Source organism: Salmo salar, chromosome ssa28 (assembly GCF_905237065.1).
Source record: "Salmo salar chromosome ssa28, Ssal_v3.1, whole genome shotgun sequence".
Classification (NCBI taxonomy): domain Eukaryota; kingdom Metazoa; phylum Chordata; class Actinopteri; order Salmoniformes; family Salmonidae; genus Salmo; species Salmo salar.
In genome coordinates, this window is record NC_059469.1 from 36,029,147 (window position 1) to 36,097,415 (window position 68,269).

Below are 68,269 nucleotides of genomic sequence, written 5' to 3' on the forward strand. Positions count from 1 at the left end.
ACTGGCCAATAAAAATAGAAGATTAAGATGGGCAAAAGAACACAGACATTGGACAGAGGAACTCTGCCTAGAGGGCCAGCATCCCGGAGTCGCCTCTTCACTGTTGACATTGAGACTGGTGTTTTGCTGGTACTATTTAATGAAGCTGCCAGTTGAGGACTTGTGAGGCGTCTGTTTCTCAAACTAGACACTCTAATGTACTTGTCCTCTTGCTCAGTTGTGCACCGGGGCCTCCCAGTCATCTTTCTATTCTGGTTAGAGCCAGTTTGCGCTATTCTGTGAAGGGAGTAGGACACAGCATTGTACGAGATCTTCACTTTCTTGGCAATTTCTCGTATGGAATAGCCTTCATTTCTCAGAACAAGAATAGACTGACGAGTTTCAGAAGAAAGTTCTTTGTTTCTGGCCTTTATGAGCCTGTAATTGAACCCACAAATGCTGATGCTCCAGATACTCAACTAGTCTAAAGAAGGCCAGTTTTATTGTTTCTTTAATCAGAACAACACTTTTCAGCTGTGCTAACATAGTTGCAAAAGGGTTTTCTAATGATCAATTAGCCTTTTAAAATTATAAACTTGGATTAGCTAACACAACGTGCCATTGGAACACAGGAGTGATGGTTGCTGATAATGGGCCTCTGTGCGCCTATGTAGATATTCCATAAAAAATCTGACGTTTCCAGCTACAATAGTTTTTACAATATTAACAATGTCTACACTGTATTTCTGATCAGTTTGATGTTAATTTCATGGACAAAAAAATTTGCTTTTCTTTAAAAAACAAGGACATTTCTAGGTGACCCCAAACGTTTGAACGGTAGTGTGTGTTTTATATGTTGCTGGCTCTTGTTTGTGTGCTAATGTCAGCCAAGTGAAACACAGGGGAATGTTAACACAGGATTAGAGTCAACAGTAACGGGAATATCAACACAGGATTACAGTCAACAGTAACAGGGAATATAAACACAGGACTAGAGTCAACAGTAACAGGGGAATATCAACACAGGACTAGAGTCAACAGTAACAGGGAATATCAACACAGGACTGGAGTCAAAAGTAACAGGGGAATATCAACACAGGACTAGTCAACAGTAACAGGGAATATCAACACAGGACTAGAGTCAACAGTAACAGGAATATCAACACAGGACTTGTCAACAGTAACAGGGAATATCAACACAGGACTAGAGTCAACAGTAACAGGGAATATCAACACAGGACTAGAGTCAACAGTAACAGGGGAAAATCAACACAGGATTAGAGTCAACAGTAACAGGGAATATCAACACAGGACTAGAGTCAACAGTAACAGGGGAAAATCAACACAGGATTAGAGTCAACAGTAACAGGGAATATCAACACAGGACTAGAGTCAACAGTAACAGGAATATCAACACAGGATTAGAGTCAACAGTAACGGGAATATCAACACAGGACTAGAGTCAACAGTAACAGGAATATCAACACAGGATTAGAGTCAACAGTAACAGGGGATTATCAACACAGGATTAGAGTCAACAGTAATAGGGGAATATCAACACAGGACTAGAGTCAACAGTAACAGGAATATCAACACAGGACTAGTCAACAGTAACAGGAATATCAACACAGGATTAGAGTCAATAGTAACAGGGGAATATCAACACAGGACTAGAGTCAACAGTAACAGGAATATCAACACAGGATTAGAGTCAATAGTAACAGAGAATATCAACACAGGATTAGAGTCAACAGTAACAGGAATATCAACACAGGACTAGAGTCAACAGTAACAGGGGAATATCAACACAGGATTAGAGTCAACAGTAACGGGAATATCAACACAGGACTAGAGTCAATAGTAACAGGCTCCACTCTGTAGTCAAGGTCCACTACAAGGTCCACTATATAAACAAACAGGACTATGCGGTCCACTATATAAACAGACAGGACTATGAGGTCCACTATATAAACAAACAGGACTATGCGGTCCACTATATAAACAGACAGGACTATGAGGTCCACCATATAAACAGACAGGACTATGAGGTCCACTATATAAACAGACAGGACTATGAGGTCCTCCATATAAACAGGCAGGACTATGAGGTCCTCCATATAAACACACAGGACTATGAGGTCCACTATATAAACAGACAGGACTATGAGGTCCACTATATAAACAGACAGGACCACAAGGTCCACTATATAAACAGACAGGACTATGAGGTCCTCTATATAAACAGACAGGACTATGAGGTCCACTATATAAACAGACAGGACTATGAGGTCCACCATATAAACAGACAGGACTATGAGGTCCACTATATAAACAGACAGGACTATGAGGTCCTCCATATAAACAGACAGGACCACGAGGTCTACTATATATACAGAGACAAGACAGGACTACGAGGTCCACTATTTAAACAGACAGGACTGTGACGTCCACCATATACGTACTACAGGGACTATAATAGTGTTTCTGAATCCTGGTTCTGGGAATATTACAAGGAATATTAGGACTACAGAGATTATTGGGACTACTGATATTATTGGGCCTACTGGTATTATTGGGACTGCTGGTATTATTGAGACTACTGGTATTATTGGGACTACTGGTATTATTGGGACTACTGGTATTATTGGGCCTACTAGTATTATTAGGACTACTGGTATTATTGGGACTACTGGTATTATTGGGCCTACTAGTATTATTAGGACTACTGGTGTTATTGGGACTACTGGTATTATTGGGACTACTGGTATTATTGGGACTGCTGGTATTATTGAGACTACTGGTATTATTGGGACTACTGGTATTATTGAGACTACTGGTATTATTGGGCCTACTAGTATTATTAGGACTACTGGTATTATTGGGCCTACTAGTATTATTAGGACTACTGGTGTTATTGGGACTACTGGTATTATTGAGACTACTGGTATTATTGGGACTACTGGTATTATTAGGACTACTGGTATTATTGGGACTACTGGTATTATTAGGACTACTGGGATTATTAGGACTACTGGGATTATTGGGACTACTGGGACTATTAGGACTACAGGGATTGTTGGGACTACTGGTATTATTAGGACTACTGGGACTATTTGGACCACTGGTATTTTAGGACTATTGGGACTACTGGGACTATTAGGACTACTGGGATTGTTGGGACTACTGGGATTGTTGGGACTACTGGTATTATTAGGACTACTGGGATTATTGGGACTAATGGTATTATTGGGACTACTGATATTATTAGGACTACTGGTATTATTGGGACTACTGGTATTATTGAGACTACTGGTATTATTAGGACTACTGGTATTATTAGGACTACTGGGATTATTAGGACTACTGGGATTATTGGGACTACTGGGACTATTAGGACTACAGGGATTGTTGGGACTAATGGTATTATTGGGACTACTGGTATTAGTAGGACTACTGGTATTATTAGGACTACTGGTGTTATTGGGACTACTGGTATTATTGGGACTACTGGGACTATTAGGACTACTGGTATTATTGGGACTACTGGTATTATTGGGACTACTGGGACTATTAGGACTAATGGGATTATTGGGACTATTGGGACTATTGGGATTATTGTGACTACTAGTATTATTAGGACTACTGGTATTATTGGGACTATAAGGAATATTAGCACTAATGGGATTACTTATTATGTCTACCAAGACCGTCAGACTACCCAGAGTGCCAGTTCCACCATGTACATAGAGCACAGACAACTTGGACTATCATGACTACCACAATACTACCAGGTCCAAGTCCACAGGACAGATCCCAAAATGGACACAGACCAATGATGACATTCCCTTCCATCAGTTCCTGGAGGAGACGTGAGGAGAATGTGAAATTGCACTTGGAAAAAGAGAGTTAGAGAAAGATGGAGAGGGAGAGAAATAGGGAGAGGGAGAGAAATAGGGAGAGGGAGAGAAATAGAGAGAGGGAGAGAGAGGGAGAGGAAGAGAGAGAGGGAGAGAAAGGGAGAGAGGGTGAGAAAGAGGGAGAGAAAGAGAAAGAGGGAGAGAAATAGAGACCGGAAGAGAAGGAGAGAGAGAAGGAAGAAAATAATCCCATAAAGAATACCTGGCTGCCATTTACATTTACTGGAGTTAACTCAGCTGAGCATGAAGGAGTTGAGCAGGCTGCGGGTAAATACTGTCCAAACACCAACTAACAAACAACTATAGCTCTCTTTTTTTTACAGAGCCACTGAAATGAAAAATGTAATATGCAGTTTGCTTTCCTTATTAAGTTTTGCTAGTGATGTGACAAAGTTATTCTTACCAAGCCACTAGCTTTGGTATCTACCGCTTACAGGAAGTAAACTGGGAGGAGAGGGTGCACATGCTATATTCAGAGTTTTTTTACATTTTTTATTTATTTAACATGAACCAGTGCCCGAACAGCGAACAGTGTCCTCTTACAGTATACATTTTTGGGGTGGTGATAAGAGTTACAGTATTAACTCTTGGGGTGAGTTACAGTATTAACTCTTGGGGTGGGTTACAGTATTAACTCTTGGGGTGAGTTACAGTATTAACTCTTTGGGTGAGTTACAGTATTAACTCTTGGGGTGAGTTACAGTTTTAACTCTTGGGGTGGGTTACAGTATTAACTCTTTGGGTGAGTTACAGTATTAACTCTTGGGGTGAGTTACAGTATTAACTCTTGGGGTGGGTTACAGTATTAACTCTTGGGGTGGGTTACAGTACTAACTCTTTGGGTGAGTTACAGTATTAACTCTTGGGGTGGGTTACAGTATTAACTCTTGGGGTGGGTTACAGTATTAACTCTTGGGGTGAGTTACAGTATTAACTCTTGGGGTGAGTTACAGTATTAACTCTTGGGGTGAGTTACAGTATTAACTCTTGGGGTGAGTTACAGTATTAACTCTTGGGGTGGGTTACAGTATTAACTCTTGGGGTGAGTTACAGTATTAACTCTTTGGGTGAGTTACAGTATTAACTCTTGGGGTGAGTTACAGTATTAACTCTTGGGTGAGTTACAGTATTAACTCTTGGGGTGAGTTACAGTATTAACTCTTTGGGTGAGTTACAGTATTAACTCTTTGGGTGAGTTACAGTATTAACTCTTGGGGTGGGTTACAGTATTAACTCTTGGGGTGGGTTACAGTACTAACTCTTGGGGTGGGTTACAGTATTAACTCTTGGGGTGAGTTACAGTATTAACTCTTGGGGTGGGTTACAGTATTAACACTTGGGGTGAGTTACAGTATAAACTCTTGGGGTGAGTTACAGTATTAACTCTTGGGGTGAGTTACAGTATTAACTCTTGGTGTGGGTTACAGTATTAACTCTTTGGGTGAGTTACAGTATTAACTCTTGGGGTGGGTTACAGTATTAACTCTTGGGGTGGGTTACAGTATTAACTCTTGGGGTGAGTTACAGAATTAACTCTTGGGGTGAGTTACAGTATTAACTCTTGGGGTGGGGGTGGGTGACAGTATTACCTCTTGGGGTGAGTTACAGTATTAACTCTTGGGGTGAGTTACAGTATTAACTCTTGGGGTGGTTTACAGTATTAACTCTTGGGGTGGGTTACAGTATTAACTCTTGGGGTGAGTTACAGAATTAACTCTTGGGTGAGTTACAGTATTAACTCTTGGGGTGGGTTACAGTATTAACTCTTGGTGTGGGTTACAGTATTAACTCTTGGGGTGAGTTACAGTATTAACTCTTGTGGTGAGTTACAGTATTAACTCTTGGGGTGGGTTACAGTATTAACTCTTGGGGTGAGTTACAGTATTAACTCTTGGGGTGAGTTACAGTATTAACTCTTGGGGTGAGTTACAGTATTAACTCTTGGGGTGGGTTACAGTATTAACTCTTGGGGTGAGTTACAGTATTAACTCTTGGGTTGAGTTACAGTATTAACTCTTGGGGTGGGTTACAGTATTAACTCTTGGGGTGGGTTACAGTATTAACTCTTGGGGTGAGTTACAGTATTAACTCTTGGGGTGGGTGACAGTATTCAATATTCAGGAGAATCCCCTCTTTGTAATTATTTAAGTCTGGGCAGCGAGCTCGGTTGTCATCGATCACTTAGCCAACGTTATTTTGTCGTTTTTCAGCCTTGGGTAAATTCTCACTCATTATGTTGTCCAGCCTACCATGGGCAGGCAGTTAGACATCAGAGAGAAGATGAAGCTCCACCCATCCATGGGCAGGAAGTTAGGCATCAGAGGGAAGATGAAGCTCCACCCATCCATGGGCAGGAAGTTAGGCATCAGAGAGAAGATGAAGCTCCACCCATCCATGGGCAGGAAGTTAGGCATCAGAGAGAAGATGAAGCTCCACCCATCCATGGGCAGGCAGTTAGACATCAGAGAGAAGATGAAGCTCCACCCATCCATGGGCAGGAAGTTAGGCATCAGAGAGAAGATGAAGGTCCACCCATCCATGGGCAGGAAGTTAGGCATCAGAGAGAAGATGAAGCTCCACCCATCCATGGGCAGGAAGTTAGGCATCAGAGAGAAGATGAAGCTCCACCCATCCATGGGCAGGCAGTTAGACATCAGAGAGAAGATGAAGCTCCACCCATCCATGGGCAGGAAGTTAGGCATCAGAGAGAAGATGAAGCTCCACCCATCCATGGGCATGAAGTTAGGCATCAGAGAGAAGATGAAGCTCCACCCATCCATGGGCAGGAAGTTAGGCATCAGAGAGAAGATGAAGCTCCACCCATCCATGGGCAGGAAGTTAGGCATCAGAGAGAAGATGAAGCTCCACCCATCCATGGGCAGGACGTTAGACATCAGAGAGAAGATGAAGCTCCACCCATCCATGGGCAGGAAGTTAGGCATCAGAGAGAAGATGAAGCTCCACCCATCCATGGGCAGGAAGTTAGGCATCAGAGAGAAGATGAAGCTCCACCCATCCATGGGCAGGAAGTTAGGCATCAGAGAGAAGATGAAGCTCCACCCATCCATGGGCAGGAAGTTAGGCATCAGAGAGAAGATGAAGCTCCACCCATCCATGCGCAGGAAGTTAGGCATCAGAGAGAAGATGAAGCTCCACCCATCCATGGGCAGGAAGTTAGGCATCAGAGAGAAGATGAAGCTCCACCCATCCATGGGCAGGAAGTTAGGCATCAGAGAGAAGATGAAGCTCCACCCATCCATGGGCAGGAAGTTAGACATCAGAGAGAAGATGAAGCTCCACCCATCCATGGGCAGGAAGTTAGGCATCAGAGAGAAGATGAAGCTCCGTTGACTTGATGCGATGAGACGTTTTCCCTTTAAACGATGCTAAAGCAGGCATGAGAGGTAATCCTCAGGAGTTAAACGAGGGGAGAGGAAGAGGGAGACTCCTCTGGGCTTTTATTTATTTGCCCAGCACATGGGAGAGGTTGGGGCGACTGTAGGCTGTAGTAATACTATGGGCCTACATACAACTTGACAAATAACTTTAGCTCAACTTCTGGAGTCAACTAAAGTTATGCTGTAGTAAATGTACTTGACATGACAGAAGTTCAGCTCAACTTCTACACAGTCCAAATGAGAAAATGCTTTCTTGAAAGCTTACTGCAGAGCTACAATGACAGCAGCAACAATATACAACTTTAACGTACCTGACACACAGAAATTTAGCTCAACTTTTGAAACTAACAACTCAATTACAAAAAAAAAAAAAATACAACTTTATCAACAACTGCACATTTTTGAACATTAAAGTCAACTAAATGTAATTTAAAAAAAGTAATGTTTTACAAACTTTACCCGTAACTGACAATGTAATTTTGTAGATTAAATCTGAGGCTAGGATTAGAAAGATTCCTGACCTTTACCGTGGAAGTCAGACACCTTGTCTGCATGTCAAATATCATCTTACTCCTTATATAGTTGAATGAGTGGCAGCTGCTTCACACCTCAAGCCTATTTAGATAAAAACAATACATTTCTTTTACTGTACAAAGTGCTTTTCCCAGCAGCAATATGCAGTCAGCTAGTGAACGCCACCGCTGGAGGGGCGATTTACATTTTAAATATCCATCATTTTCACACCAGCATCGTGTACAGCAGCACAAGTGCCTGTCAAGACCTGGGGGGAGACCAGTTCAAATCAAAGCAAATAAAATATTATTGGTCACACACACACATGGTAAGCAGATGTTAATGGGAGTGTAGCGAAATGCTTGTCCTTCTAATTCCGACAGTGCAGTAATATCTAACATGTAATATAACCTAACAATTCCACAACAACTACCTTGTACACACAAGTGTAAAGGTGTGAATGAGAATATGTACATATAAGTATATGGATGAGCGATGGCCGAGCGGCATAGGCAAGGTGCAATAGATGGTATAAAACACAGTATATACATATGATATGAGTAATGTAATGTAAGATATGTAACATTATTAAAGTGGCATTATTTAAAGTTGCATTGTTTAAAGTGACTAGTGATCCATTATTTAAAGTGTCCAGTGATTGGGTCTCAATGTGGGCAGCAGCCTCTCTGTGTTAGTGATTGCTGTTTAGCAGTCTGATGGCCTTGAGATAGAAGCTGTTCTTCAGTCTCTTGGTCCCAGCTTTGATGCACCTGTACTGACCTCACCTTCTGGATGATAGAGGGGTGAACAGGCAGTGGCTCGGGTGGTTGTTGTCCTTGACGATCTTTTTGGCCTTCCTGTGACATCGGGTGGTGTAGGTGTCATGGAGGGCAGGTAGTTTGCCGCCGGTGATGCGTTGTGCAGACCTCACCACCCTCTGGAGAGCCTTACGGTTATGGGCGGTGCAGTTGCCGTACCAGGCTGTGATGCAGTTCATTCTGTCTATTTGACTGTGTTCACATTGGCGATAACAAAGGGACGTTTTTGATAGGTTTCTCAAGAGACAATCCTGTTGCGTAAACGTGCGAAATTCTCACATTTCGACCGCACCTCGTGAGGTTACGCATGACACTCGCCCGACAGCTGTCCCCTCCCAGCAGGACAGTGAAAACAGAACGGTCTCGTTGAACTCAACACTCCTACAGTATATATGGTAACAGCTGAAATGTATAGACATTTACTTATACTTGTTTTATTTACTTTTTACCAGAAATTTCAGTAACAGCCTGTTACATTCAGAATTTTACCGGATGCACTGAGTCACGAAACTGGAAGCCCATTCCAGCTACAATATTCAGTTTTTTTTTTTTTTACAAATGTTAATACTATGTCAAAATGTTGAGATACGCAAGTTAAATTATGTAAGTATATTTAAAACAGAATATTGCATCATACAAATAGAACATGATTTTCCATTTGTAACATTGTGTGGTGATTTCAGTTGTGTGGTGATTTCAGATGTGTGCTGATTTCAGATGTGTGGTGTTTTCAGATGTGTGCTGATTTCAGTTGTGTGGTGATTTCAGATGTGTGCTGATTTCAGTTGTGTGGTGATTTCAGATGTGTGGTGATTTCAGTTGTGTGGTGATTTCAGTTGTGTGGTGATTTCAGATGTGTGGTGATTTCAGTTGTGTGGTGATTTCAGTTGTGTGGTGATTTCAGATGTGTGCTGATTTCAGTTGTGTGGTGATTTCAGATGTGTGGTGATTTCAGTTGTGTGCTGATTTCAGATGTGTGGTGTTTTCTGAGGTGGCACCACAGGTCCCAGAGTGGTGTGGGGCCCATTGTTCTTCCTGATCTGGTAGGCTAACCTAAGCAGGTAAAACTCTGGGTATGTCACAGTAATAAATAAACTGTAAAAAAAAAAAAGTTTTATATGATGGGACCTGAATTTTTCGAAGAAAAAACAAAAAAAAGTGTTTGAACTTTTATTTAACAAGGCAAGTCAGAACAAATTATTATTTTACAATGACGGCCTAACCCGGGCCAAACCCGGACGAAGCTGAGCCAATTGTGCGCCGCCCTATGGGACTCCCAATCACGGGCGGTTGTGATACAGCCCAGGATCAAACCAGGGTATGTAGTGATGCCTCTAGCACTGAGATGCAGTACCTCAGACAGCTGAACCAGGGTCTGTAGTGACGCTTCTAGCACTGAGATGCAGTACCTCAGACAGCTGAACCAGGGTCTGTAGTGACGCTTCTAGCACTGAGATGCAGTACCTCAGACCGCTGAACCAGGGTCTGTAGTGACGCCTCTAGCACTGAGATGCAGTACCTCAGACAGCTGAACCAGGGTCTATAGTGACGCCTCTAGCACTGAGATGCAGTACCTCAGACCAGCTGAACCAGGGTCTGTAGTGACGCCTCTAGCACTGAGATGCAGTACCTCAGAACGCTGAACCAGGGTCTGTAGTGACGCCTCTAGCACTGAGATGCAGTACCTCAGACCAGCTGAACCAGGGTCTATAGTGATGCCTCTAGCACTGAGATGCAGTACCTCAGACCGCTGAACCAGGGTCTATAGTGATGCCTCTAGCACTGAGATGCAGTACCTCAGACAGCTGAACCAGGGTCTGTAGTGACGCCTCTAGCACTGAGATGCAGTACCTCAGACAGCTGAACCAGGGTCTGTAGTGACGCCTCTAGCACTGAGATGCAGTACCTCAGACAGCTGAACCAGGGTCTGTAGTGACGCCTCTAGCACTGAGATGCAGTACCTCAGACAGCTGAACCAGGGTCTGTAGTGACGCCTCTAGCACTGAGATGCTTCACCCCCCCTCCCCCTTCACCCCCTCTCTCCCCCTCAACCCCACTTCGACCTCTCCCCCTCTACTCTCTCCCCCACCTCTCCCCTCAACCCCCCCACTTCTACCTCTCCCCCTCTACTCTCTCTCTCCCTCACCTCTCCCCTCAACCCCCCACTTCTACCTCTCCCCCTCTACTCTCTCCCCCACCTCTCCCCTCAACCCCCCCACTTCTACCTCTCCCCCTCTACTCTCTCCCCCACCTCTCCCCTCAACCCCCCACTTCTACCTCTCCCCCTCTACTCTCTCCCTCACCTCTCCCCTCAACCCCCCCACTTCTACCTCTCCCCCTCTACTCTCTCCCTCACCTCTCCCCTCAACCCCCCCACTTCGACCTCTCCCCCTCTACTCTCTCCCCCACCTCTCCCCTCAACCCCCCCACTTCTACCTCTCCCCCTCTACTCTCTCCCTTACCTCTTCCCTCAACCCCACCACTTCTACCTCTCCCCCTCTACTCTCTCCCCCACCTCTCCCCTCAACCCCCCCACTTCGACCTCTCCCCCTCTACTCTCTCCCTCACCTCTCCCCTCAACCCCCCCCACTTCTACCTCTCCCCCTCTACTCTCTCCCTCACCTCTCCCCTCAACCCCCCCACTTCGACCTCTCCCCCTCTACTCTCTCCCCCACCTCTCCCCTCAACCCCCCCACTTCTACCTCTCCCCCTCTACTCTCTCCCCCACCTCTCCCCTCAACCCCCCACTTCTACCTCTCCCCCTCTACTCTCTCCCTCACCTCTCCCCTCAACCCCACCTCACACTGAGAGTTGACCGCAAAAACCGGCGGCAACAGACAGAGCAGAGGATAAAGAAAACCCTCTCCAGTTTCCACCCAGTCCACACACCCCTCCCCCACAACAGGTCATTGACAGCTCCTCCACAAGCCGTAAACTATGTCTCAAACCCTATTCTTTCTACACTGCGCTACTTCTGACCATGGGCCCATAGTGAACTATATACTGTAGGGAATCGGGTGCCATTTGGGATGCAAACTGAGGGCTGAGCCATGTGACCCCTCCCTCTCAAACCACTCATAAACATCTCCTCTCTACTCAACCATTCCATTTATTCCTCTGTCATCACCCTCTTCATGTTCCATTAACTCCTCTGTCATCATCCTCCTCAGGTTCCATTTATTCCTCTGTCATCACCCTCTTCAGGTTCTATTTACTTTTTTGTCATCACCCTCTTCATGTTCCATTTATTCCTCTGTCATCACCCTCCTCAGGTTCCATGTATTCCTCTGTCATCACCCTCTTCAGGTTCCATTTATTCCTCTGTCATCACCCTCCTCAGGTTCCATTTATTCCTCTGTCATCACCCTCTTCAGGTTCCATGTATTCCTCTGTCATCACCCTCCTCAGGTTCCATTTATTCCTCTGTCATCACCCTCTTCAGGTTCCATTTATTCCTCTGTCATCACCCTCTTCAGGTTCCATTTATTCCTCTGTCATCACCCTCTTCAGGTTCCATTTATTCCTCTGTCATCACCCTCTTCATGTTCCATGTATTCCTCTGTCATCATCCTCCTCAGGTTCCATTTATTCCTCTGTCATCACCCTCTTCAGGTTCCATTTATTCCTCTGTCATCACCCTCTTCAGGTTCCATTTATTCCTCTGTCATCACCCTCCTCAGGTTCCATGTATTCCTCTGTCATCACCCTCTTCATGTTCCATGTATTCCTCTGTCATCACCCTCCTCAGGTTCCATGTATTCCTCTGTCATCACCCTCTTCAGGTTCCATTTATTCCTCTGTCATCACCCTCTTCAGGTTCCATTTATTCCTCTGTCATCACCCTCTTCAGGTTCCATTTATTCCTCTGTCATCACCCTCCTCAGGTTCCATGTATTCCTCTGTCATCACCCTCTTCAGGTTCCATTTATTCCTCTGTCATCATCCTCTTCAGGTTCCCTTTAAATCTGGATCTTTAAGACAGGAGGACAGGAATTGTTGGAGGGAATGGGGGAGTGAGGGAGGCAGAGAGGGAGGGAGGGAGGGAGGGAGGGAGGGAGGGAGGGAGGGAGGGAGGGAGAGAGGGAGGGAGGGAGGCAGAGAGGGAGGGAGGGAGGGAGGGAGGGAGGGAGGGAGGGAGGGAGGGAGGGAGGGAGGGAGGGAGGGAGGGAGGGAGGGAATGGGGGAGGGAGGGAGGGAGGGAGGGAGGGAGGGAGGGAGGGAGGGAGGGAGGGAGGGAGGGAGGGATCACACGCATGCTTCCCACATCTTCAATAAAGTTTTTGATGTCATTCAACGAGAGAAAACTTGTTTTCATGTAAATTTGTTCATTGAAAAATACTGCACCAAACATCTTAGTTAGTCGCGCAATTATTCATCTAAGATCTCTTCGGCAAAAATGTCAAAATTAATGACAGATTTCTTGGGACAGTTTAATTCTGAATATTTTGAGAAAGTTTATACTGGCTATGGCATCTCAAAATGGACAAACAGTGCTATATCTGCTTTTTGCAAATTTTTCAAGCCAAGGTCTTTAATTAAGGGAGTATGCAAGCTCACTCGTTCGGTTCGCTAGCCAAGTTAACCAAGGCGCCAGCCAAACTGAAGCATTCTGACACCTTTAAACACCTCTAGAGCCACTCTTATGGCCTTATGGACCCTGGTCAAAAGTAGTGCACTGTAGAAACATTGCAATTTCCTGTTTGCTCTAATCAGCCAGGCCAATCGGCCTGAGGACTGTGTACGATCGATCTTATCTTATTTTGATTGGCTGAGAGCTTCTTTGTTCAAGATAGGAGATAACATTAAGACTCACTTCCTCTCCACACAGCAGAGCTCAGTGAAAACAACAATACAGGACTGTCTATACATAAAGAACCAATGCCTTCATCTTAAAGCTCAGATACACCAGTGGCGTTTGCTGGCCCAGAGAACTTAGCACCTCTGAAAGTAATTTGAGAACCGAGTGTGAATCGATTTTACATGAAACATTCGGTTCGATGTTTCATGAAGATGACCAAACGACTAGTCTCAAATACTGTAGAGAGAGTACACTGATGTAATCTAATCACTCTAGATTAGTATTCAAATCACAGTAGCTCATAGCTCACAGAGCATTAAAATCACAGTAGCTCACAGAGCATTAAAATCACAGTAGCACACGGAGCATTAAAATCACAGTAGCTCACAGAGCATTAAAATCACAGTAGCTCACAGAGCATTAAAATTACAGTAGCTCACAGAGCATTAAAATCACAGTAGCTCACAGAGCATTAAAATCACAGTAGCTCACAGAGCATTAAAATCACAGTAGCTCACAGAGCATTAAAATCACAGTAGCTCACAGAGCATTAAAATCACAGTAGCTCACAGAGCATTAAAATCACAGTAGCTCACAGAGCATTAAAATCACAGTAGCTCACAGAGCATTAAATTCACAGTAGCACACGGAGGATTCAAATCACAGTAGCTCACAGAGCATTAAAATCACAGTAGCTCACAGAGCATTAAAATCACAGTAGCTCACAGATCATTAAAATTACAGTAGCTCACAGAGTATTAAAATCACAGTAGCTCACAGAGCATTAAAATCACAGTAGCTCACAGAGCATTAAAATCACAGAAGCTCATAGAGCATTAAAATCACAGTAGCTCACAGAGCATTAAAATCACAGTAGCTCACAGAGCATTAAATTCACAGTAGCACACGGAGCATTAAAATCACAGTAGCTCACAGAGCATTAAAATCACAGTAGCTCACAGAGCATTAAAATCAAAGTAGCTCACAGCGCATTAAAATCACAGTAGCTCACAGAGCATTAAAATCACAGTAGCTCACAGCGCTCTGCAAAAACACAACACATGAGCAGGCTGTCTTTTCATGACACGGGACAAAATACATTCTAGATGAGTCCAGTGTCTGTTAAAGCAAAAATTACTACAATTCTATCTTCTTTATATGATGGATAAATAAAGATTGTATTATATTGTAGATGCACAATGCTCTACAGACTTCTACACAAATGTATTCAACCTTTATTTAACAAGGTTGTCCCATACAGGTCAGAATATCTATTTTTTTCAATAGAGACCTTACAAGTACTGTAAAGCTCCTACTCAAACCAGGTTGCTGAAAACGAGGGCTCCTCAATTCAAACTAAAAGTCGCATATTGGCTCCATTGTAGGGATAAAATGCTAGCATACAACTAAATATAGAGGGAAAAGATGCTAAGTCGACTAATTAGGAGATTTAGTGCTGGGATAGGCAGTAAACCAATTACAATAGATAGAGTTAGGTGCTTGAATGAGCCACATTAGAGCAAGCACCACTGGACTGTGAAGGCATTGTTGAAGGCCATTATATGCTGATCCCATCTTTTACCTCATTGTGTGTGTGTGTGTGTGCGTGTGTGCGTGTGTGCGTGCGTGTGTGTGTGTGTGTGTGTGTGTGCGTGCGTGCGTGCGTGCGTGCGTGTGTGTGCGTGTGTGTGTATTGGCCTGAGGGCTCTAGGGGAAGAGGCTTCTATCTAATCAGATCACAAGGTATTGTTTCGTTGGTCATTAACCTTTGGGGGTTCTGGGGGGGTTAACCCTGAGTTGACAAGTCACCCGTTACCCCCCCCACCCCCCCCCACCCCCTCTTCTCCCTCTACCCCCTCCTACCCCCTCCTACCCCTTACCCCCTCCTAGAGTACCTCTTATCTAGTCAAGAAAATGTCCATTTCCTGAAGACAATGTGTGTGCTTGCTCAGCAGTCTAAGTGGAACCAGGCTGAATTGTTAGTAGCTAATGTAGAATTCAAGCTGAATAAAAGCTGAAAGAGTAAAGTAAAAGATGGCATCTCATTGTTTTAGTCAATGCCTTGTGTCCTCTCCTACCCACTCGCTGTAGCTAGGAGAGGCCCAGTACAACCAATCAGAGGAGCTATTAGTGTTGATCACATGATCTCTGTCCACACACACGCACACGCACACGCACACACACACAATGGGAGATCTTGTTCATCCACAGTAAGAAACCACTTTACTACCATGACACATGTGAAATTCTCCATTGATATGCCTCAGAACAATGTGTGTGTGTGTCCGTCCAATTACATGCATATTGATATGCATCCCAGGCAATACGCAGACAAACACATTTCCATGTATGTACCCTTACCCACATAGAGACTAGTGATTCATTCACTCACTCTGTCCTCCAGGAAAACAACAGGATGGACTCCCCTCTCTCTCAGAAACGACATAGCCACATACAGACGGAGGGTCTTGATTTGAGTCAGTTCGCTACAGCAGGAAAAATGATCCTGCAGCAACAGGAAATGTGAATTATTATGTGGATTATAATTAATGGATATTTTTGTAGGGGTTGATACATTTCTACCTAAGGGAAAGTCAAGTCTGAAGATTTCTAAGTGGAAATTACAAAACTTCAGAAGCCTTTTGACTAGGTTCACCTTTCCCCTTTTTAAACCTCAAATATAATAAACGTTTTAAATGTCCTGCAATGCAGTAAAGTTATCCAGCAACAGAGTGATCAAATTAAAATCCTACATATGAACACACATTTCTGAGTATTTCTGAGATCTAGCTTACCAATCCGGGAAAGGAGCATGTCAGTATCTATTTCTCTAACGACAGACAGACAGACAGACAGACAGACAGACAGACAGACAGACAGACAGACAGACAGACAGACAGACAGACAGACAGACAGACAGACAGACAGACAGACAGACAGACAGACAGACAGACAGACAGACAGACAGACAGACAGACAGACAGACAGACAGACAGACAGACAGACAGACAGACAGAGAGAGAGACCTGGGCCCTAACAGAATAATGGTGTTCCAAAAAAGGTTCAGTTGACAGGACCACAAATACAAATTCCATCTAGACACAGTTGCCCTAGAGCACACAAAAAACTATACATACCTCGGCCTAAACATCAACACCACAGGTAACTTCCACAAAGCTGTGAACGATCTGAGAGACAAGGCAAGAAGGGCCTTCTATGCCATCAAAAGGAACATAAAATTCAACATAGCAATTAGGATCTGGCAAAAAATACTTGAATCAGTTATAGAACCCATTGCCCTTCATGGGTGTGAGGTCTGGGGTCCGCTCACCAACCAAGAATCCACAAAAATATCCTCTGTGTACAACGTAAAACACCAAATAATGCATGCAGAGCAGAATTAGGCCGATACCCGCTAAGTATCAAAATCCAGAAAAGAGACGTTAAATTCTACAACCACCTAAAAGGAGGCCAAATGTATGACCATATTAGAGATGGTCTTTATTCTTTTGGAACTTCTATGAGTGTAATGTTTTCTGTTTATTTTATTGTTTATTTAACTTTTGTATATTATCTATTTCACGTGCTTTGGCAATGTTAACATACAGTATTTGATATCTCATCTTCCCTATAACTCAAAACATTTCAAGCAGACAACCTAAGAAAATTAACAACAATAACAAATGGCTTCTCATCTTCGGTTTCAGTCCTTACAGATGGAAGGAAAATAGTGTGGAAACCTACCAAAAAACAATTAGGCAACAACAAATTCAATCTCTTTTAGATAATTTCCTGGGTAAAACGTTCCACTGTAATAGTGAAGGTGTAAACTTGGCAGTAGAAAATCTTAACAGTACATTTGACCTCTCAGCTTCCTTATCAAATCTAAAAATCTCAAATAGAAAACCGAAGAAAATTAACAACAATGCAAATGGTTTGATGAAGAATGCAAAAACTTAAGAAAGAACTTGAGAAAACTATCCAACCAAAAACATAGAGATCCAGAAAACCTGAGTCTACGCCTTCACTATGGTGAATCACTAAAACAATACAGAAATACACTACGGAAAAAGAAGGAACAGCACGTCAGAAATCAGCTCAATGTAATTGAAGAATCCATAGAATCTAACCACTTCTGGGAAAATTATAAAACGCTAAACAAACAACAACATGAAGAATTATCTATCCATAATGGAGATGTGTGGATAAACCACTTCTCCAATCTATTTAGCTCTATAACAAAGAACAAACAGTAAAAACATATACATGATCAAATACAAATCTTAGAATCAACTATTAAAGACTACCAGAACACACTGGATTCTCCAATTACATTGAATGAACTACAGGACACAATCCAACCCTCTCCAACCCAAAAAGGCCTGTGGTGTTGATGGTATCTTAAATTAAATGATAAAATATACAAACCATAAATTCCAATTGGCTGTACTTAAACTCTTTAATGCCATCCTCAGCTCTGGCATATTCCCCAATATTTGGAACCTAACCCAATAACTACCGTGGGATATGCGTCAACAGCAAACTTGGGAAAATCCTCTGCTTTATCATTAACAGCAGACTCGTACATTTCCTCAGTGAAAACAATGTACTGAGCAAATGTCAAATTGGCTTTTTACCAAATTACCGTACAACAGATAATGTATTTACCCTGCACACCCTAATTGACAAACAAACAAAACAAAAAAAAAGTATTCTCATGCTTTGTTGAGTTCAAAAAAGCTTTTGACTCAAATTGGCATGAGGGTCTGCTCTACAAATTGATGTAAAGTGGTGTTGGCTGAAAAGCATACGACATTATAAAATCCATTTACAGAAACAACAAGTGTGTGGTTAAAGTTGGCAAAAAGCACACACATTTCTTTCCACAGGGCCGTGGGGTGAGACAGGGGTGCCGCTTAAGCCCCACCCTCTTCAACATATATATATATATATATATATATATATATATATATATATATATATATATATATATATATATATATATATATATAAAACGAATTGGCGAGGGCACTAGAACAGTCTGCAGCACCCGGCCTCACCCTACTAGAATCTGATGTCTACTGTTTGCTGATGATCTGATGCTTCTGTCCCCAACCAAGGAGGGCCTACAGCAGCACCTAGATCTGCTGCACAGATTCTGTCAGACCTGGTCAGGATTTCCACTCATAGGCAGGAGCAATTAGAAATCAGTCAGATCAAAAATGTAATCATTCTGAGCTTTTATCAATGCTGGGAGAAATATTTAGATGCTGACCCGTAATTGATTGTTTTAATTGTGTACAAAATACACTGAGCGTACAAAACATTAGGAACACCTTCCTAATATTGAGTTGCACCCCCTTTTGCCCTCAGAGCAGCTTCAATTCGTCGGGGCATGGACTCTATAAGGTGTCGAAAGCGTTCCACAGGGATGCTGGCCCATGTTGACTCCAATGCTTCCCACAGTTGTGTCAAGTTGGCTGGATGTCCTCTGGGTGGTGGACCATCCTTGATACACACAGGAAACTATTGAGGGTGAAAATCCCAGCAGCATTGCAGTTCTTGACACAAACCGGTGCACCTGGCACCTACTACCATACCCTGTTCAAAGGAACTTAAATCTTTTGTCCTGCTCATTCACCCTCTGAACAACACACATACACAATCCATGTCTCAAGGCTTAAAAATCCTTCTTAAACCTACATTTTAGCAGATGCTCTTATCCAGAACGACTTACAGCAGTGAATGCATACATTTCATACATGTATTTTTTTGTACTGGCCCCCCGTGGGAATTGAACCCACAACCCTGGCATTGCACACACCATGCTGGCGTTGCAAACACCATGCTCTACCAACTGAGCCACAGGGAAGACAACCTCCCTTTAATCTACACTGATTGAAGTGAATTTAACAAGTGACATCAATAAGGGATCATATCTTTCACCTGGATTCACCTGGTCAGTCTGTGTCATGGATGGAGCAGGTGTTCCTAATGTTTTGTCCACTCAGTGTATATATCTGTATTATTATTTTAAAAAACTCTAAATTTAAACAATACTGAGGTCCAGACCTGTCTGTCTGTCTGTCTGTCTGTGTGCATTTTTGTTTTATTATCCTTGTGGCTCCCAGAAGTCCTCACAAGGACAGTAAAACAAGGAAAAGTCTGACAAGTGGGGCCAGGTCCCCACAAGGAAAAATACTATTTTAGGCTTAGGGGTTAGGTTTAGGGTTACAATTAGGGTTAGGGTTAGAATTGAGGTTAGGGTTAAGGGTTACGGGTAGATGGAGGGTTAGGGGTTATGGGTTAGGGGTTATGGGTAGATGTAGGGTTACGGGTAGATGGAGGGTTAGGGGTTATGGGTAGATGTAGGGTTACGGGTAGATGGAGGGTTAGGGGTTATGGGTAGATGTAGGGTTATGGGTTAGGGGTTATGGGTAGATGTAGGGTTATGGGTAGATGTAGGGTTATGGGTAGATGTAGGGTTATGGGTTAGGGGTTATGGGTAGATGTAGGGTTATGGGTTACGGGTAGATGTAGGGTTAGGGGTTATGGGTAGATGTAGGGTTATGGGTTACAGGTAGATGTAGGGTTATGGGTAGATGTAGGGTTATGGGTTAGGGGTAGATGTAGGGTTATGGGTAGATGTAGGGTTATGGGTTAGGGGTGGATGTAGGGTTATGGGTTAGGGGTTACGGGTAGATGTAGGGTTACGGGTAGATGTAGGGTTATGGGTTACGGGTTACGGGTAGATGTAGGGTTAGGGGTTACGGGTAGACGTAGGGTTAGGTATAGTTTTAAGGTTAGGAGTTTGAGGTTAAGGTTAGGCATAGGGTTAAGGTTAAGGTTATGGTTAGATTTAGAGTCAGGGGTTAGGGAAAATAGGATTTTGGATGGGAATCAATTTTTTGGTCCTCATAAGGATAGCAATACAAAACTGTGTGTGTATGTGTGTGTGCGTGTGTGTGCATACGTCCGTTTGGTTCTGTAATTGTTCCAGCCTGGGCATTCTTGCATACCTACGTTATCAAGGGAAAACTGTCATTGTCAGCGTGTCTTGTCTGAAGAGGTTGTATTCATTGACTGAAGCCTCTTATGCCCCAAGCTGCCAGAACACTCAGACAGACAGACAGCAGCACACTTCACATTTCTGTTCTTCTTCTCTTTTTCTGTGTGTGTATTTCTCTCTGTCTTTTCTCAAGTCCTTCTACACTCTTTACAAATGACCTGAGGGGGGGGGGACTACTTCTGGTGCTGCTTGGAGTTACCACTAAGGAAGGGGATGTTCTGGTGCTGCTTGGAGTTACCACTAAGGAAGAGGATGTTCTGGTGCTGCTTGGAGTTACCACTAAGGAAGAGGATGTTCTGGTGCTGCTTGGAGTTACCACTAAGGAAGAGGATGTTCTGGTGCTGCTTGGAGTTACCACTAAGGAAGAGGATGTTCTGGTGCTGCTTGGAGTTACCACTAAGGAAGAGGACGTTCTGGTGCTGCTTGGAGTTACCACTAAGGAAGAGGATGTTCTGGTGCTGCTTGGAGTTACCACTAAGGAAGAGGATGGTCTGGTGCTGCTTGGAGTTACCACTAAGGAAGAGGATGTTCTGGTGCTGCTTGGAGTTACCACTAAGGAAGAGGATGTTCTGGTGCTGCTTGGAGTTACCACTAAGGAAGAGGATGTTCTGGTGCTGCTTGGAGTTACCACTAAGGAAGAGGATGTTCTGGTGCTGCTTGGAGTTACCACTAAGGAAGAGGATGTTCTGGTGCTGCTTGGAGTTACCACTAAGGAAGAGGATGTTCTGGTGCTGCTTGGAGTTACCACTAAGGAAGAGGATGTTCTGGTGCTGCTTGGAGTTACCACTAAGGAAGAGGATGTTCTGGTGCTGCTTGGAGTTACCACTAAGGAAGAGGATGGTCTGGTGCTGCTTGGAGTTACCACTAAGGAAGAGGATGTTCTGGTGCTGCTTGGAGTTACCACTAAGGAAGAGGATGTTCTGGTGCTGCTTGGAGTTACCACTAAGGAAGAGGATGTTCTGGTGCTGCTTGGAGTTACCACTAAGGAAGAGGATGTTCTGGTGCTGCTTGGAGTTACCACTAAGGAAGAGGATGTTCTGGTGCTGCTTGGAGTTACCACTAAGGAAGAGGATGTTCTGGTGCTGCTTGGAGTTACCACTAAGGAAGAGGATGGTCTGGTGCTGCTTGGAGTTACCACTAAGGAAGAGGATGTTCTGGTGCTGCTTGGAGTTACCACTAAGGAAGAGGATGTTCTGGTGCTGCTTGGAGTTACCACTAAGGAAGAGGATGTTCTGGTGCTGCTTGGAGTTACCACTAAGGAAGAGGATGTTCTGGTGCTGCTTGGAGTTACCACTAAGGAAGAGGATGGTCTGGTGCTGCTTGGAGTTACCACTAAGGAAGAGGATGTTCTGGTGCTGCTTGGAGTTACCACTAAGGAAGAGGATGTTCTGGTGCTGCTTGGAGTTACCACTAAGGAAGAGGATGTTCTGGTGCTGCTTGGAGTTACCACTAAGGAAGAGGATGTTCTGGTGCTGCTTGGAGTTACCACTAAGGAAGAGGATGTTCTGGTGCTGCTTGGAGTTACCACTAAGGAAGAGGACGTTCTGGTGCTGCTTGGAGTTACCACTAAGGAAGAGGACGTTCTGGTGCTGCTTGGAGTTACCACTAAGGAAGAGGACGTTCTGGTGCTGCTTGGAGTTACCACTAAGGAAGAGGACGTTCTGGTGCTGCTTGGAGTTACCACTAAGGAAGAGGACGTTCTGGTGCTGCTTGGAGTTACCACTAAGGAAGAGGACGTTCTGGTGCTGCTTGGAGTTACCACTAAGGAAGAGGACGTTCTGGTGCTGCTTGGAGTTACCACTAAGGAAGAGGACGTTCTGGTGCTGCTTGGAGTTACCACTAAGGAAGAGGACGTTCTGGTGCTGCTTGGAGTTACCACTAAGGAAGAGGATGTTCTGGTGCTGCTTGGAGTTACCACTAAGGAAGAGGATGTTCTGGTGCTGCTTGGAGTTACCACTAAGGAAGAGGATGTTCTGGTGCTGCTTGGAGTTACCACTAAGGAAGAGGATGTTCTGGTGCTGCTTGGAGTTACCACTAAGGAAGAGGATGTTCTGGTGCTGCTTGGAGTTACCACTAAGGAAGAGGATGTTCTGGTGCTGCTTGGAGTTACCACTAAGGAAGAGGATGTTCTGGTGCTGCTTGGAGTTACCACTAAGGAAGAGGATGTTCTGGTGCTGCTTGGAGTTACCACTAAGGAAGAGGATGGTCTGGTGCTGCTTGGGGTTACCACTAAGGAAGAGGATGTTCTGGTGCTGCTTGGAGTTACCACTAAGGAAGAGGATGTTCTGGTGCTGCTTGGAGTTACCACTAAGGAAGAGGATGTTCTGGTGCTGCTTGGAGTTACCACTAAGGAAGAGGATGTTCTGGTGCTGCTTGGAGTTACCACTAAGGAAGAGGATGTTCTGGTGCTGCTTGGAGTTACCACTAAGGAAGAGGATGTTCTGGTGCTGCTTGGAGTTACCACTAAGGAAGAGGATGTTCTGGTGCTGCTTGGAGTTACCACTAAGGAAGAGGATGTTCTGGTGCTGCTTGGAGTTACCACTAAGGAAGAGGATGTTCTGGTGCTGCTTGGAGTTACCACTAAGGAAGAGGATGTTCTGGTGCTGCTTGGAGTTACCACTAAGGAAGAGGACGTTCTGGTGCTGCTTGGAGATACCACTAAGGAAGAGGACGTTCTGGTGCTGCTTGGAGTTACCACTAAGGAAGAGGACGTTCTGGTGCTGCTTGGAGTTACCACTAAGGAAGAGGATGTTCTGGTGCTGCTTGGAGTTACCACTAAGGAAGAGGATGTTCTGGTGCTGCTTGGAGTTACCACTAAGGAAGAGGATGTTCTGGTGCTGCTTGGAGTTACCACTAAGGAAGAGGATGTTCTGGTGCTGCTTGGAGTTACCACTAAGGAAGAGGATGTTCTGGTGCTGCTTGGAGTTACCACTAAGGAAGAGGATGTTCTGGTGCTGCTTGGAGTTACCACTAAGGAAGAGGACGTTCTGGTGCTGCTTGGAGTTACCACTAAGGAAGAGGACGTTCTGGTGCTGCTTGGAGTTACCACTAAGGAAGAGGATGTTCTGGTGCTGCTTGGAGTTACCACTAAGGAAGAGGATGTTCTGGTGCTGCTTGGAGTTACCACTAAGGAAGAGGATGTTCTGGTGCTGCTTGGAGTTACCACTAAGGAAGAGGATGTTCTGGTGCTGCTTGGAGTTACCACTAAGGAAGAGGATGTTCTGGTGCTGCTTGGAGTTACCACTAAGGAAGAGGATGTTCTGGTGCTGCTTGGAGTTACCACTAAGGAAGAGGATGTTCTGGTGCTGCTTGGAGTTACCACTAAGGAAGAGGATGTTCTGGTGCTGCTTGGAGTTACCACTAAGGAAGAGGATGTTCTGGTGCTGCTTGGAGTTACCACTAAGGAAGAGGATGTTCTGGTGCTGCTTGGAGTTACCACTAAGGAAGAGGATGTTCTGGTGCTGCTTGGAGTTACCACTAAGGAAGAGGATGGTCTGGTGCTGCTTGGGGTTACCACTAAGGAAGAGGATGTTCTGGTGCTGCTTGGAGTTACCACTAAGGAAGAGGATGGTCTGGTGCTGCTTGGAGTTACCACTAAGGAAGAGGATGTTCTGGTGCTGCTTGGAGTTACCACTAAGGAAGAGGATGTTCTGGTGCTGCTTGGAGTTACCACTAAGGAAGAGGATGTTCTGGTGCTGCTTGGAGTTACCACTAAGGAAGAGGACGTTCTGGTGCTGCTTGGAGTTACCACTAAGGAAGAGGACGTTCTGGTGCTGCTTGGAGTTACCACTAAGGAAGAGGACGTTCTGGTGCTGCTTGGAGTTACCACTAAGGAAGAGGACGTTCTGGTGCTGCTTGGAGTTACCACTAAGGAAGAGGATGTTCTGGTGCTGCTTGGAGTTACCACTAAGGAAGAGGATGTTCTGGTGCTGCTTGGAGTTACCACTAAGGAAGAGGATGTTCTGGTGCTGCTTGGAGTTACCACTAAGGAAGAGGATGTTCTGGTGCTGCTTGGAGTTACCACTAAGGAAGAGGATGTTCTGGTGCTGCTTGGAGTTACCACTAAGGAAGAGGACGTTCTGGTGCTGCTTGGAGTTACCACTAAGGAAGAGGACGTTCTGGTGCTGCTTGGAGTTACCACTAAGGAAGAGGACGTTCTGGTGCTGCTTGGAGTTACCACTAAGGAAGAGGATGTTCTGGTGCTGCTTGGAGTTACCACTAAGGAAGAGGATGTTCTGGTGCTGCTTGGAGTTACCACTAAGGAAGAGGATGTTCTGGTGCTGCTTGGAGTTACCACTAAGGAAGAGGATGTTCTGGTGCTGCTTGGAGTTACCACTAAGGAAGAGGATGTTCTGGTGCTGCTTGGAGTTACCACTAAGGAAGAGGATGTTCTGGTGCTGCTTGGAGTTACCACTAAGGAAGAGGATGTTCTGGTGCTGCTTGGAGTTACCACTAAGGAAGAGGACGTTCTGGTGCTGCTTGGAGTTACCACTAAGGAAGAGGACGTTCTGGTGCTGCTTGGAGTTACCACTAAGGAAGAGGACGTTCTGGTGCTGCTTGGAGTTACCACTAAGGAAGAGGACGTTCTGGTGCTGCTTGGAGTTACCACTAAGGAAGAGGATGTTCTGGTGCTGCTTGGAGTTACCACTAAGGAAGAGGATGTTCTGGTGCTGCTTGGAGTTACCACTAAGGAAGAGGATGTTCTGGTGCTGCTTGGAGTTACCACTAAGGAAGAGGATGTTCTGGTGCTGCTTGGAGTTACCACTAAGGAAGAGGATGTTCTGGTGCTGCTTGGAGTTACCACTAAGGAAGAGGATGTTCTGGTGCTGCTTGGAGTTACCACTAAGGAAGAGGATGTTCTGGTGCTGCTTGGAGTTACCACTAAGGAAGAGGATGTTCTGGTGCTGCTTGGAGTTACCACTAAGGAAGAGGATGTTCTGGTGCTGCTTGGAGTTACCACTAAGGAAGAGGATGTTCTGGTGCTGCTTGGAGTTACCACTAAGGAAGAGGATGTTCTGGTGCTGCTTGGAGTTACCACTAAGGAAGAGGATGTTCTGGTGCTGCTTGGAGTTACCACTAAGGAAGAGGATGTTCTGTTTTTTGTGTAGTTGTTGTTTATTTTTTTTAACAGTAATCATATTGGGCCAGGTGTTGCTGCTTACATTTCCCAGGGGGCATAGGGGGGGGGTTGAATGGTTAGGGTAGGGTTTCTCAAGGAAGGTGAGAGGAGGTCAACGGTGGACATCCTGGTGGAAATAACTCAGTCCTCTCCATGGGGTCAGAGCAGAACAGGCTCCTAGCCACTGTGTGTGACCTGACCCCGACAACGGGCTCCCACTCCTAAATCTACCACACCCTTGACACGCCTGTCCCGTGTGTGTGTGTGTGTGTGTGTGTGTGTGTGTGTGTGTGTGTGTGTGTGTGTGTGTGTGTGTTCCCACGGGCCTATCCCATCCGTATGTCAGCGTGTGGTGATTGAGCCACTCTCAGAAGGCCCCCGAGGACCAGTGGTCCTGTTATCTCTACACCAGGGGGAAGTGTGCTGTCCTCAGTACACACACACACACACACACACACAGCTGCCCTGTCCTGTTCTGTCATCTCTTGTTAAGGTGGAGGGTCCCCTGTCTTTCTCAAGGATGCAATGTACTTCTACTATCTGTTCATCTTAACCATCTCAGTGTGTTTTGACAACAAACACATCTTTGAAGGACTCTCATGACCCTCTTCCACCCCAATTTGAGGAGATGGGGACAGCATAGCTAAGTTTATTAAACCACTTGATTCTGTTGTGTGGTCTGGAATGAGGCAGCTCTCTCCTCTCCTGACTCTCTCCCTCTCTCTTGTTATGTATTTCTCTCTTCAATGGTACCATCTCTCTCTCTCTCTGTCTCTCTCTCTCGCGCTGTGTCTGTCTCTCTGTCTCTGTCTCTCTCTCTCTCTGTCTCTCTCGCTGTGTCTGTCTCTCTATCTGTCTCACTGTCTTTCTCTCTGTCTCTCTCTGTGTCTGTCTGTCTGTCTGTCTGTCTGTCTGTCGCTCTGTCTGTCTCTTTCTGTCGCTCTGTCTCTTACCAACAAGCCATCAGACTATAGTGTTGTGTTTCTGTCTGAAGTTTAAATAAACCAGCTATCAGAAAATGTATTAGATAAGTCCAGCTGTCATGACCAATAGATATAGTAGCTTAAGTTTAGCATACCATACTGTCCTGCGTACCATGAACAGCCTTTAATTAGTACAGTTTTGTGTCAGTGTAGCATACCCTGGTCTCAGATCTGTGACAATGGCAGTTGAAGTCGGCACTAACAGATTGGTGAGCAGGCTGGGTTAGGATCTCTGATATTGTTCTGTCTATCATGTCAGAACTCTGAGAGAGAGAGAGACAGAGAGGGGGACTTGTTGCCACAAGAAAAGGGCAACCAGTGAAGAACAAACACCATTGTAAATACAACCTATATTTATGTTTATTTATTTTCCCTTCTGTACTTTAACCATCTGAACATCGTTACAACACTGTAATATGACATTTGAAATGTATTTTGTTTCTTTTACTTTTGTGAGTGTAACGTTTAATGTTATTTTATTGTTTATTTCACTTTTGTTTATTATCTATTTCACTTGCTTAGGCTATGTTAACATATGTTTCACATGTCAATAAACACCTTGAATTGAAATTGATTTGAGAGGGAGGGAGGGAGGGAGGGAGGGAGGGTTGGGAGGGAGGGTTGGAAGGCAGGGAGGGAGGGAGGGAGGGAGGGAGGGAGGGAGGGAGGGAGGGAGGGAGGGAGGGAGGGAGGGAGGGAGGGAGGGAGGGAGGGAGGGAGGGAGGGAGGGAGGTTGTATAAAATGTGAAAAGACCTGAATACTGCTCTGGTGACAAACGACAGGGATTTTTTTTTCTTTGTCCCACGTGTCTCTCTTCACTGCTCTGAATACATTATTGAAAGAATCTAGTATCGCTGGGTTCCCAGTGGTTTTCGACCCGTGCCAAATTAACAGGAACATGCGTAAAAGCCTGACGCCCAAAGCTGTCTTTGTTTTTAATTTACCTTCCTTTTTCTTCATTTGCATGTTCATTCACTACAGCGCTGGCCTCTCATCCTCTCCACTTAGAGCTGGAGAGAGAGACAGCAGGGACAGACAGCAGTAGGTAAATGAGGGGGAGTAGATAGACAATGTCCAGAAACATCCTTTAGATAGACAATATCCTTTAGATGTGTGTGTGTGTGTGTGTGTCACTCTTATTAGGCTGAGAACACATCCAGTATCCCTAACACACCAAATAAAAAATACACACATTTTCCTCACCATTTCTGACACAGAGAAGAGACCCTACCCTCCCTCATCATCTCTCCTTCCCTCCAAACATCTCTCTCTCCTTCCCTCCCTCCACATCTCTCTCTCTCCTTCCCTCCTAACATCTCTCTCTCCTTCCCTCCCTCCACATCTCTCTCTCTCCTTCCCTCGCTCCACATCTCTCTCTCCTTCCCTCCCTCCACATCTCTCTCTCTCCTTCATCCAAACATCTCTCTCTCTCCTTCACTCCTTCCTCATCTCTCTCTCCTTCCCTCCCTCCTCATATCTCTCTCTCTCCTTCCCTCCCTCCACATCTCTCTCTCTCCTTCCCTCGCTCCACATCTCTCTCTTTCTCCTTCCCTCCTTCCTCATCTCTCTCTCCTTCCCTCGCTCCACATCTCTCTCTCTCCTTCCCTCCTTCCTCATCTCTCTCTCCTTCCCTCCCTCCCTCCTCATATCTCTCTCTCTCCTTCCCTCCCTCCACATCTCTCTCTCTCTCCTTCCCTCGCTCCACATCTCTCTCCCTCCCTCCCTCCCTCCCCTCCCTCCCTCCCTCCCTCCCTCCCTCCCTCCCTCCCTCCCTCCCCCCCTCCCTCCCTCCCTCCCTCCCTCCCTCCCTCCTCATCTCTCTCTCTCTGTCTCCCTCCCTCATCTCCCTTGCTCTCTCCGTCTCTTTCTTCAAGTAAAGCTCTTTATATGCATCTCCTGTTTCTTTATCTTTATAACGGTAAAACCTTCCCTCTGCCAAGGCAATGAACATAGTTCTCCTTTCCTCTCCTTTCCTTTCTGAGCAGCATCATTTTCTGACTGTGGTTTACACACACAACACACCTGTAAGGCTCAGAATACAGTTATATGTCCTCCAGAGATGGGGAGTATTTCTCTTACATGCATTTCAAATACGTATTTTAATTACTTCTGAGTATTTTTGATGTTGTATTACACTGGGCTGAATTGCACTCCAATGTATTTTGGAACAAGATACTTTCAATGGCTGTAATTTGTATTTTCAAAATACAATTTTTTTTTTATGCCATTTCTTTATCGCATTTCTTTATCGAGGCCCCCTTTCATCCTACATTTGTATCAGAAGTCTGAAGGCACTATGGTACGATAAAAGCGTCTGCTAAATGAACAAAATATAACTGTATATGTGAACAATTGCAAAGCATGCTGAGTATTATTCTAATGAGCTCTGCCCCTAAACAAGGCCATTAATAATACCCAGTGTGCTTTGCAGTTGTTTCTTTTCACATTTACATTTTGGTCATTTAGGGGATGATCTTAGTGCATTCAACTAAGGTAGATAAACAACACATTTCACTGTCATAGCAAGTAAGAAGTTTCTGTAACCGTTACTGGGAATGTTATTGCTATTTGACCGGCTACTTGCAAATGTATTTTTTGCATTTAAATAAAAATAAATAAAAAAACGTATATTTGAATTACCTACAATAATTTGCAAAAGTATTTTACATTTTATTTTGATACATTGGTCTTCAGGGTATTTTGTAATTTATGCCCATCCCTGATGTCATGTCCCTTTCTTCCACTCCCCCTAGTGGCCAAACTCAGAGAGAGAGAGAGAGAGAGAGAGAGAGAGAGAGAGAGAGAGAGAGAGAGAGAGAGAGAGAGAATCATATAATCTTGGTTCCACTCACCAACCAAGAATTCGCAAAATGGAACAAACATTATATTGAGACAGAATTTTACAAAAACATCCACCGTGTACAATGTAAAACACCAAAGAATGCATGCAGAGCTGAATGATGACGATACCTGCTAATTATCAAAATCCAGAAAAGAGTCTACAACATGAACACAAAATTCTACAACATGAACACAAACAGACCCCACAGAGCCCCAGGACAGAACACAATTAGACCCAACCAAATCATGAGAAAACAAAAATATTATTTCTTGACATATTGAAAATAATTAAGAAAATAACAGAGCAAGCTAGAATGCTATTTAGCCCTAAACAGAGAGTACACAGTGGCAGAATACCTGACCACTGTGACTGACCCACATTTAAGGAAAGCTTTGACTAGGTACAGACTCAGTGAGCATAGCCTTGCTATTGAGAAAGGTAGACCTGGCTCTCAAGAGAAAACAGGCTATGTGCACACTGCCCACAAAATGAGGTGGAAACTGAGCTGCACTTCCTAACCTCCTGCCAAATAAATGTATGACCATATTAGAGACAAATATTTCCCTCAGATTACACAGATTATTTATTATCCCTTTTGTACTTTAACTATTTGCACATAATACGACATTTGAAACGTCTATATTATTTTTGAACTTTTGTGAGTGTAAAAAGTACTGATAAGTTGTTTTGCTCATTATACTTTAGTTTATTATCTACTTCACTTGCTTTGGAAAATGTTAACATATGTTTCCCATACCAATAAAGCCCCTTGAATTGAGAGAGCGAGGGGGGACGGGGGAGCAAGCAGGAGAGAGAGAGAGAGAGAGAGAGAGAGAGAGAGAGCGAGGCCCCTCCCCAAGAGGAAATCTATCCAGCTCTTTGGATGCAGGGCTAGAGGATGATGTAAATTCACACTTGTAGTGCGCTCTGCCCAAGCGATCTGTCCTGCCTGTAATACCGTTCCTGAAGACTGGAGTGTGTATTCACGACCAGTAAACGCACACCAGACCAGTACTGTTGCTACAGCTTCAGTCTACACAACGGATACCATTCGGTTGGGGTTCAAGACTGGGCATTTTTGGATCTGAAGATATTCTCTATTGGAATATATTCTGACTTTTCAGTCTGCTTTTCTAGCGAGGATATTTATTTGTTAGTTTTTTTCTTTCCTTTTGTGTGTGTGTGTTGATTCAAGAGGTAAGTGTATTTTATTTTATGCAGTGCTTATATTCCCTATCGCTCTCTATTTTCCTGTATCCCCCCCACCCCCCTTTTTTTCTAAGGAAGAAAATAGAAAAGTGAGCAGATATGAAGGAATCTATTTCTGGTTATTTCAAATGAGGACACGTTTCTACATGTCCATCAAGTTATTCTGCAGCTCCGTGTTCATTCCTTCGTCAATAGGTTATAGGTTTTCTATCACAATCAAATGGTTTTTTTTTATTCTCTTTTTTTTGAGTTGATGGTGTGAGAGTAAGATAGCATTTACACCAAATCACAGAAAAAAAATGAAATAATAATATAATTATAAATAACATAATTCAACCACACAGAGCTCATAACAGCAGAATGAAGTTGGTTCTGAAAAGAGTTGAGAATTGTTCGTAATATTTCATTTTAAGAGCGATTGATTACCCCCAAAAAATACTATTCCTCACTATTGTTCATTTTAATAATACACTACCTGACCCCCACTCACTTTCCAATAGCCTACACAAGGCTACTTTTCTGTATCCGTGTAGCTTCTCCGACGGGGAGACGACACGTTCAGAGGTAAAAGCTCCATTTTACCTCTGGTGGCAGCGCAGCATTGTTCTCCGTCCGTCCGTCCCTCTCTCTCTCCGCATTGCAAGTACCAAACACGGAGACGGACTACCCCAACGACGCTGCGCTAGCGCGTTCATACCACACCGACTAGAAACCCTCTAACTCCTCAGCGGAAAGGGAGCAACAGGGATCCCCGAGTTATTTCACCCTCCCTTATTCACTACGATATATTTAACATTCCTCATGGATAGCCTACTGAGGGATACCGAGGGCGCAGAGAGAATATCATTCATCGTGGAGATAGAACTACGTAAAAGACAAATCGCGTTCTAAGCAACTAAGCCTCTTGTCGGCAGGAAGCTTCGGAGGAGCTGGAAGACACCCCAGTGAGTGTCTATTCCTACGCTGATCCGGGAGAGCGGAGGTTTGACACCGAGGGCAGATTAATAAACTGGTGGGGAAACTCCCTGCCGGTGGGTGTTTTGTCTCCCCTCTGCTCTCCCCCTACAGCCACAACAAGCTCAGCGCCAAGGTCCAGCTCCTCTGTTCACGTTAGACCTTTTTGAGAGGTGGTGGTGGTGCCTGTGCGTAATGTGTGTTTTCACCATAAAGGAGGTTAGGAGGTCCAACGCCTAGTTTTGATTTACATTTGTTTGAGTTGTCTATTAATGGCAATGTAACGTGAAATCAACCAAAAAAAATGCACCCTCTCATTTGGATTTAGGTTAAAAGTTGGGTGAAAAAAAAAAACGAAATTCCCTTATAAGTGAATTACTTTTTGCAAATCCAATCCGTTTTCGACGTCGATTCAACGTCATCACATGTATTTTAGTTGTTGATGTTTGAAATGACGTGGGAACAGCATTGATTCAAGCCGTTTTTGACCAGTGGGGTAGCCCCGAAGCAAGCCCCGTTTTGATGTGTGGTGTGTTCCTCTCTGCATGCGGTTCAGTGCCACGTACCGGAGCGCGCTCATATCGCATTTCGCACTGGGTCTCTCTCTAGCCTACCAGTCCACTCAAACAACGCACCGATTTTCACGCCGACCCGAAGCAATTACCTTAGTTTTGTTCGTATAATACCCTGTAAAATAGTGATAAACTAGTGGCAATATCATAACTCGTTCATGACCCAATCAATCACTTATCTCTTAAGATAATGATCTATAGTCTCCGGTATCAATAAGCGTCTAGGGGAAAAAAGCAGTTGAGATGATAACAATTATTATCTGATAGAGTGGATGACATATTTAACTTGGCAAGTCAGTTAAAAACAAATTCTTATTTTCAATGATGGCCTACTGGGGAACAGTGGGTTAACTGCCTTGTTCAGGGGCAGAATGACTGATTTTTACCTTATCAGGCCAGGGATTTGAACTTGCCACCTTCCAGTTACTAGTCCAATGCTCTAACCACTAGGATACCTGCTCTAACCACTAGGATACCTGCTCTAACCACTAGGCTACCTGCTCTAACCACTAGGCTACCTGCTCTAACCACTAGGCTACCTGTCTCTAACCACTAGGCTACCTGTCTCTAACCACTAGGCTACCTGTCTCTAACCACTAGGCTACCTGTCTCTAACCACTAGGCTACCTGCCTCTAACCACTAGGCTACCTGCCTCTAACCACTAGGCTACCTGCCTCTAACCACTAGGCTACCTGCCTCTAACCACTAGGCTACCTGCCTCTAACCACCAGGCTACCTGCATCTAACCACCAGGCTACCTGTCTCTAACCACCAGGCTACCTGTCTCTAACCACCAGGCTACCTGTCTCTAACCACTAGGCTACCTGCTCTAACCACTAGGCTACCTGTCTCTAACCACTAGGCTACCTGCTCTAACCACTAGACTACCTGTCTCTAACCACTAGGCTACCTTGCCTCCCTATATGTTTACAGTTCTACATTAAAGCAGATTCCCACACTAATGGTAAGCCTATCTACATAATGTATGTAGCGTGACTATTAGCTCGATGATGCGCAGTCCGTGTGAATACAAAATCCACCGTTAATTGGCATTCTCTCTTTTTTCCTCCAGATGATCAAAATAAGGATATAGGCTATATATATATATATATATATATATATAATAATCTAATATTACCACAAGGTAACTGAACCCGAGCATTATGCCTAACCTAATAAATATTTAGGTTCCTACAGATTATCAGAATTTGTATTGGCTATTTATCTTATATGATTAAATACTTAACATTATGGTATATCACAAGGCTACTTGAAATGAATGTTAAGTTTCCTCTCCTTTGATCAAAGTTGTTAGGGACAAATGTGTGTATTGAAGACCATGGGGATATTTGCTAACAGCTATCTAGGGCAGCAATCCACATGATTGTGTAGTAGGAGTATAGACCTATGGGAGTGATGAAATAAAGTCAGCCATTGATCTTGGTGATTGGTGTTAAAAGGCCCAATCCACTATTTTGGGGCAGATTTACATGAGAAACAATAGGGCATTAATTCAACAACGTCTAGGCTTTATGGTTTCAATATACACCCTGATTACACATATACCAAGGACGTTCTTGATAGGTAACCTCACTGTAATACCCAACTGATTAAAACCAAATGGTAGACCTATAGCTGCAAAAACAAAGGAGAATGGCTTGATATCAATAGTCTACACCAGAGCATTCTATTTAACAACAAATGGCTCTGGGCTACACTAATGACAGCATATCTTGAACGGTACCTTTTAATAACTGATTTAAAATAAGAATAGCAACCACCAGCTATTGACATTGAGCTATTGTACAATTGGGAGATAGACAGTGGAATAAATAGCCTGTCATCAGTCGGTCAGTCAGACGGAGTAGGGAGGAAGAGCTACACGAAACAGGTGCTATCTAGAACCTCAGATGGTTCTTTGGGTGTCCCCACAGGAGAACCCTTTGAAGAACCCTTTTTTGCTTCCAGATAAAACCCTTTTGGTTCCAGGTAGAACCCTTTTTTGCTTCCAGATAAAACCCTTTTGGTTCCAGGTAGAACCCTTTTTTGCTTCCAGATAAAACCCTTTTGGTTCCAGGTAGAACCCTTTTTTGCTTCCAGATAAAACCCTTTTGGTTCCAGGTAGAACCCTTTTTTGCTTCCAGATAAAACCCTTTTGGTTCCAGGTAGAACCCTTTTTGCTTCCAGATAAAACCCTTTTGGTTCCAGGTAGAACCCTTTTTTGCTTCCAGATACAACCCTTTTGGTTCCAGGTAGAACCCTTTTTGGTTCCATGTAAAACCCCGAAAAAGTTTTTACCTGGACCCACCAAAAAAGGAGTCTCCTATTGGGGCCCCCAAGTGGTGCAGCGGTTTAAGGCACTGCATCTCAGTGCTAGAGGTGTCAGTACAGACACTAGTATCATAACTGGATGTGATTGGGAGTCCCATAGGTCAGTGCACAATTGGAACAGTGTTATCCGGGCTAGGCCATCATTGTAAATAAGAATTTGTTCTGAACTGAATTGCCTAGTTAAATAAAAACTGGGGACAGCTGAAGAACCCTTCTTTTTTATCTAAGAGGGCAGCCTATTGTTCTGCTGTGTGGACATCCCCAGGGCAAAGTCACTGGTCAGTTGTTTTTTTCACAGAGCAGGACCTCCATAACTGGAGTCTAGTAGGTTAACCAGGTCACTATACAGACGTGTCATCTAGACAAAGGACTGAGAATATTATCAATAACACACTTTGTTTTCTTTTTAAACTTTGACCTTTGACCGATCTAAGGCAGTAATAGTATAGAACGACCCAATGCAGTACTATTTCTAAATCCAATTAGTTATTCTCTACATTTAGGCCTAATTCAATTTCATCCATCATCGATGAAACAATAAGGCTTTTCTAAATCACCAATTCCAATCCTACCAGAAAGAAATCGCTAATTATAGTGAGCGACATAGAGAGAAGGAGACTGAAGGGAATTACAGTGAGCGACGTAGAGAGGAGACTGAAGGGAATTACAGTGAGCGACGTAGAGAGTGAGACTGAAGGGAATTACAGTGAGCGACATAGAGAGAAGGAGACTGAAGGGAATTGCAGTGAGCGACATAGAGAGAAGGAGACTGAAGGGAATTACAGTGAGCGACGTAGAGAGAAGGAGACTGAAGGGAATTACAGTGAGCGACGTAGAGAGGAGACTGAAGGGAATTACAGTGAGCGACATAGAGAGAAGGAGACTGAAGGGAATTACAGTGAGCGACATAGAGAGAAGGAGACTGAAGGGAATTACAGTGAGCGACGTAGAGAGGAGACTGAAGGGAATTACAGTGAGCGACATAGAGAGAAGGAGACTGAAGGGAATTACAGTGAGCGACATAGAGAGAAGGAGACTGAAGGGAATTACAGTGAGCGACATAGAGAGAAGGAGACTGAAGGGAATTACAGTGAGCGACATAGAGAGAAGGAGACTGAAGGGAATTACAGTGAGCGACATAGAGAGAAGGAGACTGAAGGGAATTACAGTGAGCGACGTAGAGAGGAGACTGAAGGGAATTACAGTGAGCGACATAGAGAGAAGGAGACTGAAGGGAATTACAGTGAGCGACATAGAGAGAAGGAGACTGAAGGGAATTACAGTGAGCGACATAGAGAGAAGGAGACTGAAGGGAATTACAGTGAGCGACATAGAGAGAAGGAGACTGAAGGGAATTACAGTGAGCGACATAGAGAGAAGGAGACTGAAGGGAATTACAGTGAGCGACATAGAGAGAAGGAGACTGAAGGGAATTACAGTGAGCGACATAGAGAGAAGGAGACTGAAGGGAATTACAGTGAGCGACGTAGAGAGGAGACTGAAGGGAATTACAGTGAGCGACATAGAGAGAAGGAGACTGAAGGGAATTACAGTGAGCGACATAGAGAGAAGGAGACTGAAGGGAATTACAGTGAGCGACATAGAGAGAAGGAGACTGAAGGGAATTACAGTGAGCGACATAGAGAGAAGGAGACTGAAGGGAATTACAGTGAGCGGGAAGAGGAGGAGAAGGATTAAAGAAAGGAAATGAGCTTTTCCTCTTGTTTGCTTGAGTCCAACATGGAAACTAGGCTAAAAGGCCTCCAGTGTAATAAGCTAAACTCACCACCCTGGCCGTCCATGCCAAGCCTGCTGTCCTTTAGAGCAGTAGCAGCTCCAATACCTTGGCAGGTGATAAAGCCTAGACAGCCAAGCACCAGTCCATTGATAGTGTGGGTTGGTGTGTGTCTGCCATACGCACACACACACACACACACACACACACACACACACACACACACACACACACACACACACACACACACACACACACACACGGCTAGTTCGTCTCATCTTGCAGTGCCTACCACCCCCATGTGGTAAAAACCATGCAGCTGCTACAGCAACAGAGCCGTCTCTCCTTCCTTTCATAGCATTACAATGACGACCCCCCCCGTCTACCACAGACCTCTCTCTTTCTCGCCCTCTCCCTCCCTCTATCTCACTCTCTCCCTCCCTCCCTCTCTCTCTCTTTCTCTCTCTCTCTCTCACTTATGCTGGCAACAGTCATCTGTTCATCCCAGCCAACAGTAGAGAGGCTACACACCAAAACTAAACTATGATATATTCTCTCTCTGAAATGCAACCTGCCAGTGTCCCTGTCCCTCCCTGTGAATTCAGATGCATTCATGAATGTTCTTTCGTGTCTGGGTAAGACCAAGTGGGTTCCGGATCCCAGTAGGCTGGGTAAGACCCATTGCGTCTAAGTATACCTGGGTAAGACCCAGTATGTCTCAGTAGACCTGGGTAAGACCCAGTGGGTCTCAGTAGGCCTGGGTAAGACCCAGTATGTCTCAGTAGACCTGGGTAAGACCCAGTATGTCTCAGTATACCTGGGTAAGACCCAGTGGGTCCCAGTAGGCCTGGGTAAGACCCAGTGGGTCCCAGTAGACCTGAGTAAGACCCAGTGGGTCTCAGTATACCTGGGTAAGACCCAGTATGTCTCAGTAGACCTGGGTAAGACCCAGTATGTCTCAGTAGACCTGGGTAAGACCCAGTGGGTCCCAGTAGGCCTGGGTAAGACCCAGTGGGTCCCAGTAGGCCTGAGTAAGACCCAGTATGTCTCAGTAGGCCTGGGTAAGACCCAGTATGTCTCAGTAGACCTGGGTAAGACCCAGTATGTCTCAGTAGACCTGGGTAAGACCCAGTGGGTCCCAGTAGGCCTGGGTAAGACCCAGTGGGTCCCAGTAGGCCTGAGTAAGACCCAGTATGTCTCAGTAGGCCTGGGTAAGACCCAGTATGTCTCAGTAGACCTGGGTAAGACCCAGTGGGTCCCAGTAGACCCACAGTAGGACCTATGCATCCCTTCTTACTCACTCTCTCTTTCTCTCTCAACAACTTAGAATAGTGACAAATGTAGACAGTTGGTGAAGGTGCCTGGGGGTAAAGTAACAATCTATTATTCATCCTAAAGAATAAAAAAATCTGTTCTTCTGAAATCAAAGCCAGAATAAGAAAGGAAACAAAATCAAAAACAGTCTACTTTCTAAAAGAAATGATACTGGGAATTCTATTTCTAAATTATATTATAGTTGTTGTTCCTTTTGCCTAAAATAGATGGATATCTTCCTAGATGTAATATAGATAGCTATCTTCCTAGATGTAATATAGATAGCTATCTTCCTAGATGTAAAATAGATAGCTATCTTCCTAGATGTAAAATAGATAGCTATCTTCCTAGATGTAATATACAGATAGCTATCTTCCTAGATGTAAAATAGATAGCTATCTTCCTAGATGTAAAATGGATAGCTATCTTCCTAGATGTAAAATAGATAGCTATCTTCCTAGATGTAAAATAGATAGCTATCTTCCTAGATGTAAAATAGATAGCTATCTTCCTAGATGTAAAATAGATAGCTATCTTCCTAGATGTAATATACAGATAGCTATCTTCCTAGATGTAAAATGGATAGCTATCTTCCTAGATGTAAAATATAGATAGCTATCTTCCTAGATGTAATATATAGATAGCTATCTTCCTAGATGTAATATACAGATAGCTATCTTCCTAGATGTAAAATGGATAGCTATCTTCCTAGATGTAAAATGGAAGACTCAGTAGTTGTAAACTGACTAGTTGAAGACCACCATGAAGTATTACCATCATATGCTATGTATGTAGTTGCTGTGAAATTGTTTCTGAATCTTTTTTTCTTTAAGGCGCTTTTGTGCGTCTCAAATGGCACTAGATTCCCTATATAGTGCACCACTTTTGAACAGCACCCATAGGGCTCCAGTGCACTAAATAGGGAATATGATACTATTTGGGATGCAGGCCTTGTTATTCCAGAGTTAAAGTGCACTTAGGCGTGTTGATCTCTCTAGCTGTGGCTATAAGCTATCCCTGTCCTGTGGCTATAAGCTATCCCTGTCCTGTATAAGCTATCCCTGTCCTGTATAAGCTACCCCTGTCCTGTGGCTATAAGCTATCCCTGTCCTGTGGCTATAAGCTATCACTGTCCTGTGGCTATAAACTACCCCTGTCCTGTGGCTATAAGCTATCCCTGCCCTGTGACTATAAGCTATCCCTGTCTTATCCCTCCTCCTAAAGGTAACTAGCTGGAGTTAATAGTGCGTGTGTGTGTGTGTGTGTGTGTGTGTTTGTGTGTGTGTGTGTGTGTGTGTGTGTGTGTGTGTGTGTGTGTGTGTGTGTGTGTGTGTGTGTGTGTGTGTGTGTGTGTGTGTGTGTGTGTGTGTGTGTCATACCAGGTTGCTCAATTTAACACGGCTAGTCCAAACTTATTGGAGCAGAAGTCGGTTTCGTCGGGTTTGGAAAAATTTCCTGCCGTCTGCAGGAGCTTCTTAGTATGACAGGGAGAGAAATCCATCACCCCTAAAAACATGAACACCATTAACTTCTCTGGGCTAGGTGGGACGTGACCGTCCCACACTATCTAACAGCCAGTGAAATAGCATGGAGCGAAATACAAAACAGCAAAAATATCATAATTTCAATTTCTCAAACATACGACTATTTTACACCATTTTAAAGATACACTTCTCCTTAATGTAACCACGTTGTCCGATTTCAAAAAGGCTTTACAGCGAATACAAAACATTAGATTATGTTAGGAGAGTACTTAGACAAAAATAACCACACAGCCATTTTCCAAGCAAGGAGATGTGTCAATAAAACCCAAAACACAGCTAAATGAAGCACTAACCTTTGACGATCTTCATCAGATGACACTCCTAGGACATCATGTTACACAATACATGTATGTTTTGTCGATAAAGTTCATATTTATATCCAAAAACAGCATTTTACATTGGCGCGTGATGTTCAGAAAATGTATTCCCACCAAAAACTTCAGGTGAATGACCACATCAATTTACAAAAATACTCATCATAAACGTTGACAAAATACATAACAATTATTTTAAGAATTATAGATACAGTACTCCTTGATGCAACCGCTGTGTCAGATTTTAAAATAGATTTTTGGCGAAAGCACATTTTTCAATATTCTGAGTACATAGCTCGCCATCAAAGCAAGCTATACAGACACCCGCCAAGTTCTGGGGTCACCTAAACTCAGAATTAGTATTATAAATATTCTCTTACCTTTGCTGATCTGTGTCAGAATGCACTCCCAGGACTGCTACTTCCACAAGAAATGTTGTTTTTGTTAAAAAAAATCCATATTTATGTCTAAATACCTCCGTTTTGTTCGTGCGTTCAGGTCACTATCCAAAGGCATAATGCGCGAGCGTAATTCGAGACACATAAAGTCAAAATGTTCCATTACCGTTCGTAGAAGCATGTCAAACATTGTTTATAATCAATCTTTATGGTATTTGTTACGTAAAAATGCGATAATATTCCAACCGGACAATAGCGTATTCATTCCAGAAGAAAAAGGAGGGGAGCGCTATCGGGCTCGCGCATCACCAAGTCCTTTGTCCATAGGTAGTCCACTCATTGACTGAGCTCCTATTCTCTGCCCGGTTACAGGAGAATGATGAAAAAAACTTTCTGAAGGCTGTTGACAGCCATTGGAAGCCTTAGGAAGTGCAACGTGACCCCACAGACACTGTAGTTTTGATAGAGATTCAAAAGAAGAACTACAATTCTCAGATCTCACACTTCCTGGTTGGATTTTTCTCAGGTTTTTATCTGCCATATGAGTTCTGTTATCCTCTTATGGCTAGGGGGCAGTATTTTCACGCCTGGATAAAAAACGTACCCGATTTAATCTGGTTACTAATCCTACCCAGTAACTAGAATATGCATATACTTATTCTATATGGATAGAAAACACCCTAAAGTTTCTAAAACTGTTTGAATGGTGTCTGTGAGTATAACAGAACTCAAATGGCAGGTCAAAACCTGAGAGATTCCTTTACAGGAAGTGGCCTGTCTGACCATTTCTGGAACTTCTTTGCCATCTCTATCTTTTACTAAGGATCTCTGCTCTAACGTGACACTTCCTACGTCGTCCATAGGCCCTCAGAGCCCGGGAAAAACCTGAATGTCGTCATCCCAGCCCCAGGCTAAAACACATTATCGCCTTTCTCAAGTGGCCGATCAAGGTACTCTGGGCTTAGGCGCGTGACCTGGTCGCCCCCGTCTTTGTGATTTTTTCCTCTGTTTGCCGAAAAGGAGATTCCCGGTCGGAATATTATCGCTTTTCTACGAGAAAAATGGCATAAAAATTGATTTTAAACAGCGGTTGACATGCTTCGAAGTACGGTAATGGAATATTTAGATTTTTTTTGTCACGAATTGCGCCATGCGCCCGACCCTTCTTTACCATTTCGGATAGTGTCTGGAACACACGAACAAAACGCCGCTATTCGGATATAACGATGGATTATTTTGGACCAAACCAACATTTGTTATTGAAGTAGCAGTCCTGGGAGTGCATTCTGACGAAGACAACAAAGGTAATGAAACTTTTGTAATAGTAAATCGGAGTTTGATCAGGGCTAAACTTGGTCGGTGTCTAAATGGCTAGCCGTGATGGCTGGGCTATCTACTGAGAATATTGCAAAATGTGCTTTCACCGAAAAGCTATTTTAAAATCGGACATATCGAGTGCATAGAGGAGTTCTGTATCTATAATTCTTAAAATAATTGTTATGTTTTTTGTGAACGTTTATCGTGAGTAATTTTGTAAATTCACCGGATGTTTGCGGGGGGTATGCTAGTTCTGAACGTCACATGCTAATGTAAAAAGCTGTTTTTTGATATAAATATGAACTTGATTGAACAAAACATGCATGCATTGTATAACATAATGTCCTAGGGTTGTCATCTGATGAAGATCATCAAAGGTTAGTGCTGCATTTAGCTGTGGTTTTGTTTTTTGTGACATTATATGCTACCTTGAAAAATGGGTGTCTGATTATTTCTGGCTTGGTACTCTGCTGACATAATCTAATGTTTTGCTTTCGCTGTAAAGCCTTTTTGAAATCGGACAGTGTGGTTAGATAAAGGAGAGTCTTGTCTTTAAAATGCTGTGAAATATTCATATTTTTGTATTTTTGAGGAATTTGTAATTCGCGCCACGCCTATCATTGGATATTGGAGCAGGTGTTCCGCTAGCGGAACGTCTAGATGTAAGAGGTTATACTGACAGACATCATTCAAACAGTTTTAGAAACTTCAGATTGTCTTCTATCCAAATATACTAATAATATGCATATTCTAGTTTCTGGGCCAGAGTAGTAACCAGTTTAATTTGGGTACGTTTTTCATCCGGCCGTGAAAATACTGCCCCCTACACCTTGACAGGTTAATAAAACAATTGACTAAAACATTTAAACTCCTAATCCAAACCTGTGGACATATCCAACATGTTTGCCTTGTAATGAACAATAGAGTTTGGCCACTCGTTGAGAAACCGGGTGACCAGAGATTCAAGCTGTCTGCACCGTGAAGGATAGGTCCCCTACCGGTGGGCACTAACGGTCAGAGGTGGGACCAAGTCTCTATTACTCAAGTCGCAAGGTTCGAGTCTCAAGTCGAGTCCCAAGTAGAATTGGTCAAGACTCCAGTCAAGTCGTGGATTCTAACAGCAAGTCAAGTCGAGTCACAAGTTTTCAAGTCAAGTCAAGTAAAAAACTAAATCTATACATGCAACGACTTGATCAACTACAAATCTTTGTCTATTTATTGATGCTACCAGACAACCCTTTTCATTATTTTGTCTACAACACACTTTGATGAACCTATGTAACTGTAAAATAGGGACCATGTAGCAGTGGCAAGGACATGAAACCAGCAGAAGGCAAGGCAGGTTAACGTGCTCAGAATGTACATTTATTTACAGGCCTTGGTGATCCGATGGTGAAAGCACCACATCATACAAAATATACAAGTAGATTGACCAAATATACAAAGTCATTAGCCCAAAAGAAATAGCCTTTGTATCAGACTTAACCTGTCGTATTTGAACGGACCCAGGTCGAAGGCAAGACTGTACAGCCTCCCCTTGAGAAACCAAATGGAATCTGTCTAACTGGAGCTCAAACAGGTAGGCCTATATAATATAATAACATGGCCCCCCCAGGACCATACAATTACCCAGTTAGCAATTACAACCAATAAACTGGTTGTACAATGTAAAAGGCGATGTCCAACTCCATTGTTACGTTGGTACATTCGTATCAATCAGACATAATGATTATTCATGATATTTCAACACCATTTATACATGGAACATTAATTTGATCTTTATTCAACGTTCTGACTCCAAAGTGTTTAGCTCTTTGCCACGTAGCCTATTTCTATACCCACTGAGGCGTGGCCGGCTCCTATTACACACAACCAGGACGACAGAGACATAGGACGACAGAGATACGGAACTCCGACATAACCCTTTGGAAATAGGAACAAAAAGAAACGAAGAAATGAAATAAACAGAACTTCTACGTCATGAATCTTGTGAAAGTTCATGTGCACAATAAACATCGTGTTCACTCAGAGGGTAAAAAAAACGGTTGGCTAAATTAAAATGTAATGTAGGCCTATCAAACATGACAAAGAAATGAAAGATTATATTATATATGCAAGCTTCATAAGTAAATTATACATTTCAAGCAATTGTTACATACCAAAATACCAGTAGGAAATATGCTAGTGATTATTGCCCCATTGCTGATGAGTTTGTAAAGTAAACAGTTAATATTATTGATCACCAAACCATTTTTGGAGCTTCATATTTATTTACCTTTATTGAACTAGGCAAGTCAGTTTAGAACAAATTCTTATTTTCAATGACGGCCTAGGAACAGTGGGTTAACTGCCTTGTTCAGGGGGCAGAACGACAGATTTTTACCTTGTCAGCTCGGGGATTTGATCTTGCAACCTTTACGGTTACTAGTCCAACACTCTAACCACTAGGCTACCCTGCCGCCCCAATTAGGTCAAGCCTCTCATCCTATAATTTCAAGTTTGAACCGTACCCGATCCTATAGCTGTACAGCAAATGAGAAATCTGTTCCCTAGCTCACCACCTGACCTGTTTTGATTGACAGTTTGCTGGTCCAATCAGAGTGCCAAGTGTGCGTTTCACTTGCCAAGTGAAATGTGACTCCAGTTTACAACTCTGCTAACCATGAAGGATATCCCCTACTCGGGAACACGAAGCATGAAGGATAGCCCCTGCTTGGTTAGGAGAATAACACTACTCAACACCACACCACAAAAATGTCTCCCAACTCAAGACCCTCCCAGCCACAATAATATTAAACAGTCCACATCACCACACTATAATATCAACTATTTTTTGAAAATAACTCATAAAGTTCAGTGCATCATGCAAAATACATGCAGAATGTTTCCCGGGTCCTGTGTAGATGGACTTACATCAGTCTTACATGAGTAACTAGAGTAACCAGTAACCAGAGTAACCAGTAACTAGAGTAACCAGTAACTAGAGTAACCAGTAACTAGAGTAACCATACCTAGAGTAACCAGTAACTAGAGTAACCAGTAACTAGAGTAACCAGTACCTAGAGTAACCAGTAACTAGAGTAACCATACCTAGAGTAACCAGTAACTAGAGTAACCAGTAACTAGAGTAACCAGGAACTAGAGTAACCATACCTAGAGTAACCAGTAACTAGAGTAACCAGTAACTAGAGTAACCATACCTAGAGTAACCAGTAACTAGAGTAACCAGTAACTAGAGTAACCAGTACCTAGAGTAACCAGTACCTAGAGTAACCAGTAACTAGAGTAACCAGTAACTACAGTAACCAGTAACTAGAATAACCAGTAACTAGAGTAACCAATAACCAGTATCATCATGCATCATGCAAAATACATGCAGAATGTTTCCCGGGTCCTGTGTAGATGGACTTACATCAGTCTTACATGAGTAACTAGAGTAACCAGTAACCAGAGTAACCAGTAACTAGAGTAACCAGTAACTAGAGTAACCAGTAACTAGAGTAACCATACCTAGAGTAACCAGTAACCAGAGTAACCAGTAACTAGAGTAACCAGTAACTAGAGTAACCATACCTAGAGTAACCATACCTAGAGTAACCAGTAACTAGAGTAACCAGTAACTAGAGTAACCAGTACCTAGAGTAACCAGTAACTAGAGTAACCATACCTAGAGTAACCAGTAACTAGAGTAACCAGTAACTAGAGTAACCAGGAACTAGAGTAACCATACCTAGAGTAACCAGTAACTAGAGTAACCAGTAACTAGAGTAACCATACCTAGAGTAACCAGTAACTAGAGTAACCAGTAACTAGAGTAACCAGTACCTAGAGTAACCAGTACCTAGAGTAACCAGTAACTAGAGTAACCAGTAACTACAGTAACCAGTAACTAGAATAACCAGTAACTAGAGTAACCAATAACCAGTAACTAGAGTAACCAATAACCAGTAACTAGATTAACCAGTAACTAGAGTAACCAATAACCAGTAACTACAGTAACCAGTAACTAGAGTAACCAGTAACTAGATTAACCAATAACCAGTAACTAGAGTAACCAGTAACTAGAGTAACCAATAACCAGTAACTACAGTAACCAGTAACTAGAGTAACCAGTAACTAGATTAACCAGTAACTAGAGTAACCAGTAACTAGAGTAACCAGTAACTAGAGTAACCAGTAACCACTGAGTCAGACATCATGTTAGAGTCTGGACGCTGAGTCAGACATCATGTTAGAGTCTGGACGCTGAGTCAGACATCATGTTAGAGTCTGGACGCTGAGTCAGCCATCATGTTAGAGTCTGGATGCTGAGTCAGACATCATGTTAGAGTCTGGACGCTGAGTCAGACATCATGTTAGAGTCTGGACGCTGAGTCAGACATCATGTTAGAGTCTGGACACTGAGTCAGACATCATGTTAGAGTCTGGACGCTGAGTCAGACATCATGTTAGAGTCTGGACGCTGAGTCAGACATCATGTTAGAGTCTGGACGCTGAGTCAGACATCATGTTAGAGTCTGGACACTGAGTCAGACATCATGTTAGTCTGGACACTGAGTCAGTCATCATGTTAGAGTCTGGACACTAAGTCAGACATCATGTTAGAGTGAGACTGTGTAACAAGCCAGGAAGGCTGCTCCATGAAATTAATCAGTATATATTCTCTCTCTCTCTCACTGCTATTTTCACATTTTGTAAATGTTCTCTGCATTATAATAATAATTAGGTGGGTGTCCTATTTCACACATTTACAAGTCTGTACATTTATCACCTAGCCAGCTCAGTTACTGTCCCAATGCTCCTAACCGCTAGACTCCTAACTGCTAGGCTCCTAACCGCTAGACTCCTATCTGCTAGGCTCCTAACCGCTAGGCTCCTAACCTCTATGTTCTTAACCGCTAGACTCCTAACTGCTAGGCTCCTAACCGCTAGGCTCCTAACCGCTATGTTCTTAACCTCTATGTTCTTAACCGCTAGGCTCCTAACCGCTATGTTCTTAACCTCTATGTTCTTAACCGCTAGGCTCCTAACCGCTAGGCTCCTAACTGCTAGGCTCCTAACCGCTAGGCTCCTTTTCCGCTAGACTCCTAACCTCTAGACTCCTAACCTCTAGACTCCTAACCTCTAGACTCCTAACCGCTAGGCTCCTAACCTCTAGACTTCAAACCCTTAGGTTCTTAACCGCTAGGTTCTTAACCGCTAGACTCTTAACCGCTAGGTTCTTAACCGCTAGGCTCTTAACCGCTAGACTCTTTCCCGCTAGGTTCTTAACCGCTAGGTTCTTAACCGGTAGGCTCCTAACCGCTAGGTTCTTAACCGTTAGGTTCTTAACCGCTAGACTCTTAACCGTTAGGTTCTTAACCGCTAGGCTCTTAACCGTTAGGTTCTTAACCGCTAGGCTCTTAACCGCTAGGCTCCTAACCGCTAGGCTCTTAACCGCTAGGCTCCTAACCGCTAGGCTCCTAACCGCTAGGCTCTTAACCGCTAGGCTCTTAACCGCTAGGCTCCTAACCGCTAGGCTCTTAACCGCTATGCTCTTAACCGCTAGGCTCTTAAACGCTAGGTTCTTAACCGCTAGGCTCTTAAACGCTAGGTTCTTAACCGCTAGGCTCCTAACCGCTAGGCTCCTAACCGCTAGGCTCTTAACCGCTAGGCTCCTAACCGCTAGGTTCTTAACCGCTAGGTTCCTAACCGCTAGACTCTTAACCGTTAGCTTCTTAACCGCTAGGTTCTTAACCGTTAGACTCCTAACCGCTAGGCTCCTAACCGCTAGGTTCTTAACCGCTAGGTTCTTAACCGTTAGACTCCTAACCGTTAGGCTCCTAACCGCTAGACTCCTAACCGCTAGGTTCTTAACCGCTAGACTCCTAACCGCTAGGCTCCTAACCTCTAGGTTCTTAACCGCTAGACTCCTAACCGCTAGGCTCCTAACCTCTAGGTTCTTAACCGCTAGACTCCTAACCGCTAGGTTCTTAACCGCTAGGCTCTTAACCGCTAGACTCTTTCCCACTAGACTCCTAACCGCTAGGTTCTTAACCGCTAGACTCCTAACCGCTAGGTTCTTAACCGTTAGGATCTTAACCACTAGACTCTTAACCGCTAGACTCTTTCCCGCTAGGATCCTAACCGCTAGGCTCCTAACCGCTAGACTCTTAACCGTTAGGTTCTTAACCGTTAGGTTCTTAACCGCTAGGTTCTTAACCGCTAGGCTCCTAACCGCTAGGCTCCTAACCGCTAGGTTCTTAAGCGCTAGGCTCTTAACCGCTAGGTTCTTAACCACTAGGCTCCTAACCGCTAGGCTCCTAACCGCTAGGCTACCTATTTTTGATCTCTTTTCTTTTCAGTTTTTTTGTCAAATGTTTTTCTGTTCCTAAACTTATCAGAGATCACATCTGTTGTTTAGTGTCTCCCTCCAGAATAATCTAGAACTAATGTATTATCTGTCATAGCTTAGGGCCTAATCTCTTACTGTTTTTAGATGCAGCAGAACAGAATGAAATAGAGAGTGGTGTGTGTGCATGGTCATCAGACAGCAGCGTCTCAGGACTGGAGCTGTAATCGAGTTACAAGCATCTCAATTCCCTAATCTTCTCCTTGTCAGTAGCTACAACTGTTAAATGGCCAACTCTCTTGTTCCCCACTTACCTCTTCCGTGTTCTACTGAAGCACACTAGCATGGAAACTAGACTAGCACACACACACACACACACACACACACACACACACACACACACACACTCTATAGCGGAGCAGAGACAGAGTTACACGTAAAGACACAATGCCATTGTGTTGTCAGGGGAAACATAACATTAAGCTTGGCAGAGGAATATCTATTTTTAACTCCAGTGGTTTAATAGAAGATGCATTCATAGTAGTAGTGTGTGTGTGGGAAGGTATTCGTGTGTGTGTGTGTGTGTATGGGAATGTGTGTGCGTGTGTGGGAATGTATTTGTGTGTGTGTGAGGGGGCGTGTTACTTCAGTTGCCCTGTTGTATTCATGAGCATTTCAAATTAGCTTTCTGATCACCGTGAAGAGAGGAGGGCCTTTTAGTTCAGGAGCCGCCTTAGGGGTCTCGCTCAGTGGCCTGTTTCCGTGGTCACAGCTAAGTGGCGTGTTGCCGTGGTCATAGCTCAGTGGCGTGTTGCTAGCTCAGTTGCGTGGTCAAATATTCAGTCTAGAAAGGACCCCTTCTCTTTTATGAGAATAGAGTAGAGAGAGCAGAGAGAGTAGAGAGAGTAGAGAGAACAGAGAGAGTAGAGAGAGCAGAGAGAGTAGAGAGAGCAGAGAGAACAGAGAGAGTAGAGAGAACAGAGAGAGTAGAGAGAACAGAGAGAGTAGAGAGAGCAGAGAGAGTAGAGAGAACAGAGAGAGTAGAGAGAGCAGAGAGAGTAGAGAGAACAGAGAGAGTAGAGAGAGCAGAGAGAGTAGAGAGAGCAGAGAGAGCAGAGAGAGTAGAGAGAGCAGAGAGAGTAGAGAGAGCAGAGAAAGTAGAGAGAGCAGAGAGAACAGAGAGAGTAGAGAGAGCAGAGAGAACAGAGAGAACAGAGAGCGTAGAGAGAGCAGAGAGAGTAGAGAGAGCAGAGAGAACACGAGAGAACAGGAGAGAGCAGAGAGAGTAGAGAGAACAGAGAGAGTAGAGAGAGCAGAGAGAACAGAGAGAACAGGAGAGAGTAGAGAGAGCAGAGAGAACAGAGAGAGTAGAGAGAGTAGAGAGAACAGAGAGAGCAGAGAGAACAGAGAGAACAGAGAGCGTAGAGAGAGCAGAGAGAGTAGAGAGAGCAGAGAGAACACGAGAGAACAGGAGAGAGCAGAGAGAGTAGAGAGAACAGAGAAAGTAGAGAGAGAGTAGAGAGAGCAGAGAGAACAGGAGAGAACAGGAGAGAGCAGAGAGAGTAGAGAGAACAGAGAAAGTAGAGAGAGAGCAGAGAGAGCAGAGAGAGTAGAGAGAACAGAGAGAGTAGAGAGAACAGAGAGTAGAGAGAGCAGAGAGAACAGGAGAGAGCAGGAGAGAGCAGGAGGGAGCAGGAGAGAGCAGGAGAGAACAGGAGAGAACAGGAGGAAACTGGAGGGGAACTAGTGAACTGAGCAAGGCAGGAGAGAACAGGAGGGAACAGAAAGGAACAGGAGGGGTCCCACCCACTTGCTTTGTATCAGGGGTCTAGAGCCCTGTCACTTTTCGAATGCAAAGACATTCTTTTCTACCATCACCATAGAAAAGAGGGGCGGAAGGGGGTGGATGGATTGTTGGGGTGAACGGAGGTGGGTGGGTGGAGGGGGCTGGATATTAGGTTTTTGGGGGGAGGAAAGGGCAACACAAAACCGTTGGAGGGAAGAAAAAAGGTTTTCATAAAAATCCACAGTGAATACAGCGGTTCATCTGGGTGGTTATTCTGGGTTTTACTAACGATGCCCACTATCAGAGAGAAGCAGGCTAATCTGGGTTTTACTAACGATGCCCACTATCAGAGAGAAGCAGGCTAATCTGGGTCTTACTAACGATGCCCACTATCAGAGAGAAGCAGGCTAATCTGGGTTTTACTAACGATGCCCACTATCAGAGAGAAGCAGGCTAATCTGGGTCTTACCAACGATGCCCACTATCAGAGAGAAGCAGGCTAATCTGGGTCTTACTAACGATGCCCACTATCAGAGATGATCAGGCTAATCTGGGTTTTACCAACGATGCCCACTATCAGAGAGAAGCAGGCTAATCTGGGTTTTACCAACGATGCCCACTATCAGAGAGGATCAGGCTAATCTGGGCAAGATAAATAAATCCCACTGATATACAGAGACACTTAAGAAGGCATTAGGGTCTCTATCTCAGTATCAACTCCCATAAGGCATTAGGGTCTCTGTCTCAGTATCAACTCCCATAAGGCATTAGGTTATTTGTTTCAGTATCAACTCCCATAAGGCATCATGGTCTCTGTCTCAGTATCAACTCCCATAAGGCATCATGGTCTCTGTCTCAGTCTCAACTCCCATAAGGCATCATGGTCTCTGTCTCAGTCTCAACTCCCATAAGGCATCATGGTCTCTGTCTCAGTCTCAACTCCCATAAGGCATTAGGTTCTCTGTCTCAGTATCAACTCCCATAAGGCATTAGGGTCTCTGTCTCAGTCTCAACTCCCATAAGGCATTGGGGTCTCTGTCTCAGTATCAACTCCCATAGACCCGGAGCGGTAGACCCGGAGCGTTAGACCCGGAGCTGTAGACCCGGAGCGTTAGACCCGGAGCTGTAGACCCGGCGCGTTAGACCCGGAGCGTTAGACCCGGAGCTGTAGACCCGGAGCGGTAGACCCGGAGCGTTAGACCCGGAGCGGTAGACCCGGAGCGTTAGACCCGGAGCGTTAGACTCGGAGCGGTAGACCCGGAGCGTTAGACCCGGAGCGGTAGACCCGGAGCGGTGTGTGCTGTTGCTGATCTGTGCTCACAGATATCAGATTTCTTAAAATGTAGCCCAAACAGAGATTACAAATAGAATAAATAGCATCTTCACAACATTTTCCCTTGTTAGAGATTTCTGAATCCGCCTTTCATTGACTCTGAACTTCCCTATTGCGTTTTCCTCCATAAATACCTTTTTTTTTTAAAAGATGCATTGTTTGATGAGAGAGGAGGAAGTTGAGGGAAAATCAACAGACAGAGGTAGACTGAATGGTACCATGCTGTGTGTCTCTTTGCATAACATTTGCATCAGCCAGCAAGCCATATGACATCCATTAACCTCCAAGGAGATGTCCCAAATGGCACCTTATTCCCTACATTGAGCCCTAAAGGACTTGGTGAAAAGTAGTGCACTATATAGGGAATAGGGTGCCATTTGGGACACAAACCTAAAGTGATTTCCCTTCACTCCTCATACTTACAGACACTGTCTGAATGAGTCAGTTGTTACAATGACTGCTAATTGGATTTTAAATAACGCCGATTTCTGTCTCTTTGTGGGTACAGGAATTAAAGGAGGCCACAACGTGATCCAACGAGCAGGGGTCTGACCGTAAGGGAACTGCTGCAACCAACGATCCGTCCATTGTCCTGTCGTCCGTTGGTCTCCTGAGGAGTAGCTGAGGGGGGGGGGGACGTACCACTCTGTTACCAAAATACCTTGGATTAATGTATGGCACAGGCTCACGGTGGGAGAACGTGATTCTGGGTTTCCTGCAGGGCTGGAGTACATAACTGATACAGGCCTGGAGTGAGCCTGTACTATCAGGATTGGTGTTGGCATGGCTCAGTCCACCTTTTGGACCTTCTCTTCATCATGACTGGTCTGCTTGACCACAGACCCTGAGGAGAGCCTGTAACCGTCAGAGGTAGTGAGCCCCCTTTTTCTCCAGAGGATTTTTCCTAAGAGGACGGGGCCTCCATGTAACACAAAGAGATCTAAGTTGGACGATACAAAGACTCTACAACTACTACTACAAAAAAAATACAACAACAAAAAACCAGGAAAACTCAGGCTTGCTTTGGAGAGGAAAAGCCTGCAGCTTTGTCTGAGTTTGAGTGGAGATGCTTTTTCTACCAGCTTATTTTCCATGGCAAAGACTTTGATGACTTGAGCAGCTGACAAAACAAGAGGAGGGTCAGATAAAAAAAAAAACAGATCAGTTTAAGTTCAAACACACTAACCAAGGGTATAACCAAACACCTTCTTTCTCTTACTACACTAATAAACTTAACCTTTCTGAAAAGGACTTAATAGGAAAGATTTCAACGTAAATCTCGATTGGATCTGCTGGATTGGGAAAGGATTCTTCGGTGGCTGGTTATCGATTCTTTTAAATCAGGTATGGCAGCCACAGTATGATTGGATGGTGGCTTCTTTACGCCTCGCTGACCAAAACCCAGGTTTCTAACAATATGTGTAATTGTATGTGTGTGTGTGTGCGTGCGTGTGTGTGTTTTCTAATGAGACGTGAGGAGAGGTCAGGACATTCATTCTTAATTGAAGTCAAATCAGAAGCCAGCTACTGGTCTAATGAAAAGAGAAACAAAACTTCACTAGTCACAGTAAAAGCTAAAGGAGGACAACGGACAAGCAGTTTGCATCTTGCTGTATTAAAAGTTGTTTGTTTGTTTGTTTGTTTGTACATAGAGGTATCGTACGTGACATCTTTTACTTGTTTTGTGCTCATCTAACTTACATGTCAATGAATATTCATTTTCTGGCTACCAGTCACAGCTCTGGCTACCAGTCACAGCTCTGGCTACCAGTCACACCTCTGGCTACCAGTCACATCTCTGGCTATCAGTCACACCTCTGGCTACCAGTCACATCTCTGGCTACCAGTCACAGCTCTGGCTACCAGTCACATCTCTGGCTACCAGTCACATCTCTGGCTACCAGTCACAGCTCTGGCTACCAGTCACACCTCTGGCTACCAGTCGCTACCAGTCACATCTCTGGCTACCAGTCACAGCTCTAGCTACCAGTCACAGCTCTGGCTACCAGTCACAGCTCTGGCTACCAGTCACAGCTCTGGCTACCAGTCGCTACCAGTCACAGCTCTGGCTACCAGTCACAGCTCTGGCTACCAGTCACATCTCTGGCTACCAGTCACATCTCTGGCTACCAGTCACAGCTCTGGCTACCAGTCACATCTCTGGCTACCAGTCACAGCTCTGGAGAGAGAAAGAGAGAGAGAGAAAGAGCGAGAGAGAGAGAGAGAGACGATTTCACAACAGTTCATCACAAGGCCTGGCTTTGTTCACATACACACACAGTCTAGCAGTGATGAAAGGCAGCCTTGAGAAAGATACAGAAACATGTAAAACAACTAAGGCCAAGCTATTACGTTTCACAAGCTAAAGCCAAAAAGCCCAAGCACAGGGATTCAATTCAGTAGCCGAACCCACATGTTGAAGGATTTTCTCCAAACAGGAAATGAGGGAAAGCGAAATACATTGTAAATGTATGAAGTCTCTAAAGTCTGAGAGAAATATGTTCCCTGAAAACATCCCTTTGCACTCAAGGCAGTTTTAGCCTTGCTAGATGCTCAAATGTGTTTTCTGTGATAGGCAAATTGTAAAAGTAACGATTTATATCAATTTAAGTCAGCATAAGGCCTACATGCCATATCTAATATTGCAGATTAGTGCAGAACAGACTTGAGGCAGGACAATTCAAACAAACAGCATTTATTAGAAACCAGGGGTTTGGCTTCCCTGTAAAAGCCTTCCTTGTAAAAGCCTTCATTGTAAAGGCCTTGTGCTTTAACTTTACCCTTCTGTCTCCTTCCTAGGGAGGAGACGCCACAACCTCAAAACAAGATGGCCGCCCAATGCAAGAACTTCCTGCTCTTCTTGACCAGGCTAGGACTACTCCTGGGTCTGGCTAACCCTCTGGTGACCTCTGCCTCCTGCCCCTCGGCCTGCCGGTGTGATGGGACCTTCATCTACTGTAATGATCGAGGCCTCACCTCTATCCCTACCGGCATTCCGCTGGATGCTACTATTCTCTTCCTCCAAAACAACAGGATCAAGAGCGCCGGCATCCCCACCGATCTGAAGAGGCTAAGCAACGTTGAGAAAATCTATCTGTACTGCAATAATCTGGATGAGTTCCCCCAAAACCTGCCGAAAGGGGTCAAAGAGCTGCATCTACAGGAGAATAATATCCGCATGATTACGCATGCGTCGCTGGGTCAGATCCCGGTGATTGAGGAGCTACACCTGGATGATAACTCCGTCTCGGCGGTTAGCATCGAGGAGGGAGCGTTCAGGGACAGTAACCACCTGAGACTACTCTTTCTCTCCAGGAACCATCTGAGCACCATCCCGTCCGGCCTTCCGCAGACCATCGAGGAGCTGCGCTTCGACGACAACCGCATCTCGTCAATATCAGAGGCATCCCTGCAGGACCTGATCAATCTAAAGAGACTCGTCCTGGACGGGAACCTGCTCAACAACCGCGGCATCGGCGAGATGGCCTTCATCAACCTGATTAATCTCACCGAGCTCTCCCTGGTGAGAAACACCCTAACGTCGCCACCGGCTAACTTACCAGGAACCAGTTTGGAGAAACTGCAGCTCCAAGACAACCACATAAACCGGGTACCGGCCGGGGCCTTCGCTTTCCTCAGGCAGCTGTATCGGTTGGATCTATCAGGCAACAACCTGAGCAGTCTGCCTCACGGAGTGTTCGAAGACCTGGATAACCTCACGCAGCTCCTACTCCGTAACAACCCGTGGCAGTGTACTTGCCGGATGAAGTGGGTGAGAGATTGGTTAAGGTCGCTGCCGACAAAAGTCAACGTCCGAGGGTTTATGTGCCAGGGACCAGACAAGGTCAAGGGCATGGCTATTAAGGATTTGTCCATGGACTTGTTTGACTGTGGAGGATCTGACTTGGGCAGGGGCCAGGGGGACCCTACCGAGACCAGCACTGTCTCTAACACCTTATTGCCCTCACAACCCCAATGGCCCTCCTTTGTGACCAAAAGACCAGTGGTGAGAATGCCTGACCGGAATAAGAACTACCGCAGTACTACGACACCGTCAGGAAGAAAGATCATCAGGATCAGTGTGAAGTCGAGCAGTGCAGAGACAGTGCACATCTCCTGGAGGGTTTCTGTACCCTTGACTGCCATGAGGCTCAGCTGGTTAAAACTGGGCCACAACCCTTCGTTCGGTTCCATCACGGAGACTATCGTACAGGGCGAGAAGAAGGAGTACCTCCTAACAGCTCTAGAACCGGAATCCTCGTACAGGATATGCATGGTTCCCATGGAGACCAGTAACATTTACTTGACGGACGAGACACCAGTTTGCATTGAGACAGAGACCAGTTCTCTGAAGGCTTACAAACCCACCACCACACTGAACCGCGAGCAGGAAAAGGAGCCTTACAACAATTCCAGTCTGCCTTTAGCCGCGATCATCGGAGGGGCCGTGGCTCTGTTGGCAATAATAATGCTGGCGTTTGTGTGCTGGTACGTGCACAGGAACAGTTCACTGTTTTCCAGGAATTGCACCTACAACAAGGGCCGTCGGAGGAAGGACGATTACGCCGAGGCGGGGACGAAAAAGGATAACTCAATCTTGGAGATACGAGAGGCCTCTTTTCAGATGATCCCTATACACCCCGTGCCCGTGTCCAAAGAGGAGTTTGTGATACATACGATTTTCCCTCCGAACGGATTGAGTCTGTACAAAAGCCCGCACAGCGAGACCAGTATTAGCAACAGGAGCTACAGAGACAGCGGAATACCAGATTCAGACCACTCCCATTCATGATATTGATAACGCGGGACATTTCGTTATAAATGAGTGCGTTCGTTGATGACATGAAACTAAAGTGGCTAAAAGACTTTGTTATAATACACTGGATCTACAAGACTGAGTGGGGAATCAATGTTCTTCTGTACATTTGCCCATATAATTTATATTTAAGGACATTTTATGACAAAGAGGAGAAGAAATGTGGTTCACATTGCAGATAGTAGGGCCATCACTGAGCCGCAGGTCAGTGTATATTGTAACTAAAACTGCAATTCTATATTTTAGGGGTTGGTAGTAATTTGTAACTGTATTTTTTTTTTGGCTTACGGTTACCCTAACAACCAACTATAAAAAAAAACTCTGTTCCACTGAGATATAATGACTTGTCAACTGTGAAAGTGGGTTTTCATTGCTGTGTTGAACAATCAGACTTTAGAGAACCTTGTAGAATAAAGCACAGGTCATTCTTTACACTTGTTTTGTGAATGTTCGGTAAAAACCAAAAGGCAAAAAAAAAAAAAAAAAAAAAATGACATGATGATCGAAACTAGGGCCCAGCTCATTAACTGAGAAGAACCAGGGCGAAGCCGCTAGACAGTCGTTCTCTGAGGAGAGACAAGCAGAGAGCAGTCTCCTACATGTATCTGACTATCTCTGGAAGCATGACTAGATATGGAGCTGTCCTGCTTTACTTCTCTGCTTGTCTCGCCTCAGAGAACGTTTAGTTCCTCTGTTTGGAAAAAACACAGAAACACCGAGAGAGCCGATCGCAACAGACGCCCAGGCGGGCACGGCTCCTGTGTGTGTGTGTGTGTGTGTGTGTGTGTGTGTGTGTGTGTGTGTGTGTGTGTGTGTGTGTGTGTGTGTGTGTGTGTGTGTGTGTGTGCGTGCGTCTGATGTGTGTCAGGCAGGCCACAGCACAGGGCAGATGAAGCACACAGACCTTTAGGACAATTACCCAGGATGAGATTAACCCATGCAGGGTGGCCAGGCTGACAACAGAGATGACATAAAGAACCCCAACTATATCTATTTGTTCTAGCCAACAAAAAAGGCTAAACTACAATGGATGACATTCTCCAGTACCCTGTACCATACGTCATCTAAACGTTGCCCTCAAACATAGCTTAGATATAAACCGGTCCGTGAAAAAGGTTCTATAAATAAACAACACATTGGCTTTCTTTTGAATACAAACTGAGCATCACCGATTTCCTTGTTTATGATTAGTCCCCCCCCCCCCAGATTGACTACTTCTATGTTGCCACAATTTCAAAGTTGAAATGTTCTTTATAAAGTAGATTTGTTCTTTACAAAGTTGAATTGTTCTTTATAAAGTAGATTTGTTCTTTACAAAGTTTAATTGTTCTTTACAAAGTTGCTCAGGGATTCTTGAAACAATTGTCCTGTCTTTCGAGAATCCCTGAACTGAAAACCAAAGTGCGTTGAATGCCCTTTGGCCAGTCGTGTATGTGCCTTGATCCAATGCTTATTGTATTTAGCTTTCTAAGAAATCACTGACTTTTTTTGGGTCATTCACACTTGAATATGAGAAAATATTGCAGAATAAAAGCGGATAAAAATATCAAAGACTGGTCTCTCTTACCTGAAACACTAACAAGACATTTCAAAATTACAATTTGGGCCACATTCTCAATTTGAATAACAGAAATGTGTGGGGGGCACAGCTTAGTTGAGGTAATTGAAGCACAGGAAGAAGAAAAAAAATGTATGAAATGAAATGTATGAATTCACTACTGTAAGTCGCTCTGGATAAGAGCGTCTGCTAAATGACTAAAATGTAAATGTAAGTAATATGTACATGTAGGTAGGGGTAAAGTGACTATGCATAGATAATAAACAGAGAGCAAATAGTCCGCAGCAAATAGTCCAGGTAGCCATTTGATTAGCTGTTTTAGGAGTCTTATGGTTTGGGGGTAGAAGCTGTTAAGAAGCCTTTTGGACCTAGACTTGGCGCTCCGGCACCACATGCCATGCGGTGCGAACAGTCTATGTGGCTGGAGTCTTTGGCAATTTTTAGGGCCTTCCTCTGACACCGCCTGGTATAGAGGTCCAGGATGGCAGGAGGCTTGGCCCCAGTGATGTACTGGGCCGTACGCACTACCCTCTGTAGTGCTTTGCGGTCAGAGGCCGAGCAGTTGCCATACCAGGTGGTGATGCAACCATCGAGAACATTTTGAGGATCTGAGGACCCGTGCCAAATCTTTTCAGTCTCCTGAGGAGGAATAGGCGTTGTTGTGCCCTCTTCACGACTGTCTTGGTGTGTTTGGACCATGATAGTTTGTTGGTGATGTGGACACCAAGAAACTTGAAGCTCTCAACCTGCTCCACTACAGCCCCGTCAATGAGAATGGGGGTGTGCTCGGCCCTCCTTTTCCAATAGTCCACAATCATCTCCTTAGTCTTGATCACGTTGAGGGAGAGCTTGTTATCTTGGCACCACACTGTCAGGTCTCTGACCTCCTCCCTATAGGGTCTCATCATTTTCGGTGATCAGGTCTACCCCTCTTGTGTCATCTGCAAACTTAATGATGGTGTTGGAGTCGTGCTTAGCCACGCAGTCATGGGTGAACAGGGAGTACAGGAGGGGACTGAGCATGCACTCCTGAGGGGCCCTTGTGTTGAGGATCAGCATGGCAGATGTGTTGTTACCTACCCTCACCACCTGAGGTGTGGCCCGTCAGGAAGTCCAGGATCCAGTTGCAGAGGGAGGTGTTTAGTCTCAGGGTCCTTAGCTTAGTGATGAGCTTTGAGGGTACTATGGTGTTGAATGCTGAGCTGTAGTCAATGAATAGAATTCTCACATAGGTGTTCCTTTTGTCCAGGTGGGAAAGGGCAGTGTGGAGTGCAATAGATATTGAGTCATTTGTGGATCTTTTGGGGCGGTATACAAATTGTACTGGGTCTAGGGTTTCTGGGATGATGGTGTTGATGTGAGCCATGACCAGCCTTTCAAAGCAAGTCATGGCTACAGACGTGAGTGCTACGGGACGGTAGTCATTTAGGCAGGTTACCTTGGTGTTCTTGAGCACAGGGACTATGGTGGTCCGCTTGAAACATGTTGGTATTACAGACTCAGACAGGGAGAGGTTGAACATGTCAGTGATAAGACACATGCCAGTTGGTCAGCGCATGCTCGGAGTACACGTCCTGGTAATCCGTCTGGCCCTGCGGCCTTGTGAATGTTGACCTGTTTCAAGGTCTTACTCACATCGGCTACGGAAAGCGTGATCACACAGTCGTCCGGAACAGCTGGTGCTCATCTGCTTGAGGCTGGGGGTTGGTCGTATGTGTGGAGAAGCCACAGTGTGTGATTTATATCTAATGATGTGGTGAGATCTGGGCTCTCTCTGGGGGTTGATCAGCCTCCCAGGCTCACAGTGTGTGTGTGTGTGTGTGTGTGTGTGTGTGTGTGTGTGTGTGTGTGTGTGTGTGTGTGTGTGTGTGTGTGTGTGTGTGTGTGTGTGTGTGTGTGTGTGTGTGTGTGTGTGTGTGTAATCTAATGAAGTGCCACTGTACAGAGGGAGTGTAGCTTCAGTCACTACACACCACAGGGATGAGCCACCATACAGAGGGAGTGTAGCTTCAGTCACTACACACCACGGGGCTGAGTGGAGATGAATAGAGACAGAAATGACATTAACAACAGGGCTGCTGCTCATTCAGTCAGGGGCCTCCTCACAAATACAGATATACACTCAAGTTCCCAGTTTCACGTAAATGGTTCGCTCCTACAGACAGTGAGTGAGGTGGACGTGACTTGGTATATAAAGCAGGCAGACAGGCATCGAGGCATTCAGTTACTGTTCGATTGAACGTTAGAATGGGCAAAACGAGTGACCTAAGCCACTTTGAGCGTGGTATGATCGTTGGTGCCAGGCGCGCCGGATCCATTATCTCAGAAACGTACGACAATGTCTAAGGGTTTACAGAGAATGGTGCGACAAACAAATCGCATACAGTCAGCGGCAGTCCTGTGGGGGGGGACAGCTCGTTGATGAGAGGTCGAACGGTGGTGTGGAGAACAGCATCTCGGAGTACACACCTCGTCGTTCTTTGTAGCAGACGACCACACCTGGTTCTCAGCTAAAAACAAGAAGAAGAAGAAGAAGAAACGGCTCGAGTGGGCACGCCATCACCAACACCGGACAACTGAGGAGTGGAAAAACATCGCCTGGTCCGACGAATCCCACTTCCTGTTGCGTCATGCTGAAGGCAGTCAGGATTTGGCGTAAACAGCACGTGTCCTGGTTTCAACGGTACAGGCACGTGTTGGTGGTGTAATAGTGTGGGGGATGTTCGCCTGGCACACGGTAGTTCATTTGATACCAATTGAGAAACGTTTACATGCCCTGATGAATTCAGGCTGTTCTGGAGGCAAAGGAGGGTCCGAACCGGTAAACTAATAAACTGGCCACTGAGTGTATATGACACACTCATAAACGAATATATATGTACTCATAAACGAATATATATGTACTCATAAACTAAAATATATGTACTCATAAACTAAAATATATGTACTCATAAGCTAATATATATGTACTCATAAACTAAAATATATGTACTCATAAGCTAATATATATGTACTCATGAACTAAAATATATGTACTCATAAACTAAAATATATGTACTCATAAACTAAAATATATGTACTCATAAACAAAAATATATGTACAGACACATCTACATAGTCATCCATAGGTGCATTCATAAACCCAACCATGCAGTCTTAACACACCTATGCAGTCTTAACACACCCATGTAGTCTTAACACACCCATGTAGACTTAACACACCCATGTAAACTTAACACACCCATGTAGTCCTAACACACCCATGTAGTCTTAACACACCCATGTAGTCTTAACACCCATGTAGTCTTAACACACCCATGTAGCCTTAACACACCCATGTAGTCCTAACACACCCATGCAGTCTTAACACAAATGTAGTCTTAACACACCTATGGAGTCTTAACACACCCATGTAGTCTTAACACACCCATGTAGTCTTAACACCCATGTAGTCCTAACACACCCATGTAGTCTTAACACACCCATGTAGACTTAACACACCCATGTAGTCCTAACACACCCATGCAGTCTTAACACATATGTAGTCTTAACACACCTATGCAGTCTTAACACACCCATGTAGACTTAACACACCCATGTAGTCTTAACACCCATGTAGTCCTAACACACCCATGCAGTCTTAACACACATGTAGTCTTAACACACCTATGCAGTCTTAACACACCCATGTAGTCTTAACACACCCATGTAGTCTTAACACACCCATGTAGTCTTAACACCCATGTAGTCTTAACACCCATGTTGTCTTAACACACCCATGTAGCCTTAACACACCCATGTAGTGTTAACACCCATGTAGTCCTAACACACCCATGCAGTCTTAACACACATGTAGTCTTAACACACCTATGCACTTAACGAACCCATGTAGTCTTAACACACCCATGTATTCTTAACACACCCATGTAGTCTTAACACCCATGTAGTCCTAACACACCCATGCAGTCTTAACACACATGTAGTCTTAACACACCTATGCACTTAACGAACCCATGTAGTCTTAACACACCCATGTAGTCTTAACACACCCATGTAGTCTTAACACCCATGTAGTCTTAACACCCATGTAGTCCTACCACACTCTAGGCTCTAATTAGAGCTAGGGCAGCCGCTAGAAGCTGCAGAAGTGATCCGAACCTTAAGTGTACACTCACCCTGTGGCCCCTACACTACTTTTATCAGATCAACTGGAAATGAAAGTAAACCTCTGTTTTTAGAACGGTATGCCTCTGTGTGAATGTTGTCAACAGTTGACTAAATGCTCAGCTCTGTAATTTGACTGTTACTTTGCTTTCAATATATTCTTGAATTGTTTGTGGGTGTAAGAGTGTCTGTGTGAGCAACTACTTTGGAGAAAGAAAAAACTATTGTTGAATTAAAGCAAATGTGATAAGCTATTATGTACTCACACTGCAAGCATTTAGTCTTTAAGACAAGGTGTACAGTTGTCAGTGTACTGTATGCTTAAGACCCGAGAGGCGTTCTCTCACCGCAATTCAAGTTTGACATCAAAGAGCTTTGCTTCTTTTATTTCCTCGACTCCTCATTCACTCTGATGAACGAAATGCCTACGAATGCTTATTAACTGCGCAGGAATGCATATGAATATTTATGAATTGCCTATGAAACAGCATATGAATGCCTATGAAACAGCATATGAATGCCTATGAAACAGCATATGAATGCTTATGAAACAGCATATGAATGCTTATGAAACAGCATATGAATGCCTATGACACAGCATATGAATGCTTATGAAACAGCATATGAATTACCTATGAAACAGCATATGAATGCCTATGAAACAGCATATGAATGCTTATGACACAGCATATGAATGCTTATGAAACAGCATATGAATGCCTATGAAACAGCATATGAATGCCTATGACACAGCATATGAATGCCTATGACACAGCATATGAATGCCTATGAAACAGCATATGAATGCTTATGAAACAGCAGGAGTGTGTTTCCTACCTGAGTAGCGAGAACGGGGGGGGGGGTCTATATTGCTAGTCAGGATGAGAACCTATCCTAACCATTCCACAGTTCTGTTCCAGAACACCAGTCTCCACAACATGCTACAGATGAGATCAGGTTCAAAAGGAAAAGTCCAGCACATCGATGATCTTGATGCGTCCTAACATTTAATGGATCTTATTGTACCAATGTTTTCACTCTCAATAGACCTTGACCAGGGTATTTATACAGATGAACCCCATTTCATTAGACAGGAAGCCCAAACTTCCCATGTTCCCTAGCTGCTCTCAACAGTAACAGTCAGTTATTGATGAGGCTTTTACCTTAAAAGTAACTTCTCCTCTTGTTCTCCTAACCATGTAGGAGAACCAGACGGAAGGAAGATGAAGTGGATTTACATGCTAAACATGTTGTTACATTGACTAGGTCTACAATGACAAAACGTAAAAAAAAAAACGTAAAGTCATTATCATGCGAGAGTACTGTGTAAAACTGTCTTGTGAGAGTACTGTGTAAAACTGTCTTGTGAGAGTACTGTGTAAAACTGTCTTGTGAGAGTACTGTGTAAAACTGTCTTGTGAGAGAGCTGTCTTTTGTGATCTCATTGTAGATTGAATTTATTCTGTGGCAAAAAGATAGATAGGTTGGAATGAAATATGAACTAACGTTGAAGGCTGCTCCTTCATCACCCTGCTAGGAGCCGTGACCCTGGTGACCTCCTGCGACCCTTCGTGACCCTGCTCCCTACTTCACTTTTCCTTCTCCCGGCTCCACTCTCAGAATATCCCTCCCACCATCTCACTGATGGTCTCACAGAGGTCAGATGGTCTCACAGAGGTCAAGGAAACCATTAAACAATACATGACATGACTCATACCCTTGTCTCTGATCGCATACCTTTCTCTCTGAGTCAGAGCCAGTAGCTGGCCAGTCAGAGACAGTATGACCTCACTGTGACCAGGCCAGTAGCTGACCAGTCAGAGACAGTATGACCTCACTGTGACCAGGCCAAAAGCTGACCAGTCAGAGACACCCCTCACCATCAGGATCGTTAAAGTGATGGAAGCCACAACAAAACACTGACTCATTAGAGTTCAAAGAGATCAGGTCACATTCTGGCCAGGGAACAAGAGGTGAAAAATGACACACGTGAATGCAGAAACACACACACACACACACACACACACACACACACACACACACACACACACACACACACACACACACACACACACACACACACACACACACACATATACACACACACACACATATAAACATGAGCTCTGTCAACAGAAAGGACACGTCAGGATACTTCAGGAGAAAGGAACGAACAGCCAGCCGTTCTGTTTCGTTGGACATTCAAAAGAAAATAAGGATGAAAAAAAGGAAGGTTAGATGTGTTGCTGATGTCAGACTGAACCGTCACAACTCCTTAGAGCACAAAGCTTCACAAGACACTGAAATTGTACACTAGTTCATATAGTACACCAGTTAATATAGTACACTAGTTCACAGAGTACACTAGTTCATATAGTACACTAGTTCATATAGTACACCGGTTAATATAGTACACTAGTTCATATAGTACACCGGTTAATATAGTACACTAGTTCATATAGTACACCGGTTAATATAGTACACAAGTTCAGATAGTACACCGGTTAATATAGTACACCAGTTAATATAGTACACCGGTTAATATAGTACACTAGTTCAGATAGTACACTAGTTCATATAGTACACTAGTTAATATAGTACACCAGTTCACAGAGTACACTAGTTCATGTAGTACACCAGTTAATATAGTACACCAGTTAATATAGTACACCAGTTCATAGAGTAGACCAGTTCATATAGTACACTAGTTCAGATAGTACACTAGTTCATATAGTACACCAGTTAATATAGTACACTAGTTCATAGAGTACAATAGTTCATATAGTACACTAAATCATATAGTACAGTAGTTCATATAGTACTCATATAGTACAGTACTTGATATAGTACTCATACAGTACATTAGTTCATATAGTACTTATATAGTACAGTAGTTCATATAGTACTCATATAGTACAGTAGTTCATATAGTACTCATATAGTACATTAGTTCATATAGTACTTATATAGTACAGTAGTTCATATAGTACTAATATAGTACAGTAGTTCATATAGTACAGTAGTTCATATAGTACTCACATAGCACAGTAATTCATATAGAACTCATATAGTACAGTAGTTCATATAGTACTCATATAGTACAGTAGTTCATATAGTACACCAGCTAATATAGTACATTAGTTCATAGAGTACACTAGTTTATATAGTACACTAGTTCATATAGTATAGTAGACTAGTTCATATAATACACCAGCTCATATAGTACACCAGTTAATATAGTACACTAGTTCATATAGTACACTAGTTCATATAGTACATGAGTTCATATAGTACACCAGTTAATATAGTACACTAGTTCATATAGTACACTAGTTCATAGAGTACACTAGTTCATTTCGTACACTAGGTCATATAGTACAGTAGTTAATATATTACTCATATAGTACATTAGTTCATATAGTACTTATATAGTACAGTAGTTCATATAGTAGATATATAGTACACTAGTTCATATAGTACAGTAATTCATATAGTACTCATATAGTATAGTAGTTCATATAGTACAGTAGTTCATATAGTACTCATATAGTACAGTAATTCAAATAGTACTCATATAGTACAGTAGTTCATATAGTACTCATATAGTACAGTAATTCAAATAGTACTCATATAGTACAGTAGTTCATATAGTACTTATATAGTACAGTAGTTCATATAGTACATCAGTTCATATAGAACAGTAGTTCATATAGTACTCATATAGTACAGTCGTTCATATAGTACTCATATTGTACAGTAGTTCATATAGCACTCATATAGTAAAGTAGTTCATATAGTACTCATATAGTACAGTTGTTCATTTAGTACTCATATAGTACAGTAGTTCATATAGTACTTATGTAGTACAGTAGTTCATATAGTACAGCAGTTCATATAGTACAGTAGTTCATAGAGTACAGTAGCTTATATAGTACTGTAGTTCATATAGTACTCATATAGTACAGTAGTTCATATAGTACTTATATAGTACAGTAGTTCATAGAGTACACTAGTTCATATAGTACACTAGTTCATATAGTACAGTAGTTCATATAGTAGACTAGTTCATATAATACACCAGTTCATATAGTACACCAGTTAATATAGTACACTAGTTCATATAGTACACTAGTTCATATAGTACATGAGTTCATATAGTACACCAGTTGATATAGTACACTAGTTCATATAGTACACTAGTTCATAGAGTACACTAGTTCATTTAGTACACTAGGTCATATAATACAGTAGTTAATATAGTACTCATATAGTACAGTAGTTCAAATAGTACTCATATAGTACATTAGTTCATATAGTACTTATATAGTACAGTAGTTCATATAGTAGATATATAGTACACTAGTTCATATAGTACAGTAATTCATATAGTACTCATATAGTCCAGTAGTTCATATAGTACAGTAGTTCAAATAGTACTCCTATAGTACAGTAATTCAAATAGTACTCATATAGTACAGTAGTTCATATAGTACTTATATAGTACATCAGTTCATATAGTACAGTAGTTCATATAGTACTCATATAGTACAGTCGTTCATATAGTACTCATATTGTACAGTAGTTCATATAGCACTCATATAGTAAAGTACTTCATATAGTACTCATATAGTACAGTAGTTCATATAGTACTCATAAAGTACAGTAGTTCATATAGTACAGTAGTTCATATAGTACTCATATAGTACAGTAGTTCATATAGTACTTATGTAGTACAGCAGTTCATATAGTACAGCAGTTCATATAGTACAGTAGTTCATATAGTACAGTAGCTTATATAGTGCTGTAGTTCATATAGTACTCATATAGTACAGTAGTTCATATAGTACTCATATAGTACAGTAGTTCATATAGTCCAGCAGTTCATATAGTACAATAGTTCATATAGTACTTATATAGTACAGTAGTTCATATAGTAGATATATAGTACACTAGTTCATATAGTACAGTAATTCATATAGTACTCATATAGTCCAGTAGTTCATATAGTACAGTAGTTCAAATAGTACTCCTATAGTACAGTAATTCAAATAGTACTCATATAGTACAGTAGTTCATATAGTACTTATATAGTACATCAGTTCATATAGTACAGTAGTTCATATAGTACTCATATAGTACAGTCGTTCATATAGTACTCATATTGTACAGTAGTTCATATAGCACTCATATAGTAAAGTACTTCATATAGTACTCATATAGTACAGTAGTTCATATAGTACTCATAAAGTACAGTAGTTCATATAGTACAGTAGTTCATATAGTACTCATATAGTACAGTAGTTCATATAGTACTTATGTAGTACAGCAGTTCATATAGTACAGCAGTTCATATAGTACAGTAGTTCATATAGTACAGTAGCTTATATAGTGCTGTAGTTCATATAGTACTCATATAGTACAGTAGTTCATATAGTACTCATATAGTACAGTAGTTCATATAGTCCAGCAGTTCATATAGTACAATAGTTCATATAGTACTCATATAGTACAGTTATTCATATAGTACTCATATTGTACAGTAGTTCATTTAGCACTCATATAGTAAAGTAATTAATATAGTACTCATATAGTACAGTAGTTCATTTAGTACTCATATAGTACAGTAGTTCATATAGTACTTATGTAGTACAGTAGTTCAAATAGTACAGCAGTTCATATAGTACAGTAGTTCATATAGTACAGTAGATTATGTAGTACTGTAGTTTATATAGTACTCATATAGTACAGTAGTTAATATAGTACTTTTATAGTACAGTAGTTCATATAGTACAGCATTTCATTTAGTACAATAGTTCATATAGTACTCATATAGCACAGTCGTTCATATAGTACAGTAGCTTATATAGTACTGTAGTTCATATAGTACTCATATAGTACCGTAGTTCATGTAGTACTCACATATTACAGTAGCTCATATAGTACAGTAGTTAATATAGTAAGTTAGGTCATATAGTACTCATATAGTACAGTAGTTCATATAGTACTCATATAGTACAGTAGTTCATATAGTAGTCATATAGTACAGAAGTTCATATAGTACTCATATTGTACAGTCGTTCATATAGTACAGTACCTTAAATAGTACTGTAGTTAATATAGCACTCACATATTACAGTAGCTCATATAGTACTGTAGTTCATATAGTACTCAAATGGTACAGTAGTTCACATAGTACTCATATAGTACAGTAGCTCATGTTCTACAGTAGTTCATATAGTACAGTAGGTCATATTGTCTCCTATAGTAAAGTAGTTTATATAATAGGCATACAGTACAGTAACTCATATAGTACACATAGTTCAGAAGGTCATATAGTACAATAGCTCATGTAGTACAGTATGCCAAATAGTACTCATGTAGTACAGTAGGTCATATAGTACTCATATAGTACAGTAGCTCAGATAGTACTCATATAGAACAGTAGTTCATATAGTACTCATATAGTACATTACTCATATAGTAAGTAGGTCATTTAGTACTTATAGAGTACAGTAGGTCATATAGTACAGTAGTTCATATAGTACTCATATAGTAGAGTAGGTCATATAGTACTCATATAGTACAGTGGTTCATATAGTACTCATATAGTACAGTAGGTCATATTGTACTGTAGTTCATATAGTACTCATATGGTACAGTAGGTCATATTGTACTCATATAGTACAGTAGCTCAGATAGTACTCATATAGTACAGAAGTTCATAAAGTTCTCATATAGTACAGTAGGTCATATAGTACTCATATAGTACAGTAGTTCCTATAGTACAGTAGTTCATATAGTACTCATATTGTACAGTAGCTCAGATAGTACTCATTTAGTACAGCAGTTCATAGAGTACTCATATAGTACAGTAGTTCATATAGTACTCATATAGTACAGTAGGTCATATATTACATTAGTTCATACAGTACTCATATAGTACAGTAGCTCATATAGTTCAGTAGGTCATTTAATACAGTAGTTCATATAGTACTCATATAGTACAGTAGTTCATATAGTACTCATATAGTAGAGTAGTTCATATAGTACTCATATAGTACAGTAGTTCATATAGTATTCATATAGTACAGTCGTTCATATAGTACTCATATATTGCAGTAGATCATATAGTACTCATATTGTAAATTAGTTCAT

The 68,269-nt window shown here is 43.2% G+C and overlaps 1 protein-coding gene across 1 annotated transcript; it reads left to right on the top strand.

The window, feature by feature from the left end:
• The first annotated feature begins 30,333 nt into the window (after positions 1–30,333).
• LOC106589919 (leucine-rich repeat transmembrane protein FLRT3) lies at positions 30,334–56,938 on the top strand. The gene is made up of 3 exons (XM_014180366.2): positions 30,334–30,634; positions 51,085–51,920; positions 53,376–56,938. The coding sequence occupies exon 3, from the start codon at positions 53,404–53,406 to the stop codon at positions 55,366–55,368; it is 1,965 nt and encodes a 654-aa protein (XP_014035841.1). The 5' UTR covers positions 30,334–30,634; positions 51,085–51,920; positions 53,376–53,403; the 3' UTR covers positions 55,369–56,938.
• The last annotated feature ends 11,331 nt before the right edge of the window (positions 56,939–68,269 follow it).

Bases quoted from the DNA above. Each gene is read 5' to 3' on its own strand.
- LOC106589919 (XM_014180366.2), top strand. From the start codon at position 53,404: ATGGCCGCCCAATGCAAGAACTTCCTGCTCTTCTTGACCAGGCTAGGA.